General features: G+C 49.4%; 2 protein-coding genes across 2 annotated transcripts; one reads left to right on the forward strand and one right to left on the reverse strand.

The window, feature by feature from the left end:
- Positions 1–17591: 17591 nt before the first annotated feature.
- On the reverse strand, positions 17592–29098 carry LOC115138768 (thioredoxin-related transmembrane protein 1-like). Its single transcript, XM_029675975.2, has 8 exons — positions 28802–29098; positions 28184–28299; positions 27710–27755; positions 27086–27214; positions 25882–25927; positions 24369–24470; positions 23937–24003; positions 17592–22973 (listed from the first exon to the last, which is right to left on the reverse strand). Exons 1-8 carry the CDS (start codon positions 29002–29004, stop codon positions 22768–22770), a joined length of 915 nt encoding a protein of 304 aa, XP_029531835.1. The 5' UTR covers positions 29005–29098; the 3' UTR covers positions 17592–22767.
- A 1008-nt stretch (positions 29099–30106) lies between these two features.
- Positions 30107–51404, forward strand: LOC115138746 (centromere protein F). Its single transcript, XM_029675921.2, is given in 23 exon segments — positions 30107–30194; positions 30963–31173; positions 31292–31488; positions 31629–31744; positions 32158–32249; positions 33567–33849; positions 34107–34309; positions 34429–34554; positions 34712–34840; positions 34930–35052; positions 35288–35423; positions 35670–38089; positions 38092–38210; positions 38212–38542; positions 38713–38872; positions 38997–39431; positions 39742–39858; positions 40035–41500; positions 41731–41955; positions 42166–42322; positions 48784–49467; positions 49578–49708; positions 50665–51404. Coding segments are annotated over 22 exon segments (8028 nt in total). The 5' UTR covers positions 30107–30194; positions 30963–31011; the 3' UTR covers positions 50881–51404.
- The last annotated feature ends 19821 nt before the right edge of the window (positions 51405–71225 follow it).

Below are 71225 nucleotides of genomic sequence, written 5' to 3' on the forward strand. Positions count from 1 at the left end.
CTGCACCATCACCAGCTCCAGTCCCTGAGTCCTGTCTCTGCACCATCACCAGCTCCAGTCCCTGAGTCCTCTCTCTGCACCTTCACCAGCTCCAGTCTGAGTCCTCTCTCTGCACCTTCACCAGCTCCAGTCTGAGTACTCTCTCTGCACCTTCACCAGCTCCAGTCTGTCCTCTCTCTGCACCTTCACCAGCTCCAGTCTGAGTACTCTCTCTGCACCTTCACCAGCTCCAGTCCGAGTCCTCTGCACCTTCACCAGCTCCAGTCCGAGTCCTCTCTCTGCACCTTCACCAGCTCCAGTCCGAGTCCTCTCTCTGCAGCTTCACCAGCTCCAGTCCCTGAGTCCTCTCTCTGCACCATCACCAGCTCCAGTCCCTGAGTCCTCTCTCTGCACCATCACCAGCTCCAGTCCCTGAGTCCTCTCTCTGCACCATCACCAGCCTGAGTCCTGTCTCTGCACCATCACCAGCTCCAGTCCCTGAGTCCTCTCTCTGCACCATCACCAGCTCCAGTCCCTGAGTCCTCTCTCTGCACCATCACCAGCTCCAGTCTGAGTCCTCTCTCTGCACCATCACCAGCTCCAGTCCCTGAGTCCTCTCTCTGCACCATCACCAGCTCCAGTCTGAGTCCTCTCTCTGCACCTTCACCAGCTCCAGTCTGAGTCCTCTCTCTGCACCAGCTCCAGTCCGAGTCCTCTCTCTGCACCTTCACCAGCTCCAGTCCGAGTCCTCTCTCTGCACCTTCACCAGCTCCAGTCTGAGTCCTCTCTCTGCACCTTCACCAGCTCCAGTCTGAGTCCTCTCTCTGCACCTTCACCAGCTCCAGTCCCTGAGTCCTCTCTCTGCACCATCACCAGCTCCAGTCCCCGAGTCCTCTCTCTGCACCATCACCAGCTCCAGTCCCTGAGTCCTCTCTCTGCACCATCACCAGCCTGAGTCCTCTCTCTGCACCATCACCAGCTCCAGTCCCTGAGACCTCTCTCTGCACCATCACCAGCTCCAGTCCCTGAGTCCTCTCTCTGCACCATCACCAGCTCCAGTCTGAGTCCTCTCTCTGCACCATCACCAGCTCCAGTCCCTGAGTCCTCTCTCTGCACCTTCACCAGCTCCAGTCTGAGTCCTCTCTCTGCACCATGACCAGCTCCAGTCCCTGAGTCCTCTCTCTGCACCATCAGCTCCAGCTGCACCATCACCAGCTCCAGTCTGAGTCCTCTCTCTGCACCATCACCAGCTCCAGTCTGAGTCCTCTCTCTGCACCATCACCAGCTCCAGTCTGAGTCCTCTCTCTGCACCATCACCAGCTCCAGTCCCTGAGTCCTCTCTCTGCACCATCACCAGCTCCAGTCTGAGTCCTCTCTCTGCACCAGCTCCAGTCCGAGTCCTCTCTCTGCACCTTCACCAGCTCCAGTCCGAGTCCTCTCTCTGCACCTTCACCAGCTCCAGTCTGAGTCCTCTCTCTGCACCATCACCAGCTCCAGTCCCTGAGTCCTCTCTCTGCACCATCACCAGCTCCAGTCCCTGAGTCCTCTCTCTGCACCATCACCAGCCTGAGTCCTGTCTCTGCACCATCACCAGCTCCAGTCCCTGAGTCCTCTCTCTGCACCATCACCAGCTCCAGTCCCTGAGTCCTCTCTCTGCACCATCACCAGCTCCAGTCTGAGTCCTCTCTCTGCACCATCACCAGCTCCAGTCCCTGAGTCTCTCTCTGCACCATCACCAGCTCCAGTCTGAGTCCTCTCTCTGCACCATCACCAGCTCCAGTCCCTGAGTCCTGTCTCTGCACCATCACCAGCTCCAGTCTGAGTCCTCTCTCTGCACCATCACCAGCTCCAGTCCCTGAGTCCTCTCTCTGCACCATCACCAGCTCCAGTCTGAGTCCTCTCTCTGCACCATCACCAGCTCCAGTCCCTGAGTCCTCTCTGCACCATCACCAGCTCCAGTCTGAGTCCTCTCTCTGCACCATCACCAGCTCCAGTCCCCGAGTCCTGTCTCTGCACCATCACCAGCTCCAGTCCCCGAGTCCTCTCTCTGCACCATCACCAGCTCCAGTCCCTGAGTCCTCTCTGCAGTCACCAGCTCCAGTCTGAGTCCTCTCTCTGCACCATCACCAGCTCCAGTCCCTGAGTCCTGTCTCTGCACCATCACCAGCTCAGTCCCTGAGTCCTCTCTCTGCACCATCACCAGCTCCAGTCTGAGTCCTCTCTCTGCACCATCACCAGCTCCAGTCCCTGAGTCCTCTCTCTGCACCATCACCAGCTCCAGTCCCTGAGTCCTCTCTCTGCACCATCACCAGCTCCAGTCTGAGTCCTCTCTCTGCACCATCACCAGCTCCAGTCTGAGTCCTCTCTCTGCACCTTCACCAGCTCCAGTCTGAGTCCTCTCTCTGCACCATCACCAGCTCCAGTCCCTGAGTCCTCTCTCTGCACCTTCACCAGCTCCAGTCCGAGTCCTCTCTCTGCACCTTCACCAGCTCCAGTCTGTCCTCTCTCTGCACCTTCACCAGCTCCAGTCTGAGTCCTCTCTCTGCACCTTCACCAGCTCCAGTCTGAGTCCTCTCTCTGCACCATCACCAGCTCCAGTCTGAGTCCTCTCTCTGCACCATCACCAGCTCCAGTCTGAGTCCTCTCTCTGCACCTTCACCAGCTCCAGTCTGAGTCCTCTCTCTGCACCTTCACCAGCCTGAGTCCTCTCTCTGCACCATGACCAGCTCCAGTCCCTGAGTCCTCTCTGCACCATCTCTGCTCCACCATCACCAGCTCCAGTCCCTGAGTCCTCTCTCTGCACCATCACCAGCTCCAGTCTGAGTCCTCTCTCTGCACCATCACCAGCTCCAGTCCCTGAGTCCTCTCTGCACCATCACCAGCTCCAGTCAGTCCTCTCTCTGCACCTTCACCAGCTCCCATCACCAGCTCCAGTCTGAGTCCTCTCTCTGCACCTTCACCAGCTCCAGTCCGAGTCCTCTCTCTGCACCTTCACCAGCTCCAGTCTGAGTCCTCTCTCTGCACCATCACCAGCTCCAGTCTGAGTCCTCTCTCTCTGCACCATCACCAGCTCCAGTCCCTGAGTCCTCTCTCTGCACCATCACCAGCTCCAGTCCCTGAGTCCTCTCTCTGCACCTTCACCAGCTCCAGTCTGAGTCTCTCTCACCAGCTCCAGCACCTTCACCAGCTCCAGTCTGAGTCTCTCTCTGCACCTTCACCAGCTCCAGTCTGAGTCCTCTCTCTGCACCTTCACCAGCTCCAGTCTGAGTCCTCTCTCTGCACCTTCACCAGCTCCAGTCCTGAGTCCTCTCACCTTCACCAGCTCCAGCACCATCACCAGCTCCAGTCCCTGAGTCCTCTCTCTGCACCATCACCAGCTCCAGTCTGAGTCCTCTCTCTGCACCATCACCAGCTCCAGTCCCTGAGTCCTCTCTCTGCACCATCACCAGCTCCAGTCCCTGAGTCCCTCTCTGCACCATCTGCTCCAGTCCCTGAGTCCTGTCTCTCACCATCACCAGCTCCCAGTCCCAGCTCCAGTCCCTGAGTCTCTCTGCACCATCACCAGCTCCAGTCTGAGTCCTCTCTCTGCACCATCACCAGCTCCAGTCCCTGAGTCCTGTCTCTGCACCATCACCAGCTCCAGTCCCCGAGTCCTCTCTCTGCACCATCACCAGCTCCAGTCCCTGAGTCCTCTCTCTGCACCATCACCAGCTCCAGTCCCTGAGTCCTCTCTCTGCACCATCACCAGCTCCAGTCTGAGTCCTCTCTCTGCACCATCACCAGCTCCAGTCCCTGAGTCCTGTCTCTGCACCATCACCAGCTCCAGTCCCTGAGTCCTCTCTCTGCACCTTCACCAGCTCCAGTCCTCTCTCTGCACCTTCACCAGCTCCAGTCTGAGTACTCTCTCTGCACCTTCACCAGCTCCAGTCTGTCCTCTCTCTGCACCTTCACCAGCTCCAGTCTGAGTACTCTCTCTGCACCTTCACCAGCTCCAGTCCGAGTCCTCTGCACCTTCACCAGCTCCAGTCCGAGTCCTCTCTCTGCACCTTCACCAGCTCCAGTCCGAGTCCTCTCTCTGCACCTTCACCAGCTCCAGTCCCTGAGTCCTCTCTCTGCACCATCACCAGCTCCAGTCCCTGAGTCCTCTCTCTGCACCATCACCAGCTCCAGTCCCTGAGTCCTCTCTCTGCACCATCACCAGCCTGAGTCCTGTCTCTGCACCATCACCAGCTCCAGTCCCTGAGTCCTCTCTCTGCACCATCACCAGCTCCAGTCCCTGAGTCCTCTCTCTGCACCATCACCAGCTCCAGTCTGAGTCCTCTCTCTGCACCATCACCAGCTCCAGTCCCTGAGTCCTCTCTCTGCACCATCACCAGCTCCAGTCTGAGTCCTCTCTCTGCACCTTCACCAGCTCCAGTCTGAGTCCTCTCTCTGCACCAGCTCCAGTCCGAGTCCTCTCTCTGCACCTTCACCAGCTCCAGTCCGAGTCCTCTCTCTGCACCTTCACCAGCTCCAGTCTGAGTCCTCTCTCTGCACCATCACCAGCTCCAGTCCTCTCTCTGCACCATCACCAGCTCCAGTCTGAGTCCTCTCTCTGCACCATCACCAGCTCCAGTCCCTGAGTCCTGTCTCTGCACCATCACCAGCTCCAGTCCCTGAGTCCTCTCTCTGCACCTTCACCAGCTCCAGTCTGAGTCCTCTCTCTGCACCTTCACCAGCTCCAGTCTGAGCTCTGCACCTTCACCAGCTCCAGTGAGTCCTCTCTCTGCACCTTCACCAGCTCCAGTCTGAGTACTCTCTCTGCACCTTCACCAGCTCCAGTCTGAGTCCTCTGCACCTTCACCAGCTCCAGTCTGAGTCCTCTCTCTGCACCTTCACCAGCTCCAGTCTGAGTCCTCTCTCTGCACCTTCACCAGCTCCAGTCCCTGAGTCCTCTCTCTGCACCATCACCAGCTCCAGTCCCTGAGTCCTCTCTCTGCACCATCACCAGCTCCAGTCCCTGAGTCCTCTCTCTGCACCATCACCAGCCTGAGTCCTGTCTCTGCACCATCACCAGCTCCAGTCCCTGAGTCCTCTCTCTGCACCATCACCAGCTCCAGTCCCTGAGTCCTCTCTCTGCACCATCACCAGCTCCAGTCTGAGTCCTCTCTCTGCACCATCACCAGCTCCAGTCCCTGAGTCCTCTCTCTGCACCATCACCAGCTCCAGTCCCTGAGTCCTGAGTCCTCTCTGCACCATCACCAGCTCCAGTCCCTGAGTCCTCTCTCTGCACCATCACCAGCTCCAGTCCCTGAGTCCTCTCTCTGCACCATCACCAGCTCCAGTCTGAGTCCTCTCTCTGCACCATCACCAGCTCCAGTCCCTGAGTCCTCTCTCTGCACCATCACCAGCTCCAGTCCCTGAGTCCTCTCTCTGCACCATCACCAGCTCCAGTCCCTGAGTCCTCTCTCTGCACCATCACCAGCTCCAGTCCTGAGTCCTCTCTCTGCACCATCACCAGCTCCAGTCTGAGTCCTCTCTCTGCACCATCACCAGCTCCAGTCCCTGAGTCCTCTCTCTGCACCTTCACCAGCTCCAGTCTGAGTCCTCTCTCTGCACCTTCACCAGCTCCAGTCTGAGTCCTCTCTCTGCACCTTCACCAGCTCCAGTCTGAGTCCTCTCTGCACCATCACCAGCTCCAGTCTGAGTCCTCTCTCTGCACCATCACCAGCTCCAGTCTGAGTCCTCTCTGCACCTTCACCAGCTCCAGTCTGAGTCCTCTCTCTGCACCTTCACCAGCTCCAGTCTGAGTCCTCTCTCTGCACCATCACCAGCTCCAGTCCCCTGAGTCCTCTCTCTGCACCATCACCAGCTCCAGTCTGAGTCCTCTCTCTGCACCATCACCAGCTCCAGTCCCTGAGTCCTCTCTCTGCACCATCACCAGCTCCAGTCTGAGTCCTCTCTCTGCACCATCACCAGCTCCAGTCTGAGTCCTCTCTCTGCACCATCACCAGCTCCAGTCCCTGAGTCCTGTCTCTGCACCATCACCAGCTCCAGTCCCTGAGTCCTCTCTCTGCACCATCACCAGCTCCAGTCCCTGAGTCCTCTCTCTGCACCATCACCAGCTCCAGTCTGAGTCCTCTCTCTGCACCTTCACCAGCTCCAGTCTGAGTCCTCTCTCTGCACCATCACCAGCTCCAGTCCCTGAGTCCTCTCTCTGCACCTTCACCAGCTCCAGTCCGAGTCCTCTCTCTGCACCTTCACCAGCTCCAGTCTGTCCTCTCTCTGCACCTTCACCAGCTCCAGTCTGAGTCCTCTCTCTGCACCTTCACCAGCTCCAGTCTGAGTCCTCTCTCTGCACCATCACCAGCTCCAGTCTGAGTCCTCTCTCTGCACCTTCACCAGCTCCAGTCTGAGTCCTCTCTCTGCACCTTCACCAGCTCCAGTCTGAGTCCTCTCTCTGCACCATGACCAGCTCCAGTCCCTGAGTCCTCTCTCTGCACCATCACCAGCTCCAGTCTGAGTCCTCTCTCTGCACCATCACCAGCTCCAGTCCCTGAGTCCTCTCTCTGCACCATCACCAGCTCCAGTCTGAGTCCTCTCTCTGCACCATCACCAGCTCCAGTCCCTGAGTCCTGTCTCTGCACCATCACCAGCTCCAGTCCCTGAGTCCTCTCTCTGCACCATCACCAGCTCCAGTCCCTGAGTCCTCTCTCTGCACCATCACCAGCTCCAGTCTGAGTCCTCTCTCTGCACCATCACCAGCTCCAGTCTGAGTCCTCTCTCTGCACCATCACCAGCTCCAGTCTGAGTCCTCTCTCTGCACCTTCACCAGCTCCAGTCCGAGTCCTCTCTCTGCACCTTCACCAGCTCCAGTCTGAGTCCTCTCTCTGCACCTTCACCAGCTCCAGTCTGAGTCCTCTCTCTGCACCATCACCAGCTCCAGTCTGAGTCCTCTCTCTGCACCTTCACCAGCTCCAGTCTGAGTCCTCTCTCTGCACCATCACCAGCTCCAGTCCCTGAGTCCTCTCTCTGCACCTTCACCAGCTCCAGTCTGAGTCCTCTCTCTGCACCATCACCAGCTCCAGTCCCTGAGTCCTCTCTCTGCACCATCACCAGCTCCAGTCTGAGTCCTCTCTCTGCACCTTCACCAGCTCCAGTCTGAGTCCTCTCTCTGCACCTTCACCAGCTCCAGTCCCTGAGTCCTCTCTCTGCACCATCACCAGCTCCAGTCTTGAGTCCTCTCTCTGCACCATCACCAGCTCCACTCCCTGAGTCCTCTCTCTGCACATTCACCAGCTCCAGTCCCTGAGTCCTCTCTCTGCACCATCACCAGTCCCTGAGTCCTCTCTCTGCACCATCACCAGCTCCAGCCCCTGAGTCCTCTCTCTGCACCATCACCAGCCTGAGTCCTGTCTCTGCACCATCACCAGATCCAGTCCCTGAGTCCTCTCTCTGCACCATCACCAGCTCCAGTCCCTGAGTCCTCTCTCTGCACCATCACCAGCTCCAGTCTGAGTCCTCTCTCTGCACCATCACCAGCTCCAGTCCCCGAGTCCTCTCTCTGCACCATCACCAGCTCCAGTCTGAGTCCTCTCTCTGCACCATCACCAGCTCCAGTCCCCGAGTCCTGTCTCTGCACCATCACCAGCTCCAGTCCCCGAGTCCTCTCTCTGCACCATCACCAGCTCCAGTCCCTGAGTCCTCTCTCTGCACCATCACCAGCTCCAGTCTGAGTCCTCTCTCTGCACCATCACCAGCTCCAGTCCCTGAGTCCTGTCTCTGCACCATCACCAGCTCCAGTCCCTGAGTCCTCTCTCTGCACCATCACCAGCTCCAGTCCCTGAGTCCTCTCTCTGCACCATCACCAGCTCCAGTCTGAGTCCTCTCTCTGCACCTTCACCAGCTCCAGTCTGAGTCCTCTCTCTGCACCTTCACCAGCTCCAGTCTGAGTACTCTCTCTGCACCTTCACCAGCTCCAGTCCGTCCTCTCTCTGCACCTTCACCAGCTCCAGTCTGAGTACTCTCTCTGCACCTTCACCAGCTCCAGTCTGTCCTCTCTCTGCACCTTCACCAGCTCCAGTCTGAGTACTCTCTCTGCACCTTCACCAGCTCCAGTCCGAGTCCTCTCTCTGCACCTTCACCAGCTCCAGTCCGAGTCCTCTCTCTGCACCATCACCAGCTCCAGTCTGAGTCTTCTCTCTGCACCATCACCAGCTCCAGTCTGAGTCCTCTCTCTGCACCATCACCAGCTCCAGTCCCTGAGTCCTCTCTCTATACCTTCACCAGCTCCAGTCTGAGTCCTCTCTCTGCACCATCACCAGCCTGAGTCCTCTCTCTGCACCATCACCAGCTCCAGTCCCTGAGTCCTCTCTCTGCACCATCACCAGCTCCAGTCCCTGAGTCCTCTCTCTGCACCATCACCAGCTCCAGTCCCTGAGTCCTCTCTCTGCACCATCACCAGTCCCTGAGTCCTCTCTCTGCACCTTCACCAGCTCCAGTCTGAGTCCTCTCTCTGCACCTTCACCAGCTCCAGTCCCTGAGTCCTCTCTCTGCACCATCACCAGCAGTCAGTCTCTGCACCATCACCAGCTCCAGTCTTGAGTCCTCTCTCTGCACCATCACCAGCTCCACTCCCTGAGTCCTCTCTCTGCACCTTCACCAGCTCCAGTCCCTGAGTCCTCTCTCTGCACCATCACCAGTCCCTGAGTCCTCTCTCTGCACCATCACCAGCTCCAGCCCCTGAGTCCTCTCTCTGCACCATCACCAGCCTGAGTCCTGTCTCTGCACCATCACCAGATCCAGTCCCTGAGTCCTCTCTCTGCACCATCACCAGCTCCAGTCCCTGAGTCCTCTCTCTGCACCATCACCAGCTCCAGTCCCTGAGTCCTCTCTCTGCACCATCACCAGCTCCAGTCCCCGAGTCCTCTCTCTGCACCATCACCAGCTCCAGTCTGAGTCCTCTCTCTGCACCATCACCAGCTCCAGTCCCCGAGTCCTGTCTCTGCACCATCACCAGCTCCAGTCCCCGAGTCCTCTCTCTGCACCATCACCAGCTCCAGTCCCTGAGTCCTCTCTCTGCACCATCACCAGCTCCAGTCTGAGTCCTCTCTCTGCACCATCACCAGCTCCAGTCCCTGAGTCCTGTCTCTGCACCATCACCAGCTCCAGTCCCTGAGTCCTCTCTCTGCACCATCACCAGTCCCTGAGTCCTCTCTCTGCACCATCACCAGCTCCAGTCTGAGTCCTCTCTCTGCACCATCACCAGCTCCAGTCTGAGTCCTCTCTCTGCACAATCACCAGCTCCAGTCCCTGAGTCCTCTCTCTGCACCATCACCAGCTCCAGTCTGAGTCCTCTCTCTGCACCTTCACCAGCTCCAGTCTGAGTCTCTCTCTGCACCTTGCACCAGCTCCAGTCTGAGTCTCTCTCTGCACCTTCACCAGCTCCAGTCCGAGTCCTCTCTCTGCACCTTCACCATCTCTAGTCTGAGTCCTCTCTCTGCACCTTCACCAGCTCCAGTCTGAGTCCTCTCTCTGCACCTTCACCAGCTCCAGTCTGAGTCCTCTCTCTGCACCATCACCAGCTCCAGTCTGAGTCCTCTCTCTGCACCTTCACCAGCTCCAGTCTGAGTCCTCTCTCTGCACCATCACCAGCTCCAGTCTGAGTCCTCTCTCTGCACCATCACCAGCTCCAGTCTGAGTCCTCTCTCTGCACCATCACCAGCTCCAGTCCCTGAGTCCTCTCTCTGCACCATCACCAGCTCCAGTCCCTGAGTCCTCTCTCTGCACCATCACCAGCTCCAGTCTGAGTCCTCTCTCTGCACCATCACCAGCTCCAGTCCCTGAGTCCTCTCTCTGCACCATCACCAGCTCCAGTCCCTGAGTCCTCTCTCTGCACCATCACCAGCTCCAGTCTGAGTCCTCTCTCTGCACCATCACCAGCTCCAGTCTGAGTCCTCTCTCTGCACCATCACCAGCTCCAGTCTGAGTCCTCTCTCTGCACCTTCACCAGCTCCAGTCTGAGTCCTCTCTCTGCACCATCACCAGCTCCAGTCTGAGTCTCTCTCTGCACCATCACCAGCTCCAGTCTGAGTCCTCTCTCTGCACCATCACCAGCTCCAGTCCCTGAGTCCTCTCTCTGCACCATCACCAGCTCCAGTCCCTGAGTCCTCTCTCTGCACCTTCACCAGCTCCAGTCTGAGTCCTCTCTCTGCACCTTCACCAGCTCCAGTCTGAGTCCTCTCTCTGCACCATCACCAGCTCCAGTCTGAGTCCTCTCTCTGCACCTTCACCAGCTCCAGTCTGAGTCCTCTCTCTGCACCATCACCAGCTCCAGTCTGAGTCCTCTCTCTGCACCATCACCAGCTCCAGTCTGAGTCCTCTCTCTGCACCATCACCAGCTCCAGTCCCTGAGTCCTCTCTCTGCACCATCACCAGCTCCAGTCCCTGAGTCCTCTCTCTGCACCATCACCAGCTCCAGTCTGAGTCCTCTCTCTGCACCATCACCAGCTCCAGTCCCTGAGTCCTCTCTCTGCACCATCACCAGCTCCAGTCCCTGAGTCCTCTCTCTGCACCATCACCAGTCTGAGTCCTCTCTCTGCACCATCACCAGCTCCAGTCCCTGAGTCCTCTCTCTGCACCATCACCAGCTCCAGTCTGAGTCCTCTCTCTGCACCTTCACCAGCTCCAGTCTGAGTCCTCTCTCTGCACCATCACCAGCTCCAGTCTGAGTCCTCTCTCTGCACCATCACCAGCTCCAGTCTGAGTCCTCTCTCTGCACCATCACCAGCTCCAGTCCCTGAGTCCTCTCTCTGCACCATCACCAGCTCCAGTCCTGAGTCCTCTCTCTGCACCATCACCAGCTCCAGTCCCTGAGTCCTCTCTCTGCACCATCACCAGCTCCAGTCTGAGTCCTCTCTCTGCACCATCACCAGCTCCAGTCCCTGAGTCCTCTCTCTGCACCATCACCAGCTCCAGTCTGAGTCCTCTCTCTGCACCATCACCAGCTCCAGTCTGAGTCCTCTCTCTGCACCTTCACCAGCTCCAGTCCCTGAGTCCTCTCTCTGCACCATCACCAGCTCCAGTCCCTGAGTCCTCTCTCTGCACCTTCACCAGCTCCAGTCTGAGTCCTCTCTCTGCACCTTCACCAGCTCCAGTCTGAGTCCTCTCTCTGCACCTTCACCAGCTCCAGTCTGAGTCCTCTCTCTGCACCTTCACCAGCTCCAGTCCTGAGTCCTCTCTCTGCACCTTCACCAGCTCCAGTCCCTGAGTCCTCTCTCTGCACCTTCACCAGCTCCAGTCTGAGTCCTCTCTCTGCACCTTCACCAGCTCCAGTCTGAGTCCTCTCTCTGCACCTTCACCAGCTCCAGTCTGAGTCCTCTCTCTGCACCTTCACCAGCTCCAGTCTGAGTCCTCTCTCTGCACCTTCACCAGCTCCAGTCTGAGTCCTCTCTCTGCACCTTCACCAGCTCCAGTCTGAGTCCTCTCTCTGCACCATCACCAGCTCCAGTCTGAGTCCTCTCTCTGCACCATCACCAGCTCCAGTCCCTGAGTCCTCTCTCTGCACCTTCACCAGCTCCAGTCTGAGTCCTCTCTCTGCACCAGTCCCTGAGTCCTCTCTCTCACCAGCTCCAGTCTGAGTCCTCTCTCTGCACCATCACCAGCTCCAGTCCCTGAGTCCTCTCTCTGCACCTTCACCAGCTCCAGTCCCTGAGTCCTCTCTCTGCACCATCACCAGCTCCAGTCCCTGAGTCCTCTCTCTGCACCTTCACCAGCTCCAGTCTGAGTCCTCTCTCTGCACCTTCACCAGCTCCAGTCCCTGAGTCCTCTCACCTGCACCATCACCAGCTCCAGTCTGAGTCCTCTCTCTGCACCTTCACCAGCTCCAGTCTGAGTCCTCTCTCTGCACCATCAGCTCCAGCTCCAGTCCCTGAGTCTGAGTCCTCTCTCTGCACCATCACCAGCTCCAGTCTGAGTCCTCTCTCTGCACCATCACCAGCTCCAGTCCCTGAGTCCGGTCTCTGCACCATCACCAGCTCCAGTCCCTGAGTCCTCTCTCTGCACCATCACCAGCTCCAGTCCCTGAGTCCTCTCTCTGCACCATCACCAGCTCCAGTCTGAGTCCTCTCTCTGCACCTTCACCAGCTCCAGTCCGTCCTCTCTCTGCACCTTCACCAGCTCCAGTCTGAGTACTCTCTCTGCACCTTCACCAGCTCCAGTCCGAGTCCTCTCTCTGCACCTTCACCAGCTCCAGTCTGAGTCCTCTCTCTGCACCTTCACCAGCTCCAGTCTGAGTCTCTCTCTGCACCATCACCAGCTCCAGTCCCTGAGTCCTCTCTCTGCACCTTCACCAGCTCCAGTCTGAGTCCTCTCTCTGCACCATCACCAGCTCCAGCCTGAGTCCTCTCTCTGCACCTTCACCAGCTCCAGTCTGAGTCTCTCTCTGCACCATCACCAGCTCCAGTCCCTGAGTCCTCTCTCTGCACCATCACCAGCTCCAGTCCCTGAGTCCTCTCTCTGCACCATCACCAGCTCCAGTGAGTCCTCTCTCTGCACCTTCACCAGCTCCAGTCTGAGTCCTCTCTCTGCACCTTCACCAGCTCCAGTCCCTGAGTCCTCTCTCTGCACCATCACCAGCTCCAGTCTGCACCATCACCAGATCCAGTCCCTGAGTCCTCTCTCTGCACCATCACCAGCTCCAGTCCCTGAGTCCTCTCTCTGCACCATTCACCAGCTCCAGTCCCTGAGTCCTCTCTCTGCACCATCAGCTCCAGTCCCTGAGTCCTCTCTCTGCACCATCACCAGCTCCAGCCCCTGAGTCCTCTCTCTGCACCATCACCAGCCTGAGTCCTGTCTCTGCACCATCACCAGCTCCAGTCCCTGAGTCCTCTCTCTGCACCATCACCAGCTCCAGTCCCTGAGTCCTCTCTCTGCACCATCACCAGCTCCAGTCTGAGTCCTCTCTCTGCACCATCACCAGCTCCAGTCCCTGAGTCCTCTCTCTGCACCATCACCAGCTCCAGTCTGAGTCCTCTCTCTGCACCATCACCAGCTCCAGTCCCTGAGTCCTCTCTCTGCACCATCACCAGCTCCAGTCCCTGAGTCTCTCTCTGCACCATCACCAGCTCCAGTCCCTGAGTCTCTCTCTGCACCATCACCAGCTCCAGTCTGAGTCCTCTCTCTGCACCATCACCAGCTCCAGTCCCTGAGTCCTCTCTCTGCACCATCACCAGCTCCAGTCCCTGAGTCCTCTCTCTGCACCATCACCAGCTCCAGTCTGAGTCCTCTCTCTGCACCACAGCTCCAGTCTGAGTCCTCTCTCTGCACCTTCACCAGCTCCAGTCTGAGTCCTCTCTCTGCACCTTCACCAGCTCCAGTCTGAGTCTCTCTCTGCACCTTCACCAGCTCCAGTCCGAGTCCTCTCTCTGCACCTTCACCAGCTCCAGTCTGAGTACTCTCTCTGCACCTTCACCAGCTCCAGTCTGAGTCCTCTCTCTGCACCTTCACCAGCTCCAGTCTGAGTCCTCTCTCTGCACCTTCACCAGCTCCAGTCTGAGTCTCTCTCTGCACCATCACCAGCTCCAGTCTGAGTCCTCTCTCTGCACCATCACCAGCTCCAGTCCCTGAGTCCTCTCTCTGCACCATCTCCAGTCCCTACCTTCTGCACCATCAGCTCCAGTCCCTGAGTCCTCTCTCTGCACCATCACCAGCCTGAGTCCTCTCTCTGCACCATCACCAGCTCCAGTCCCTGAGTCCTCTCTCTGCACCATCACCAGCTCCAGTCCCTGAGTCCTCTCTCTGCACCATCACCAGCTCCAGTCCCTGAGTCCTCTCTCTGCACCATCACCAGTCCCTGAGTCCTCTCTCTGCACCTTCACCAGCTCCAGTCTGAGTCCTCTCTCTGCACCTTCACCAGCTCCAGTCCCTGAGTCCTCTCTCTGCACCATCACCAGCTCCAGTCTTGAGTCCTCTCTCTGCACCATCACCAGCTCCAGTCTTGAGTCCTCTCTCTGCACCATCACCAGCTCCACTCCCTGAGTCCTCTCTCTGCACCTTCACCAGCTCCAGTCCCTGAGTCCTCTCTCTGCACCATCACCAGCTCCAGTCTGAGTCCTCTCTCTGCACCATCACCAGCTCCAGCCCCTGAGTCCTCTCTCTGCACCATCACCAGCCTGAGTCCTGTCTCTGCACCATCACCAGCTCCAGTCCCTGAGTCCTCTCTCTGCACCATCACCAGCTCCAGTCCCTGAGTCCTCTCTCTGCACCATCACCAGCTCCAGTCCCTGAGTCCTCTCTCTGCACCATCACCAGCTCCAGTCCCTGAGTCCTCTCTCTGCACCATCACCAGCTCCAGTCTGAGTCCTCTCTCTGCACCATCACCAGCTCCAGTCCCTGAGTCCTCTCTCTGCACCATCACCAGCTCCAGTCCCTGAGTCCTCTCTCTGCACCATCACCAGCTCCAGTCCCTGAGTCCTCTCTCTGCACCATCACCAGCTCCAGTCTGAGTCCTCTCTCTGCACCATCACCAGCTCCAGTCCCTGAGTCCTGTCTCTGCACCATCACCAGCTCCAGTCCCTGAGTCCTCTCTCTGCACCATCACCAGCTCCAGTCTGAGTCCTCTCTCTGCACCATCACCAGCTCCAGTCTGAGTCTCTCTCTGCACCATCACCAGCTCCAGTCTGAGTCCTCTCTCTGCACCATCACCAGCTCCAGTCTGAGTCCTCTCTCTGCACCTTCACCAGCTCCAGTCCCCGAGTCCTCTCTCTGCACCTTCACCAGCTCAGTCCCTGAGTCCTCTCTCTGCACCTTCACCATCTCCAGTCTGAGTCCTCTCTCTGCACCTTCACCAGCTCCAGTCCCTGAGTCTCTCTCTGCACCATCACCAGCTCCAGTCTGAGTCCTCTCTCTGCACCATCACCAGCTCCAGTCTGAGTCCTCTCTCTGCACCTTCACCAGCTCCAGTCTGAGTCCTCTCTCTGCACCATCACCAGCTCCAGTCTGAGTCCCTCTCTGCACCATCACCAGCTCCAGTCTGAGTCCTCTCTCTGCACCATCACCAGCTCCAGTCCCTGAGTCCTCTCTCTGCACCATCACCAGCTCCAGTCCCTGAGTCCTCTCTCTGCACCATCACCAGCTCCAGTCTGAGTCCTCTCTCTGCACCATCACCAGCTCCAGTCCCTGAGTCCTCTCTCTGCACCATCACCAGCTCCAGTCCCTGAGTCCTCTCTCTGCACCATCACCAGTCTGAGTCCTCTCTCTGCACCATCACCAGCTCCAGTCCCTGAGTCCTCTCTCTGCACCATCACCAGCTCCAGTCTGAGTCCTCTCTCTGCAACTTCACCAGCTCCAGTCTGAGTCCTCTCTCTGCACCATCACCAGCTCCAGTCTGAGTCCTCTCTCTGCACCATCACCAGCTCCAGTCTGAGTCCTCTCTCTGCACCATCACCAGCTCCAGTCCCTGAGTCCTCTCTCTGCACCATCACCAGCTCCAGTCCCTGAGTCCTCTCTCTGCACCTTCACCAGCTCCAGTCTGAGTCCTCTCTCTGCACCTTCACCAGCTCCAGTCTGAGTCCTCTCTCTGCACCATCACCAGCTCCAGTCTGAGTCCTCTCTCTGCACCTTCACCAGCTCCAGTCTGAGTCCTCTCTCTGCACCATCACCAGCTCCAGTCTGAGTCCTCTCTCTGCACCATCACCAGCTCCAGTCTGAGTCCTCTCTCTGCACCATCACCAGCTCCAGTCCCTGAGTCCCTCTCTCTGCACCATCACCAGCTCCAGTCCCTGAGTCCTCTCTCTGCACCATCACCAGCTCCAGTCTGAGTCCTCTCTCTGCACCATCACCAGCTCCAGTCCCTGAGTCCTCTCTCTGCACCATCACCAGCTCCAGTCCCTGAGTCCTCTCTCTGCACCATCACCAGTCTGAGTCCTCTCTCTGCACCATCACCAGCTCCAGTCCCTGAGTCCTCTCTCTGCACCATCACCAGCTCCAGTCTGAGTCCTCTCTCTGCAACTTCACCAGCTCCAGTCTGAGTCCTCTCTCTGCACCATCACCAGCTCCAGTCTGAGTCCTCTCTCTGCACCATCACCAGCTCCAGTCTGAGTCCTCTCTCTGCACCATCACCAGCTCCAGTCCCTGAGTCCTCTCTCTGCACCATCACCAGCTCCAGTCCCTGAGTCCTCTCTCTGCACCATCACCAGCTCCAGTCCCTGAGTCCTCTCTCTGCACCATCACCAGCTCCAGTCTGAGTCCTCTCTCTGCACCATCACCAGCTCCAGTCCCTGAGTCCTCTCTCTGCACCATCACCAGCTCCAGTCCCTGAGTCCTCTCTCTGCACCATCACCAGCTCCAGTCTGAGTCCTCTCTCTGCACCTTCACCAGCTCCAGTCCGAGTCCTCTCTCTGCACCTTAACCAGCTCCAGTCCGAGTCCTCTCTCTGCACCTTCACCAGCTCTAGTCTGAGTCCTCTCTCTGCACCTTCACCAGCTCCAGTCTGAGTCCTCTCTCTGCACCTTCACCAGCTCCAGTCCGAGTCCTCTCTCTGCACCTTCACCAGCTCCAGTCCGAGTCCTCTCTCTGCACCTTCACCAGCTCCAGTCCCTGAGTCCTCTCTCTGCACCTTCACCAGCTCCAGTCTGAGTCCTCTCTCTGCACCTTCACCAGCTCCAGTCCGAGTCCTCTCTCTGCACCTTCACCAGCTCTAGTCTGAGTCCTCTCTCTGCACCTTCACCAGCTCCAGTCTGAGTCCTCTCTCTGCACCTTCACCAGCTCCAGTCTGAGTCCTCTCTCTGCACCTTCACCAGCTCCAGTCTGAGTCCTCTCTCTGCACCATCACCAGCTCCAGTCTGAGTCCTCTCTCTGCACCATCACCAGCTCCAGTCCCTGAGTCCTCTCTCTGCACCTTCACCAGCTCCAGTCTGAGTCCTCTCTCTGCACCATCACCAGCTCCAGTCTGAGTCCTCTCTCTGCACCATCACCAGCTCCAGTCCCTGAGTCCTCTCTCTGCACCTTCACCAGCTCCAGTCCCTGAGTCCTCTCTCTGCACCTTCACCAGCTCCAGTCCCTGAGTCCTCTCTCTGCACCTTCACAAGCTCCAGTCTGAGTACTCTCTCTGCACCTTCACCAGCTCCAGTCCGAGTCCTCTCCCTGCACCATCACCAGCTCCAGTCTGAGTCCTCTCTCTGCACCTTCACCAGCTCCAGTCTGAGTACTCTCTCTGCACCATCACCAGCTCCAGTCCCTGAGTCCTCTCTCTGCACCATCACCAGCTCCAGTCTGAGTCCTCTCTCTGCACCATCACCAGCTCCAGTCTGAGTCCTCTCTCTGCACCATCACCAGCTCCAGTCCCTGAGTCCTCTCTCTGCACCATCACCAGCTCCAGTCTGAGTCCTCTCTCTGCACCATCACCAGCTCCAGTCCGAGTCCTCTCTCTGCACCATCACCAGCTCCAGTCCGAGTCCTCTCTCTGCACCTTCACCAGCTCCAGTCTGAGTACTCTCTCTGCCACCTCCCTCAGCTCTAGTCAGTATCTAGAACAAATTACACCCTATATAGTGTACTACTTTTAAGGGTAGTGCACTATATAGGGAATAGGGTGCCATTTGAGACGTACTAGAAGGTATCCCCCAGAGAGCACAGCAAGCTTAGAGTTTTATTAGTCGTATGTATAGGATAGACATGGTATACATCATCCAGCGAAATGTTAACTTGCAGGTTCCTTCTGAACAATGCAACAATAATAAGAAATAAGAAAAGATAAGAAAACCAACACAAAGTAAATGGCTCAGTAGAATTAACATTGTAATAACCCCACCCCCCAACAAAAACAAATTAAGTAAAAATCAACATGAGTAGGATTGCAATTTCCTGTTTCCAATTCCCATTTTTATTAAAGCTACTAACACATTGACCTAGCAAGTACCAGTATGCACTAAACATTTACAGTAGGGTTTTCAGCATTACTGAAAAGTATGCAGGATAAATAGATACTATGGTAGCACAAATGCAATTGTTTCAAGACAGTGGAAAACAACATTGCCACCTATTGGACATTAGTAGTATTACAAAACTGCTATAAAACACGAAGCTGTACTGTAGGCCTACTCGGGCTCAAACCCGGTCATGAATACAGGAATTAAAAGCTTGGGGTCTGTCATTGTACAACTCTAAAGTACATACATCTAGAAGAGTGGTCTCGCTCTCTCTCCCCTCCCGGAGGACCATGCCTCAGGACTACCTGACCCGATGACTCCTGGCTGTACCCCATTCCACCTGGTTGTACGGCTGCTCTGCCTGCAGCTATGGAACCCTGACCTTGTCCCGGACCTGCTATTTCAACTCCCTCTGTCTCTATTTCGCTCTCTCACCTGCTGTCTCGACCTCTGAATGCTCAGCTATGAAAAGCCAACTGACTTTTACTCCTGACCTGTCGCACCCTCTATAACCACTGGTACTATTATCTGACCATCTATGAATGTTTGAACATCTTGAAGAATGATCTGGCTTTAGTGGCCATGTACTCTTATAACCTCCACCCGGCACAGCTAGAAGAGAACTGGCCGCCCCTCAGAGCCTGGTTCCTCTGGTCTACCCGGCACAGCCAGAAGAGGCCTGGCCGCCCCTCAGAGCCTGGTTCCTCTGGTCTACCCGGCACAGCTAGAAGAAGACTGGCCACCTCTCAGAGCCTGGTTCCTCTGGTCTACCCGGCACAGCTAGAAGAGAACTGGCCGCCCCTCAGAGCCTGGTTCCTCTGGTCTACCCGGCACAGCTAGAAGAGAACTGGCCGCCCCTCAGAGCCTGGTTCCTCTGGTCTACCCGGCACAGCCAGAAGAGGCCTGGCCGCCCCTCAGAGCCTGGTTCCTCTGGTCTACCCGGCACAGCCAGAAGAGGCCTGGCCGCCCCTCAGAGCCTGGTTCCTCTGGTCTACCCGGCACAGCCAGAAGAGGACTGGCCACCTCTCAGAGCCTGGTTCCTCTGGTCTACCCGGCACAGCTAGAAGAGGACTGGCCACCTCTCAGAGCCTGGTTCCTCTGGTCTACCCGGCACAGCTAGAAGAGGACTGGCCACCTCTCAGAGCCTGGTTCCTCTCTAGATTTCTTCCTAGGTTCCTGCATTTTCTAGGGAGTTTTTCCCAGCCACTGTGCTTCTGTCTCTGCATTGCTTGCTCTTTGGGGTTTTCAGCTGTGTATTAGTAAAGCACATGGTGACAAATTTTGATGTAAAAAGTGCATTATAAAATACATTTGATATAGTTCATCTACGCAATTTCTAGAAGTTATTGTAAAACCTCACAGTCCATCACTCACTGTGAGTCACCTAATAAAAATGGACATTGGCGTCACACAGAGTGACAAGTACAGATCGATTCGAACAGGAGTTGATTCTTTATTGAAAGAGCTCTCGTTGGACACCGGTAAGAACAGAGTTGTCTCAGTGTTCTACGTGACATCTCTCCATGCTTCTCAAATGGCACCCTATTCCCGATATAATGCACTACTATTGACCTGCACTATATAGGGAGCCATTTAGGATACGCCCTGCAGCTGAAGCGAGGAAAGCTAGAAGCCACAGTTACATTTTAAACCACACGGATCCATGTTAAATGTTCAGGTGGGCGTATTTTGATGTTGTACCCTTGTCACAACTTGAGGAAATAGCTTGTAGGAAAGAAATAATAGCATTTAAAAAGAGAAAGAGAAGTCATTGCTAAAAATGTGGAACCTCAACACAGGTCATAGGTCTAAACCGGTCTGTTATACAAAGCTGAAATACATCAAAACAGGTTTTTGTGAGCATCTGTCAGTTCTTACAGATAATGAAATGTCAGTAAAATACTAGTCCCCGATTACAATGCCACTTCTACTGCCCACTCAGAAAATGTAAAACACTATTTTATGAACGATGCACAGTTCAGTCACAAAGTCCTTCTTGTGAGACGTCCTGTTCTACTGAAAGAACAAGACCAAACTAAATCCATAAAGCATCTCAGTATAGGAGTGCTGATCTAGGATCAGTTGACACATCTTATTCATATGATTCAAAAAGGTAAAACTGATCTCAGGTCAGCACTCCTACTCAGACGCTTTACGGGCCCTGGCTATGACCATTGGTACTCTGCATCAACTGCCCTGGGGATTTACCTTAGCCTCTTTTCAAACCATGAAAATAGGTTAATGACCTCGAGTTCAAACTCTTAGGGACAGTTTCCTGGAGACCAATTAAGCATAGTCCTGAAGAATGTACATTGAAATAGCTTTTCATTCCAGGATTAGGCTTAAATCGGCATCCAGGAAATTTCAGTTAAACTTCAAAAAGCAGTCTCTCTCTCTCACACACACACACCTCTACCCCCATCCCCCTTCTCTCGCCATCCCCCTCCCCCCACTCTCCCTCTCCACTCTCCCCTTCTCACACAGAGAGAGTAAAGCAGGAGCCAGAAAACTAAGGAGCAGAAGTAGGGTTAAAATAACATCACCTATCACACATCCCAAATGGCTCCCTGTTCCCTATATAATGCACTACTTTTGACCAGAGCTATATGGGTCTTGGTCAACAGTAGTGTACTATATAGGGGATAGAGTGCCATTTGTGACCAGGATATTGAAGAACCCCCATAATAATTGTAGTTATAAAGACAGCATGCATTGTGTCTGACTGACCTGACAGCACATTAATAAACTATTTCCAATTAATATGGAAGAACATCTCACACAGAGATGAACATAAGATACAAATCTCACATACAATCCACTGCCAGCTTTACAAATAGGTGGATATTAGCTTTACAGCAGAGATCAACAAAACAAGGTTATTAACATTTTACACCACAATATCTTTGTATCATGCTGGGGTTGTGAACGCAGCCCTGTTCTGGCCAAACAAGGGGCGTCTTCACAACTCCAAAACAGTTCAATCCTTAATGATCCATACTGATCAACGTCCACCTCCAGGGAGGTTTAGTAAGCACCACAATCTTTTTATAAAGTGGAGTGAGACTTCCTCAAAACCAGGCAGGCAGCAAATAGCAGTTCCCTTCCACCAGAAATGAAAGCAACAACTGTACAACTCAACATCTTGGTGTCGACCAAACAGAAACATACGAAGGGGCCGAAGAGATTTGATCTTAGTTGCCTGTAGAAAAGCAAACTGTACTGCACTCACTAAAGCATTATGAAGTTCAAGGGTGGGCGTATACCAGGTCTGTCAAGGAAGACTTGGATGAAAACAAACAATACGCTTTCTGAGGTAAATAAAATAAAAAGTGGAAGAGGAGAAACAGAAATATACAGATGGAAGATATACACTGAGTGGACAAAACATTAAGGACACCTGCTCTTTCCACGACACAGACTGACCAGGTGAATAAAAGTGAAAGCTATGATCCCTTATTGATGTCACTTGTTAAATCCACTTCAATCATTGTAGACAAAGGGGAGGAGACAGGTTAAAGAAGGATTTTTAAGCCTTGAGACAATTGAGACATGGATTGTGTATGTGTGCCATTCAGAGGGTGAATAGGAAAGACCAAAGATTTAAGTGCCTTTGAATGGGATATGGTAGTCGGTGCCAGGCGCACAGGTTTGTGTCAAGAACTGCAACGCTGCTGGGTTTTTCACACTCAACTGTTTCCTGTGTGTATCAAGAATGGTCCTCCACCCAAAGGACATCCAGCCGACTTGACACAACTGTGGGAAGAATTGGAGTCAACATGGGCCAGCATCCCTGTGGAACGCTTTCAACACCTTATAGAGTTCACACTCTGACCAATTGAGGCTGTTCTGAGTTCAAAAGGGGGTGAAACTCAATATTAGGAAAGTTTTCCTAATGTTTTGGACACACAGTGTACAATGAAATAATGATCAAGAGCTGTATATAATTTGTTGAACAGGGATTAATGAGGAATAGAATAAAAACCTAAGAAATGCATAGCACACAAAGCGGTAAAATGATCCTGTTCTAGTGCCCTCCATACCGTCAGGTAAACTCCACCCAAACACGATCCGCAGGGATTTGTTTCATTAGTCCATTGCTGACAAAGTCACAAAACATTTTACCTGTCAGCACTCAAGTTTTCAAGATATGCAACTTTCAAAATACAGCAATCATCCCCGCATGATGCAGTTTGTATCATATGAGGCAAAATGCATCTCACGGAGATGATTTCTGGATTTTGAAAGTTACACATATTTTGGGACTGTCAACAATGGACTAATAAAACTAAAAAATAATTTGGGGTGGAATTTTCCTTGAAACCTCACCTAACCACCCAATTGATCCGTTTCAAAAGAACCAGGATGAACAGGTTTGTGTTCATTAGGGACAATTTTTGTAAAAATCTTTACCAACGGAGAATGAAAAAGGAGAATTTCATATTGGACATGGATAAACACTTCCTGTTCCAGTCTGTTTACCTTCATTTGATGCCTAAAGAACATGATAATGGTGTTGGGCGTGTGCAGTAGCACCTCCAGTCCAGGGGAGGGTGCTGGTGGTGAGAGCGGTCAGAATACGGGGCACTCCTGGTGAAGCTGAAGGGAGAAGAAGCAAGGCGTCGCCGAGGCCTTGCCAGCGTGTTGCTATGGCTCTGTAAGCTGTAAACTCTACTGCTGCTCAGGACCAGGTCCCGTGTTCATAAAGCACCGCAGAATGAGAGTGCTGATCTGGGATCAGTTCCACCTGTCCATGTCATCTTAGTTATCATGATCTAAAAATCCTAGATCAGTACTCCTATTCTGAGGCACTTTATAAAAATGAGCTTAGGCCCCAAACCAGGCTCGCTGTTTGAAGGGGCATCTTCAGTTCCCCTCCAGGCCTCTAGGAGTCCTCATCCTGGTCCTCACGGTTGCCCACCACCCTTTTTCGCAGCACCTCCTCTGGACGCCCCTCGGGAGACGCTCTCCTCCTCCTCCAGACATCGTCCTGTTCTCCATATTCATCGTCCTCATCATCCTCTTCTCCGTCCGCCTCCTGCTCCTCCTCCAGCTGCTGAATCAGCCTGGCTTGTTCCATTGTCTGTTTCTCTGGAATGGGACAATAAAGACTATATGAATAACAGGACAATAAAGACTATATGAATAACAGGACAATAAAGACTATATGAATAACAGAACAATAAAGACTATATGAATAACAGAACAATAAAGACTATATGAATAACAGAACAATAAAGACTATATGAATAACAGAACAATAAAGACTATATGAATAACAGGACAATAAAGACTATATGAATAACAGGACAATAAAGACTATATGAATAACAGGACAATAAAGAAATGAATAACTACATGAATAACAGAACAATAAAGACTATATGAATAACAGAACAATAAAGACTATATGAATAACAGAACAATAAAGACTATATGAATAACAGAACAATAAAGACTATATGAATAACAGAACAATAAAGACTATATGAATAACAGGACAATAAAGACTATATGAATAACAGGACAATAAAGACTATATGAATAACAGGACAATAAAGACTATATGAATAACAGGACAATAAAGACGACATGAATAACAGAACAATAAAGACTACATGAATAACAGGACAATAAAGACTATATGAATAACAGGACAATAAAGACTACATGAATAACAGGACAATAAAGACTATATGAATAACAGGACAATAAAGACTATATGAATAACAGGACAATAAAGACTACATGAATAACAGGACAATAAAGACTATATGAATAACAGGACAATAAAGACTATATGAATAACAGGACAATAACAAAGTCATTATATTACATGCTGCACCCTCCATGCCACTGCTCCTACACTAAAAACAACTGTCCACAACTTAAGAATACAAAAAAGACATGTCTGTTCTCTGTAAAGACAAATGATAAAAGATGACCATAATCTTCTATATCCGCTCCAAGAGCTCAGCACATAACAGTGCTACACAGCACATTTCACAAAGTTACATTTGCATGGACGTGGATTCTCTGTCATCTCATACTCACTCTGGTAGTAGTTTGGGGAGTTAAATCGTCGTGATGGGAAGACAAAATCTGCAATGAACACCAGTATCTGGAAGAGAAGGCACAAGAGAAGTTGTCTCGGTTGGGGAGGAGAGCAGATGTTACTGTAAAATATTGGGATCTCTCTCTTTCTTTGCTTCCAGTAACTTCCACAACCTGTCATTTTTCCAACAAAATACAAAATGAGATGCATTTGCTCCATTGTTTACATGTGTCTTGGTGGTCCACTATGTGAGGGCACGCACATAATACTAAATAATAACACTTTTATGTGACCGGATGCCTTTCAGGACACCTTACATTAAAAAGTACATCAAAATCAAAAGTGTAAGATAAATCAAATCCTAGCTCAATTAAAATCAAACAAAGACACATCACACAGAGATTGAATATCAAGGAGTATGACTAACGTACCAGTCCCAGGACTAGGCCAGAGAAGAGAGTGGCCAGTCCAAAGATGACATATGAGCCCCACACTGGAATCCCCAAATGCTCTATCAGGTAGTTATGGCAACGCTGGAGGGGAGAGAACAAGTAGTCAACTGTCAGTTTCAATGTCTTTGCAATTTTTTACAAACAAGCGAAGGATTAAAAATATGCTTGAAATGAAAACTGAGATGACTGCAGATAAATAGAGTAACTACAATATAGACTATATACACTGAGTGTACAAAACATTAAGGACAGCTGTTTTTTCTGTGACATAGACTGACCAAGTGAAAGGTGTGATCCCGTATTGATGTCACCTGTTAAATCCACTTCAAATTAGTGTAGATGAAGGGGAGGAGACAGGTTAAATAAGGATTTTGAAGCCTTGAGACAATTGAGACATGGATTGTGTATGTGTGTCATTCAGAGGGTGAATGGGCAAGACAAAATATGTAAGTGCCTTTGAAAAGGGTGGGGCGGCAGGTGTTTTTGAAAGGGGTGGGGGCGGCAGGTGCCTTTGAAGGGGGTGGGGGCGGCAGGTGCCTTTGAAGGGGTGGGGCGGCAGGTGCCTTTGAAGGGGTGGGGCGGCAGGTGCCTTTGAAGGGGGTGGGGCGGCAGGTGCCTTTGAAGGGGGTGGGGCGGCAGGTGCCTTTGAAGGGGGTGGGGCGGCAGGTGCCTTTGAAGGGGGGGGCGGCAGGGGCGGCAGGTGCCTTTGAAGGGGGTGGGGCGGCAGGTGCCTTTGAAGGGGTGGGGCGGCAGGTGCCTTTGAAGGGGGTGGGGCGGCAGGTGCCTTTGAAGGGGGTGGGCGGCAGGTGCCTTTGAAGGGGGTGGGGGCGGCAGGTGCCTTTGAAGGGGGTGGGGCGGCAGGTGCCTTTGAAGGGGGTGGGGCGGCAGGTGCCTTTGAAGGGGGTGGGGCGGCAGGTGCCTTTGAAGGGGTGGGGCGGCAGGTGTCTTTGAAGGGGGTGGGGCGGCAGGTGCCTTTGAAGGGGTGGGGCAGGTGCCTTTGAAGGGGTGCCTTTGAAGGGGGTGGGGCAGCAGGTGCCTTTGAAGGGGGTGGGGCAGCAGGTGCCTTTGAAGGGGTGGGGCAGCAGGTGCCTTTGAAGGGGGTGGGGCAGCAGGTGCCTTTGAAGGGGGTGGGGCAGCAGGTGCCTTTGAAGGGGGTGGGGCAGCAGGTGCCTTTGAAGGGGGTGGGGCAGCACTGCGTTTCTTTCCATTCTATCAGTATCAACACATGCCTCAACGACACACGTATGGAACGTTCGCTCTGCATGGTGTTCTGGGAAATATGGTACATCTTTGGCATTGTAGGAAAGATGCATCGTTAAAAAAACAACACTCTGCAAGCCCAAATTCCATCGCTATCGGGAAACCGGGCCCTGGTCAAAGTTCAAAGGTGGTGCACTACATAGGGAGCCATTTGGGATGCAGACGGTGTTAGTGTGGTGTTGGTGTGTGGTGTCTGACAGCTCACAGAAGTGAAGGCAAAAGCAGCACTCACCCGAATGAACATTGACAGCTTGAAGAGAGCGGACATTGTGTTCATCCTTCAGGGGGAGAAAAGGGAGAAATACCTTTTAGACATTTTAATTTAGATAATTTAAGAATTACCAGCTAACCTGGTTAAAGTGTCAAACTATCATGGTCCAAACACACCAAGAAAGTTGTGAAGACGGTACGACAACACATTTTCCCCCTCAGGAGACTGAAAAATTGTCATCGTCGGCCCCAGATCTGCACCATTGAGAGCATCCTGACCGGTTGCATCACCGCCTGGTATGGCAACTGCTCGGCATCCGACTGTAAGGCGCTATAGAGGGTAGTGCGTATAGCCAGTACATTACTGGGAACAAGCATCCTGCCATCCAGGACCCAAATACTAGGCAGTGTCAGAGGAAGGCCCAAAAAAATTGCCAAAGACTCAGGTCATCCAAGTCAGACTGTTCGCTCTGCTAACACACGGAAAGTGGTACCGGAGCGCCAAGTCTAGGTCTAAAAGACTCCTTAACAGCTTCTACCCCCAAACCATAAGACTGCTGAACAACTGATCAAGTCGCCACCCGGACTATTGCCCCTCCCCTTTGTTTTTACACTGCTGCAACTCACTGTGTATTACCTATGCAGTTACTTTACCCCTACCTACATGTACAGATTACCTCTAACCTGTACCCCCGCACATTGATTCGGTACCGGTACCCCTGTATATAGCCTCATTATTGTTATTTTATTGTGTTACTTTATTTAGTAAATATTTTCTTAACTCCGTTTTCTTAAACTGCATTGTTGGTTAAGGGCTTGCGAGTAAGCACTACACTACACCTGTTGTATTCAGAGCATGTGACAAATAAAATGTGATTTGAAGTGTCGGAGTGGCTGAAAGGCACCCTATTCCTTATATTCCTACCTTTGACTAGGGCTCTGATGAAAACGGCCCCTGCGGCCCCAACCCCATTAAAGTTGCCCATCCCTGTTAAAGTCTTAAGAGGCCTGGCTGAGGGTAAAATGTCACAAATATCCCAACTTCAATTCATAATTTCTCAACAATCCTTTTAGACAGAAGGGTAAATAAACGTCCTTCCTTCAAAAGGACCTTTTCATGCATTACATTTCAGTATTTTTTCCCCTCCACTTTCACACATTAAAGGCCCCGTATTGAGAGGAGACTCACATCAATCACTCAATCAATCAATTATGAATCGACTCACATGAAGGAAGATGGTCCAAACCAGGAAGACACGGGCTCAATGCCCTGCCACTTCTTCTCATCAATAAAGCTTAGCAAGTCATCTTTGGTGCGAGCCCCCTGGTACCTCCTGAACACACCATCCTTACAGCTGACACACACACACACACACACCACACACACACACACGGTGTCATCATAGAGATCTATCACAATTAAAGCAAAATTAAGAAGCCAATATTGTGGCATTACACACAACAAAGCAACAGTTCGATTATTTGCCCATTGTGCCACTAAGCAATAATAGGGTCATATATTTACAGTTTTTCTACCATTGACAGACAACGTTTTATAGCAACATATAAGGCTAGTGTCTAAACTGGGTCTAGAATCATAACAGTAGCAACAACAACAAAAAGAACATGCTAGAAAGACACTTCCTCTTCCTGACAAAGTCTGAAGCTAAAGTATATAACAGCTTCTCACATTCCAGTGAGGGTTACTGGTTAAAATGTGGTTGTAAGATTATCACATTTCCTGATTAGTCTATGATGGGATGATGGGTGGTGGTTGAGTTTTGTTGGCCTGCGTCTGTGAGAGGAACAGGATGTGAGACATTACTTGAGGCACTAGAGAGATAACTTACTGGTAGATGGTCGGAAGTGAAGTGATGATGAATCGCCCGCTCAAACCTAAGGCGTGGGTGGGGGGGTGGCGGCGGGAGGAGAGAGCAGAATGTTAGTGAATATGACTAAATATCTCTCTGAATGAGTCCAACATCATCTTGTTCTTGACTGATATTACAAAGGGTCTCCAAAAACACAATAGACCTAACAAATTATATCAAATGGTAATAGTGGACTATAGCTGGATCAGATTACATGCGTAGTCTCAACTACAAAACATAGTGGGCCTCTCCCCTTCTCATTCCTCTGAAAGCAGTAGGGTGCAGCTGGCCCAAGAGACAGTGATCTTTGGTCTGTTTAGCATTTTACCCACTAAAGGTTAAGGTTTGGATTGGAGAAGCTAGGATGATCTGTACCATGGGAAACTTCGCGAAACGTGAGAAGGGGAATTATTCATAGGCAGTCAGGAAGCCAGGGAGATATACATAACGTACCAGGCTGTTCAGTAACGTCCACCTTCGCTATGTTGACGCCCATGTCCTCACCCCAGTCGGCAAACTCATTCCACACGGGCTGGAGCTGTTGGCACGCCGGACACCACGGGGCAAAACTGCCGGGGACGAGTGAGGTGGGGCCAAACATTGGCATGACAATAACATTAAACGTTAGATACCGTTTTTCAACAACAGAAATATCTGACACGGCTATCAAAGATTCAATGGCAGCAGGTGTCAACGTGTTATGAGTGACAGGTCAACATGTCTTAACTACACCATACAACTAACGTTAGCTACCTAACAAAAACACTCAGTAGTCCAGCAGCCTAGCTCTAGCTTTCCAACTCCACCATGCCATGGTCTGTCACATCATTTGAGATTAATCTGAAAGCGTGGATTTTTAGATTGTTAGCTGCAAGCCTATGAAACAATGTAACGTTAACAAGCTATCTATCTAAAATAAGAAATCTAGCTAGGTGTGGCGTGGTAATCAACAAGTGCCAATTCAAGACTAGAGAACGACCTATTGCAAAGTAATGTTAGCTGTATGTATTGCCAGCCTAACTAAGCAGTTAGTTTACCATGCTTGCTACCTAGCTAGCTAGATGGACTTACAATTCAATCATCCATTCCCCTGCCAAGATGTCTTCCCAGTTTCCGTCCGTGATCTCTTTGAGGCTGCTCGGTTTGGCCAAGGATGGATGCGACGTCAGGTAAATAAGCAAAACGAGTGAACATGTCAAGAGATTAGATTTTGATCGCCAAGGTAAAGAAGATAACATAGCGTCGCCAATTTTGTGATCCAGCAAAGGCGCCATGTTTAGGTCAACTAATCTACCGTTTCTACTTCCGTTTACCTAGTTACCTCTGAAACCGCCCTTCTCAGCAGTTTTTTAAACAACTGTAAAATATACTGCTCACATTGACAGCTCTCTAATGTCACAGAAAAACACACAATGGGTGGTATTTTCTTTTATAGTTTAGCAATTTAGCAATGCAAAATATGTGTTTATTGCATCTTCTGTTGCGGCTTTTGGCACGCAAATTAAATGTACCATTCAAGATGCAACGTTTTGAAATAATCCGTTTCTGCTTTATGTTTACCACCAGAAAGTGGTACTGTGACCCATAAAGTGTTTGTGTGTGTGATGCGGTTTGAATAGAGAAAACAATGCATTAAAAATACCTAAAACTAATTTTTGTGCAATTCATATCAATAGGCTACATTAGGTTTTTCTTTCATTATTTTTTATCTGATGTTAGTGCGTCACCTATGCCTAAACTTTAGGGCCTAACTACATTAGCCAAATACATGCCAATTGCAAATGCTTCTTGGAATTTGGGCAGAACAATTTAGTCGGTCCACTGAGGCAAAAAAGACAATGGGAAAGGGGGATGTTTATTATCTATTTCAGTTGGTTTGGCAATGTAAACATGTTTCCCATGTCAATAAAGCCATTTGAATTTAATTTGATATTAAAGCCACGTTCACCTGCTATTCGGAACTAGGAAACTCTGAAATGTTCTACTTGTTAACTGGTTGTAGTTATTATACACGTGCCGGTTCGAGTTTCTTAGTTCCGAGTGAATGCGGCATTAGCTATAAATGAAACAACTGAATGCAAATTCCCATAAATTAAAACAATGCAAACCATAGTAGTTGTAATGTGCATTAACTGAGTTTAGGAGACGTTACAACAATTTACCAGATGAGGATGAGTAACTACAAACCAATACAATACAATACAATACACGAGTTTGAAGACTGATCCCTCCCTGAGACCAACCCTTCAGTTCCTTGGTTAGTCACGTGACAAATAAACTGCCGCAATATTCTGGGGGCGGGGACTTTGTTCAAATTCCAGCGTCCAATCAATGGTGAGTTTCTGACAAAGTGACTATAATCATCCAATCAAACGCCACATCGGAGATTACTGGAGATTTTGAATTCTCAGCAGCATTTTGTCTTTCGGAGCGAAATCTCAAGAACAAGAATCACCGCTTTTAGGTGAGTTCACATTTCTACCTACAACTTTTTTTTTGCAACAGGTTGGTAAAGCAGATAGTTAAATTGGACCCAATATTTGTTTTGAACAGTTTTGGTAGTTGCAAAAACTACTCTGTTCGTCCGCTGTGACTTTTACTTTGTTTACATTCGATATGAAAAGCGGTCTAGCTAGCGCTAAATTAGGCTAACGGTAGTTTGATTAGCTAGCGTTAGCTATCTAAGTTAAAGTGCATAAACGCAGAGTAATAATATATTTGATAAAAGGCAGTAGAATTATGCCTCATTTATAACCAAGACATATGATTCAAAACGAGTAAGTAGCAGAGAGTGAGATTTCTTTTAGTCTTTGATAGTTCATGATTCTCCACTAACGAAAGTATGCGATACATTTGATAAAAATTATTGAAAAAACTTGCTCTCATTCGTCCCAGGACCGAATGGAATAAACTTGCTAATAGTTAGTTATACATGTGTGTGTGTAAACTGTGACGACCAAACACTATTTACTGAGTCAAACCTGTCAGATAATCTTTGTCACTAGTATCCATATAAATGTGACAAATTCCTGATCATTTTATATGCACTTTTACATTTGGATATTGTATTTTTTTTTTTTACATCAATAAAATCAAATAAATATCTGAATTGTGAAATTCAATATAAAACATGAATCTGGTGTACTATTTAGTGCTATGTCACTAGCACTGCCTCCATTCAAATATGCTTAGCTAGCTAACGTTTGTTTTTGTGGTACTTCTCCCCTCCCAGGATATGCCGGTTGAGGCTTGACGTAGCTAGCTACAGATATTGAAGCAGTATGAGCTGGGTAGTGGAGGAGTGGAAAGATGGTCTTTCAGGTAAAGCCCTGCAGAAGATACAAGAGATTGAGGGACAGCTGGACAAACTGAAGAAGGAGAGGAATCAGAAACAATTCCAGCTCGACTCACTGGAGGCTGCTCTACAAAAACAGAAACAAAAGGTTGGTGACTTAAGTTATGGTGTTGAATTCCAAAACATTAACAATACTTTATCCTAGGGGAATTTCTGTTTTTACATTCGGTTTGTGTGTTAGACATTCAAAGTTGTGTGTTCTCCAGGTTGACAGTGAGAAGAGCGAGGCGTCTGCCATTAAGAGGGAGAACCAGGCCTTAGTAGAGTCATGTGACGCCGTGGAGAAGGCCCGTCAGAAGGCGACCCACGACCTGGGGGTCAAAGTGCAACAGGTCAGCAACCTGGAGGGTCAGCTCAGCACCAGCAAGAAGACCATAGAACGACTGGAGCAGGAACTCAAGAAGTGAGTCGCTTGCTCAGTACTACTGTACACTAGGGCTGTACGAGAAATCCGTTGGCTTTGTGCACATACTGGAGATGCTTAGCTAGCCTAGGAATAGGATGGTTACAACATGGTAATAATAACACTGTATTCCTCTACAGATATAAGAATGAAAAGGACCGTTCTCAGCCCTCCCACTCCTCTGATCTACAGTCCTACAGCACTCCTCAGAAGACCTTTGCCACTCCTGCTGCTACTCCCAGCTACAGACAGCATGGTAGAGTACCACAATATGGCCCACTTATATTCTGTGCAATTGGCTCATTCACCCCCCTCCTCTCCCCTGTAACTAATTCCCAGGTCGTTGCTGTAAATGAGAATGTGTTCTCAGTCAACTTACCTGGTAAAAATGTGTCACGGTGCAGTTGTAGCCATGGTTGGAGTCCATTTCAATTCAGAAAGTAAACCAAATTCTGATTTGGCTGCTGTAAAAAGTGCTTTATAAATACATTTGATTTCAATTCCAAATACTACTAATCAAAAACAATTGGAGGGAATTTCAGTGTACTTCCTGAATGGACTGGAATTGAAAGGAAATTGACCCGGACCCTGGTAGCCGCCTCCATAACTAGTATCATCTGTCTATTTTAAGTGCATGGTTGTGTTGTGAACAGTTTCTCTCCCTCCCAGACTCCAGGCTGGAGGACCTTCAGGAGAGATACAACCAGGAGGTGGAAGAGAGGAAGAGACTGGAAGCCGAACTGAAAATCACACAGGTCAAAGTGAGTTGAAATGCTCAGTAGCACAACCACACAGTCAGATGCAGTGCAGGGACTACAATTGGAGTGGTTTTGTTAGCATGATAATCCACTATGACACTCTGGAACTGAAAGGTCCCTGTTTCAAATACCAGCGTCTTTTGATGTGCCTTTGAGCAAGGTACTGAACCCTAATTTGATCCATGGGTGCCGTACTACTATGGCTGACCCTGTAAAACAACACATTTCACTGCACCTATCATACTACTATAGCTGACCCTGTAAAACAACACATTTCACTGCACCTATCATACTACTATAGCTGACCCTGTAAAACAACACATTTCACTGCACCTATCATACTACTATAGCTGACCCTGTAAAACAACACATTTCACTGCACCTATCATACTACTATAGCTGACTCTGTAAAACAACACATTTCACTGCACCTATCATACTACTATAGCTGACCCTGTAAAACAACACATTTCACTGCACCTATCATACTACTATAGCTGACCCTGTAAAACAACACATTTCACTGCACCTATCTAGTGTATGTGACAATAAAACATCTATACCTGTTGAAACTAGTCATACAAATCAAAGCGTTGTTGTTGCTTTGAAGTAGCATAACATATGGTATATACAGACGCGGTCCAAAGTATCGGCACCCTTGCATAATTCACTATTTCTCCTGAAATGGTTTTAAATGGCAGACACTGTTGGTGTTTACAGGTGTTATTGTTTGATTTGCAACTGCAAAGGACCCAGAAGAACAAATCTAAACTGACACTGTTATTTTTCACTTTAAAGTTATAGTTAGTTTGGTTGGAGGCTGATTCTCGTTTGTGTAATTTAATTCACCTGTAGTGCAGGTGCCTATAGGTAAAAATAGCAATTAAACATGTTTTTTTTTAAATAAAATTGCAAGGGTGCCAATAAATTTGACCACATCTGGATGGTGTAATACCAGCCCCTCCAGGATTGTGCTGCGCTTTTCTGTTATATTTGTGGGCAAAAATGTTTGATTTTGCCATTGCAGTTCTTAGACTTTGCATGGCAATTTACTATGATTTTTATCCAATTGTCCCAAAACTACACTGACGCATTTTATGTGGTTAAAGTGCAGCGATAAGCTAAAATTGCGATCCCTCCTTTTGTAATGCTGTGAGCAAACCGTTTTATGCTGTGATATTGCAGTGATTTGTCCAATTTGCAAACCCTCGTAATATGCAGGGAATTGTTGATTTTGCACACAGAAGAGTTGCAATTGCAAATTCCTGGAGGGACTTTAATACGATGCATACTGATGCATGCTTCTGTCTCGTCATCTAGCTGTTGAACCAGTCGTCCGTCAGTCATAAGGACATTGCCACCCGGCAACAAGCAGGCTCCTCCATATTCCCATGGCAACAGCAAGACAAGGGCCGCCAGTCCCAGGGCACCATTGAAACGCCCCTGGCTAGGCGGGCAGGGGGCGGGACATCTGCTGGCGGCTTCATGTGGAACACGGAGGATACACCAATCAAATCCACCCAGCGAATCAGCACATCTGTATCCCAGTTTGATTCTGATGGCTCCTCCCAGCAGATGGAACAGCTGAGGATGCTGAATCAAGGTTAGGCCACGCCCTGTTATACTAATACTATCCTTTAGGCCACGCCCTGTTACACTAATACTACCCATGAGAACACGCCCTGTTATACTAATACTATCCTTTAGGCCACGCCCTGTTGTACTAATACCTTCTTTACAAACCCTGTCAGTAGGCACATTTGTGAGAAAACGCAGTGTAAAGGAAAAAATTCAGTGTTCTGACTGGGAAAACTCTGGTGGTTTCTCAATGTTTGGTCCTGTTTTTTAATGTCCTGACAGAGCTGAAGAGTAAAGTGTCTGAGCTGGAGCAGCATCTGCAGTCACAGGAGAAGGACGCGAGGATGCAGAGCGGCAGGCTCCAGGAGCTCCAAGGCCAGCTGGACCAGGCTAGGAGAGACCTGACAGACAGAGACAAGACCCTGGGCAAGAGCAGAGATGAACTAAGCAAGGCTACCACTCAGCACGAACAAGCTGTCGCCAAGGTAGGGGATATATGGCGTATTAAAAAAATACAATAATTTGCTAATGCATTCCTGTTGTGTTTCTGAGGGCTGTTTTGAACATAAGAAAATGTATGAATCATTACTGTGCCTCCTCCCAGTGTGTGTCAATGGAGCAGAAATTGAAACAGGTCTCTGAAGAGATGTCCTGCCAGAGGCACAACGCTGAGAGCTGCAGACGAGCTCTGGAACAGAAGGTCAAGGACCAGGAGAAGGAGAGCCAGAAGGTTTGCTCGCTTTGTCCTCTGTTCTTTCACACTCTGTAGTTGAAATTAATACTGAGAATCCACCTGTGGCAACTTCAATCTCTGTTACCCATGGGTTTAGTGTTGCTGTTGCTGAAGGGAGGTGTATAAATGTATGTTTTCTTGTGTTTGTGTGTAGGAGCTGTCCCACCTCCAGAGCAGCCACCACTCCCTAGAGCAGCAGTTTAACCAGACCAAGACCAAGCTGAACCAGGAGATACAGCAAGCCAAGAAAGACCACAACATCCTGCAGGCTGAGATGGACAAGGTAATGTAATACGTTGTGATTATGGGCTGGAGTTATTCATTTCTACAAGTTCACTTCCTGTTACCAAGTATGTCACTGCCCTCTGCCAGGTGTCATGCCAGAGGAGCCAGCTGGAGAGAGACCAGGAGGAGCAGAAACAGAAGCTGCTGAGGTCAGAACAGAGCCAACAGGCCAGCCAAAACAAGGAGCAGGACCTCAGGAAGAAATTTGAGGTGGGCCATGATTCATGGAATTTATGTATTCTTCTGTAATGTGTTCATTTGTGGAAAAATGTGCTGGACTAAATCAAATTTAAAAAACGCAATGAAACCACACACACCAAAAAACGACTGTTTTAATATACGCACACAATGTTTCACCCCTAGTCTGGGTGGTCTTTAAGGACATTGGATGTCCTCCATCTTGGAACCAGAAGTAATCTGATTGTTGTGTGTTTAACTTGTCCAGGAGCTGCAGAGAGAGAAGAACACTGTGAGCGCCCAGCTGGACCAGGGTAGCAAGAGGCTCTCTCAGCTGGAGGAGGAGAGGAAGAGCGCCGAGCAGAACCTCAAACGCACCCAGAGCATGCTGGATGACTTCAGAGGTAGGTTGTTGGTTTTGTTTAACCTTTATTTGTCCAGGTACTCATTGATATAAAATCTCTTGTTTAAGTGAGACTTTGTGCGTGGTTTCCAAACCTATCTATTATGATCTAGCAATGTAAAAATAATGTTTTAAATCCTGTTTGATGTGGAATGAGCTCATTTTCATTCCATGCCTTGTCATGTCATATCTCTGGTTTTGGCTTCCCCACATTACATGTTGTTTCTGTGTGTCTGTTGTTCAACAGCCAAAAATGAAGCCCAGTCCGAAGAGCTGAAAGGACTTGTCACTAAACTGGAAAGCCAGACCAGATCGTCAGCCCAAGATCTAGAGAACCTAAAGAAAACGCTCACAGACGCAGAGACCAAGAATGACAAGACTCAGAGTGAACTGAATACCCAAAAACAGGAAGTGGAACAGATCACAAACAAACACAGCGCTCTGGAGAAGGAGATCCAGGAACTGAAGACAACCCTGACCACCACTCGGGGTGAGTTTGTGCAGCTGAAGAAAGAGAACGAGACACTTCAGGGATGGAAAACGGAGAAGGAGACGCTCGTTAACGAGACTGAGGCTGTGCAGCAAGGCTTAGTCGACAAAATCACTGAGCTGGAGAAGAGTCTGGGCTCGTTGAATGACGATAAAATAGGTCTACAGGAGCAGCTGAAGACTCTGGAGGCTGAGAAGGCTTGTCTATCAGGGCAGATCGACTCCCTGAAAGGAGAACTCCTCAACAAGTGTACCGACCTGGAGGAGAAGGGCCGCATGTACGAAGAGCTCCAGAAACAGCTGGAGGAGTCTGACCAGAAACACTTAAAAAACCTGGAAAATGTTGGGTTGCAGATGACCCAGCTTGAGGGACAAGTGAAGGATCTGGGGTCCAGGCTGCAGGTGGAGACTGGCAGGGCGGAGCGGGCCGAAATGTTTCACACTGAGCTCCAGGAGCAGTACCAGGCGGCCTGCGACCTGGCCCGGTCCAAAGATGCTCTGGTGGAGTTAGGCCAGAGCGATGTAGCCCAGCTCAGGGAGAGTCTGGCTCAGACCATAGCCCTACAGGAGGAACAACTGGCCAGATTTACCCAGGAGAAGACCTCCCTCCTGAAGGAGTGTGAGGAAAGCTTAGCATCGAAGGCAGACGAGGTTGAGCACGCCCAGCTGAGTCTGGTTAAGATTCAGCAGGAGCTGCCGTTCCTCCAGGACCAGGTGTCTTCACTGGAGTCCAACCTGAAGATCCAGAAAAGTTTGTGTGTTAAACTACAGGCCAAGTATGACAACATTGTCAATACTAAAGAGGATCTTGTGGAGAAGCTTTCCGAGGCAGAAAAGAGAGGGGAAAGTCTTCAGGGTGAAGTCAATAGCCTCTCAGAGCAGGCGAAGACTGTTGGCTCTCTACAGGAGCGCTGTGATACTCTGACGGCTGCGGCACAGGAGACCATAAGCGCTCTGCAGAACATGACCGAGACCCTGACCCAGACTGAATCAGAGCTGCACATACTGAGAGACGTGGTTGAAAAACTAGAGGCTCAGGTGAACGAAGCTGAGACCAAGGCCTCAGATCTTGAGAGGGAAAAGGCAGAGATGGTAGAGAAAATCCAGAGGGAAGCTGAAGAGGTTTCTGTGAAGTATCAAAGCCTTCAGGACTCACAGGAAGAGGAGAGGAATGGTTTGCTGAAGCAGATCTCTACATTGAAGGACATACTCACTGAGAATAATGCTGCTTCCGCCCAGCTGTCTTCTGACCTGAATAACTCCCTGGAAGCTCTGCAGAAGACTCACTCGGCTGCCGTGGAGCTCAACTCCAACCTGGAGAGCAGCCTAGTGGAGAAAACAAACCTAATCTCTTCTCAGGAGATGCAAGTCAAAGAGCTCTCAGAGAGACTCCATAAGGAAGCCGAGATCCATGTCACAGAGCTGGAGACTTACCTCCAGAAACAAAGAGGCCTGAAAAAGCAGCTTGAGATTATAAAGAGCCAGCTGGAGAGTAAAAGCCAGGAGGGAGCCGAGGCTAAGGAGAAGTGGGAGAGGGCCTCACTAGAGCTGTCTAAGCTGAGAGAAGATTTGTCTTCTGCCAGAAACAGTGTCGATGAGAAAGACCGTAAGATCAAGAGTCTGAAAGAGAGGTTGAACCAGGCTGAGTCTGAACAAGACAAAGCTACCGACGCCCTGAAAGAGAAGGTCATCAGCATGAACAAGATCAAGGTCCAGCTGGAAATGCTTCAGATGGACCTGGAGGACAACGAGGCCTGCATGAACACCTTTGACACCCAGATAGAGGAGCTTAAAGGAACTGTGGAGGAACTCAGAGGAACCGTGGCCTCTCTGAACGGGAGACTGGAGGAGAGCGTGACGCAAAGGTCCACATTGGAGACCGAGCTGGGCTCTGTCAAAGAGCAGCTGTCAGAGAAGAGCTGTGAAGTCACCCAGGTGACAGCAACTCTTGAAGACACTCGCCAGCAGATGCAGGCTGCCTTGTCCACAGCAGGTTTAGTGGAATCACTCCAGACCACTGTTGATGGGCTGATGGAGACCCTGGAGGAGGAGGTTAGTAAACACAGCCAACTGGAGATGGACATCATTCAGCTCACTGTGGAGAAGGAGCAGTTGACCGTGGAGAAGGAGCAGTTGACCGTGGAGAAGGAGCAGTTGGCCGTGGAGAAGGAGCAGTTGAGTTGGCCGTGGAGAAGGAGCAGTTGGCCGTGGAGAAGGAGCAGTTGACCGTGGAGAAGGAGCAGTTGACTGTGGAGAAGGAGCAGTTGACTGTGGAGAAGGAGCAGTTGACTGTGCAGAAGGACAGTTGACCGTGAGGCTGACAGTTGCGTGGAGAAGAGGCCGTGGAGAAGGACAGTTCTGGAGAAGGAGAATGCTGGGGATGATGCTGGGGATGAGAGAGACGCGGTCAAACGGGAGAACGAGTGTCTCCAGCGTACGCTACAGAGCCTGGCGGAGAACTACGAGGCTGTTCAGTCTGCGTTTGAGAGAGCGACCCGGCAGAGCGAGGACGAAACCAGAGAGAGGATCGGAACGTTTGAGAGGGAACAAACCGAGCTCCAGCAGAGACTGAGGGGACTGCAGGGTGAACTAGCCCTGTTCAAGGAGCACTATGACAGCCTGATGACTCAGGTAAATCCATAAAGTGGGAGAGCTAATTGTGTATGTAATTTTGTGATTTCGTTTTTTTAGTGTTTATTTTACAAGGCAGGTCAAATACTTATTTACAACGATGGCCTGTATTGTATAGGTCCTTGGAAGTAAAAATGTGTTTAGTAAATGTATTATTATTATTATGACAGGCAAGCCAGCAGCAGTCTCTCATAGAGCAGCTTCAGACCAAGAGAGACCAGAAGGTCTCTGCAGGAGAGGCGGACGGACCGACTTCCAGACAGACGTCAGGCTCCTTCTTCAACGTCAGCTTCCCCTTAAAAGAAGATGCCGTGGAGATGAAACCCACAGGTTTGTTGATGATATGATAAGGCATTGAATTTCTAGTTGTTATGTTTTCCATTTACACATCTTAATGTTAATATAATATGCTTCGGGTTCACAAGGATTTACTTTATTTCATTGATCTCATCAGCTGAGCAATCAGATGACCTCCACAACTCTGAGGTACCTCAACAGACAGGAAGTGACGGCAACAATGAGCCAGCTGGAGAGTTCAGTGACTGCATGGATAAAGTCCCTGTAGAGCAGCAGAAAGCGCTCAGTAAAAGCCTAGATGATGATGATGAAGTGACCCGCGGCGGTGAACATCCAGCAGTCTCTGAAGCTCCTCGTGACCAGGACCAGTTGGCCCAGAGCAGGGAGGCGGTCAGAAAGCTAGAGGAGGAGCTACAGACCCTCCACTCCCAGCTTGACCTCGCTACCTCTGAGATGACCCTCAGGAAGGAGCTGTGCTCTGAGCTGGAGGTCAAAGTTGAAGAGTTAGAGGTGAAGGTCCAACAGATGGAGAAAGAGATGTGTGGTGCCGCGGAGAAGATTAGCGCTGCCGTAGTGGAGAGACGGACACTAGGTTGGTTTTTAACTGAACACTATCTCTCCTATGTCCCCCCCCGCTCGCCCCCTCCATAATATAAACAAACGCCATACTGTTGTACTTGTCTGTCTTGCACTAACACTTACTAGCATAATTTGGCTTATCTCTGCTTTTATGTCCAAGGTTTTATATTCTCAATAACGGTGATATGTGATGTCTTACCAACCTTAGTTTCATGCAGTAACTAAGTTCCTCGGGTTGCTGTTTTCAATCTTTTGTCCTGTGTTTTATGTTTACTCTCAAGGGTGTTTTAATGATGACAATAACATGTATTTATTATTATCAGGTGACCAGATCTCAGAGTTGACAGAGGAGGCAGAGTCCCTGAGACTGGCGCTGCAGACCTCTAAATGTCAGCTCTCTGATGTCATGGAGATGCTAGAGACGCTGGAGAGGGCCAAAGGTAAGGACCAGAAACCCAAATTCTGGACCTCTAATTTAATCTTTGTAATATGCCTCATTTTAATAGTGTTTGCATCTAATTGGTTTAATTTTTGTGCTTTAGGCTAATGTATAGAAAGTGAAAAGCTTTTTACTTTATTTATGAATGAATGAAGATATGATTCTTCCATCCTGAAGGTGGTTGGAGCGAGAGGTTCTTCCAGGTGGAAAGTGAACTGAAGAGGGTTCGTTCTGAGAAGGCCAATCTGGAGAAACACATCCTCTCCATGGAGGCTGATTTGGAGTGCTTGACCGAGCAGAAAGTCACGCTGGAGAGGGAGATGGAGGCTAGCCGCAAAGCTAAATGTGACCTGGCCCAGCAGCTGGCCACCCTCACCTCAGAGAACGGACAACTCAGACAAGAGATAGTGTCCTGCAGCGAGGATAGGAATGAGCTGGAACAGTCAGTGGCACAGTGGAGGGATAAGGCAGAGAGTCTGGAGAAGACAAACGTGGATACTAGAGAGGTTATTAAGATCTTAGAGGAAGATATCAGAAATGGGAAGAGGGAATCTGATGTGACGTCTGCTAACCTGGAGAGTCTGCAGATGGAGAGCGGTCAGCTGGTGCTGCAGTGTCAGGCGCTAGAGAAGACCATCACCCTGCAGAGCGGGGAGAAGGACAACCTGATTAACCAACTGAACAGCTTCAAAGATAACCAGAACATTGCGAGCAAAAACACTGAGTCCATGGCCTCTAAGATCCAGTCTTTGGAAGGGGAGATATCTAGACTAGCCCAGTCTCTGGAGTCTTCTCTGCTAGAGAAAGGAGAGATAGCCTCACGCCTCAACTCAACCCAGGAGGAGGTGGCCCAAATGAGGTCGGGCATCGAGAAGCTCCGGGTCCGCATAGAGTCAGACGAGAGAAAGAAAAAACACATGAGCGAACTGCTGAAGGCTGCCCAGAGGAAAGCAGATGCTCTTCAGGACCAGCTAGACAAACAGGAGAGGGAGAGGGAAGACGCTGACCAAAACCTAGAGGAGGCTGTGCTTCAGGCCGAGACGGCCACTGCCCAACTTGAAGAGTTGGAGGAAGAGAAAAAGGAACTGGCCAGTAAGATTGAGGAGATGACCGCCGAACTGGACAGCCTGAGAAATGAGAAGGAGAGGCTTGAGGAATTGCTCTCTCTGAAGAACGCAGAGATTGAGGAGATGAAGGCAGCAAACCGAGCTGCCACTGAGGAACTGGAGAAAGGGATGAGAGAGGCGGAGGACAAACAGAGGGCAATGGTGGAAGAGTTACAGGCCCAGCTTGGCTCTGTGAGCTCGGAGCTGCAGAAATGCAGAGAAGGCCTGGAGGGAGAGAAGGAGAGAATGCGGTCTCTAACGGAGGAATGGAAGACTGAGGGGGAGAGGCTGAAGAAAGAGGTGGATCGACTGCAGGCTTTGGAGATCGAGCGGGAGAAGGAGAGAGAGATGCTGACTCTGAGACTGCAGGAGGACCTGGAGGCACAGCAGAGAGAGATGCAGGACATCCGAGAGAACAACAACACCCTGCAGCAAGAGATGGAGAAGCTGCAGGCACTACTGTCGGAGCGGGAGCAGAAAGAACAGGCTCAGTCTGCAGAGAGACTAGAACTACAGCAGCAGTCAGAAAGCTACAAGGTCAGTCGTTTTCTATAGTCCTATTGATATCATGTAGAATAGCCTATATTCTTAGTATTTGGGGTTTTCATTCATCAATACGAGACTGGAATGATCTTGGTACTTTTCAACCACGGTTAACGTGTTGGAAACAGATGTGTTAAACTGTGCCGGTCTTCTGGTTCAGCAATGCAGTATGTCAGTCACACTATGTATGTCCTTTTTCTAACACACTACGGACTCCTCCCTAGTTATCCCTGGAGGAGGTTACCTCTGAGAAAGAGGTGCTGAAGGCACAGCAGGAGGAGGAGGTTGCAGCCCTTAGTGGGGAGCTGACCTCGGAGCAGGAGGTGCTGAGGGGACAGTTGGCTGCAGCGGAGGAGGAGGTCAGAGGTCATCTGTCAGAGCTGAGCAGTCTGAGAACCAGAATGGAGGAGCTCAGCACTACCATCACACAGCAGGACAGCAGCAAACAGGTATACAGCCCTTGTCAGCACTACCATCACACAGCAGGACAGCAGCAAACAGGTATACAGCCCTTGTCACATTGTTGCTTTACGGCCTGGAAATTCATTGCATTAAATTAGGAGTAAAACCACTTGAAAATGTATTACCTTTTTTTTTTTTATCTGTGAGTGATTATTATGGTAACTAATATTTTTTTTTATCTGTGTCCTGTCTGGAAGGTATCGGAGCTGAGCTCCAGAGTGGCCCGTCTGTCTAAGGAGAGGGACTCAGCCCTCAGTAAGATTAACCTGTGGATGAACTCCTGTAAACAGCTGGAGAAGGAGAGGGAGGCTCTTGTACTGGAGACCCAGAAACTACAGGCCAGCCAGACACCAGGTACCATTATCTACTACATTACCATCAATAATAAATATCATTGATATATGAAAACAGTAGGGGCCCCAGAATTGAACCCTGGGGAACCCCACATAAATACTTACATTATTTGAAACAAGGGGTGGAAAAAGTACCCAATTTGTAAAACTTGTAAAAGTAAAGATATCTTAGAACATTTCTCAAGTAAAAGTCACCCAGTAAAACACTACTTGAGTAAAAGTCTAAAAGTATTTGGTTTTAAATATACTTAAGTATCAAAAGTAAATGTAATTGCTAAAATATAGTTAAGCATTGAAAGTAAATGTATAAATCATTTCAAATTCCTTATATTGCAAACCAGACGGCACCATTTTTAAATGTATTTTTATTTACGGGTAGCCAGGGGCACACACATAATTTACAGTGCATTTGGCAGGGATACAAAAATATGGTTTGTGTCGATCCGATGCTAATGTTTAGGGGGGGGCTTTGGATCAGTACTGGTTGTAAGCGAAAGAGTGATACTGTCTGTGTCCAAGGCTCAGCCAATCGTTCACATAAGAATGCAACACGCGACTGAAGAGAGAAGAGACAACCAATTCGCTAGTTACCGCATCAGCTTTGTAAAGACAAAGAGTACAAAGGCAGTTTGTCAGTAAACAGCAGAGCGTTCCCTGAACCATAACCAAGAGGTAACGATAGGTGAGAAGCCTGACCAGGGGTGAGAAGGTGATGAAGCGTACTTCATGAGCTGTAACTGAAAAACAACTGGCATTTGGAAAGTTTGAGGTGGGCGAGAAAGTGTGGTGGAACAAGTATTGAGTAACGTTATCTTGCTAGCTTGATCAAGTTATCCGTTAGCTAGCCAGAGAAATGTTGAGGAACATTAACCAACTTAAGTGAACAAATGATTGTGTTTATGGTGTGAAAAATGTGCAGGCTAATAACATCAGACAGCTAACGCCAGCTAGCTAACTTTAGTAACCTAACCAATTCGCTATAGTGTTATTAACTGGTCTACGACTCTTTGCGTTACTGGACTCTGGTAATCTGTGTGAAATGCTAACTAACTAATCTGTGAACTAATGTTTTCCCTCTACAATATGTGGTTCATTTTCAGAATGAGAGAGTTAGGTGAAAATAAGGCGTTTGTTGTTTAAACAAGTGGATTCAGGGATCAAGTGTAGCTGGGCAACTACAACTTGGAGTCCACCTGTGGCAAATTCAATTGATTGGACATGATTTGGAAAAGGCACACACCTGTCTATGTAAGGTCCTACAGTTGACAGTGCATGTCAGAGAGAAGAAAAAACAAGTTATGAGGTCAAAAGAATAGTCCGTAGAGCTCCGAGACAGGATTGCGTTGAGGCACATCTAGGGAAGGCTACCAACAAGAACACAGTGGCCTCAATCATTCTTAAATGGAAGTAGTTTAGAACCACAAAGACTATTGGCCGCCCAGACAAACTGAGCAATCGGGGGAGAAGGACCTTGGTCAGGGAGGTGACCAAGAAGCCGATGGTCACTCTGACTGAGCTCCAGAGTTCCTCTGTGGAGATTGTTGTCCTTCTGGAAGGTTCTCCCATCTCTGCAGCACTCGCTGCCACCTAAAGGACTCTGACCGTGAGAAACAAGATTCTCTGGTCTGATGAAACCAAGATTGAACTCTTTGGCCTGAATGCCAAGTGTCACGTCTGGAGGAAACCTGGCACTATGCCTATGGTGAAGCGTGGTGGTGGCAACATCATGCTGTGGGGATGTTTTTCAGCGGCAGGGACTGAGAGACTCGTCAGGATCAAGGAAAAGCTGAACGGAGCAAAGTACAGAGAGATCCTTGATGAAAACCTGCTCCAGAGCACTCAGGTCCTCCGACTGGGGTGAAGGTTCACCTTCCAACAGGACAACAACCCTAAGCACACAGCCAAGACAACAAAGGAGTGGCTTCAGAACAAGTCTCTGAATGTGCTTGAGTGGCTCAGTCAAAGCCTGGACTTGAACCCAATCGAACATCTCTGGAGAGACCTGAAAATAGCTGTGCAGTGACTATCCCCATCCAACCTGACAGAGCTTGAGAGGATCTGCAGAAAATAATTGGAGAAACTCCTCAAGTGCAGGTGTGCCAAGCTTTGTAGCGACATACCCAAGACTCGAGGCTGTAGTCGTTGCCAAAGGTGCTTCAACAAAGTACTGAGGAAAGAGTCTGAATACTTATGTAAATGTAATATTTCAGGTTTTTTTAACACGTTTGCAAAAATGTAAAATCCTGTTTTTGCTTTGTCATCATGGGGTATTGTGTGTGTGGTGTGGATTGATGAGGAAAAATATCAATTTCATCCATTTTAAAATAATGCTGTAGCATAACAATGTGGAAAAAGTCAAGGGGTCTGAATACTTTCCGAATGCACTGTACAAACTAACATTACATTACATTTAAGTCATTTAGCAGACGCTCTTATCCAGAGCGACTTACAAATTGGTGCATTCACCTTATGACATCCAGTGGAACAGCCACTTTACAATAGTGCATCTAAATCTTTTAAGGGGGGGGGTGAGAAGGATTACTTTATCCTATCCTAGGTATTCCTTAAAGAGGTGGGGTTTCAGGTGTCTCCGGAAGGTGGTGATTGACTCCGCTGTCCTGGCGTCGTGAGGGAGTTTGTTCCACCATTGGGGGGCCAGAGCAGCGAACAGTTTTGACTGGGCTGAGCGGGAACTGTACTTCCTCAGTGGTAGGGAGGTGAGCAGGCCAGAGGTGGATGAACGCAGTGCCCTTGTTTGGGTGTAGGGCCTGATCAGAGCCTGGAGGTACTGAGGTGCCGTTCCCCTCACAGCTCCGTAGGCAAGCACCATGGTCTTGTAGCGGATGCGAGCTTCAACTGGAAGCCAGTGGAGAGAGCGGAGGAGCGGGGTGACGTGAGAGAACTTGGGAAGGTTGAACACCAGACGGGCTGCGGCGTTCTGGATGAGTTGTAGGGGTTTAATGGCACAGGCAGGGAGCCCAGCCAACAGCGAGTTGCAGTAATCCAGACGGGAGATGGCAAGTGCCTGGATTAGGACCTGCACCGCTTCCTGTGTGAGGCAGGGTCGTACTCTGCGGATGTTGTAGAGCATGAACCTACAGGAACGGGCCACCGCCTTGATGTTAGTTGAGAACGACAGGGTGTTGTCCAGGATCACGCCAAGGTTCTTAGCGCTCTGGGAGGAGGACACAATGGAGTTGTCAACCGTGATGGCGAGATCATGGAACGGGCAGTCCTTCCCGGGAGGAAGAGCAGCTCCGTCTTGCCGAGGTTCAGCTTGAGGTGGTGATCCGTCATCCACACTGATATGTCTGCCAGACATGCAGAGATGCGATTCGCCACCTGGTCATCAGAAGGGGGAAAGGAGAAGATTAATTGTGTGTCGTCTGCATAGCAATGATAGGAGAGACCATGTGAGGTTATGACAGAGCCAAGTGACTTGGTGTATAGCGAGAATGGGAGAGGGCCTAGAACAGAGCCCTGGGGGACACCAGTGGTGAGAGCACGTGGTGAGGAGACAGATTCTCGCCACGCCACCTGGTAGGAGCGACCTGTCAGGTAGGACGCAATCCAAGCGTGGGCCGCGCCGGAGATGCCCAACTCGGAGAGGGTGGAGAGGAGGATCTGATGGTTCACAGTATCGAAGGCAGCCGATAGGTCTAGAAGGATGAGCGCAGAGGAGAGAGAGTTAGCTTTAGCAGTGCGGAGCGCCTCCGTGATACAGAGAAGAGCAGTCTCAGTTGAATGACTAGTCTTGAAACCTGACTGATTTGGATCAAGAAGGTCATTCTGAGAGAGATAGCGGGAGAGCTGGCCAAGGACGGCACGTTCAAGAGTTTTGGAGAGAAAAGAAAGAAGGGATACTGGTCTGTAGTTGTTGACATCGGAGGGATCGAGTGTAGGTTTTTTCAGAAGGGGTGCAACTCTCGCTCTCTTGAAGACAGGAGGGACGTAGCCAGCGGTCAGGGATGAGTTGATGAGCGAGGTGAGGTAAGGGAGAAGGTCTCCGGAAATGGTCTGGAGAAGAGAGGAGGGGATAGGGTCAAGCGGGCAGGTTGTTGGGCGGCCGGCCGTCACAAGACGCGAGATTTCATCTGGAGAGAGAGGGGAGAAAGAGGTCAGAGCACAGGGTAGGACAGTGTGAGCAGAACCAGCGGTGTCGTTTGACTTAGCAAACGAGGATCGGATGTCGTCGACCTTCTTTTCAAAATGGTTGACGAAGTAATCTGCAGAGAGGGAGGAGGGGAGGGGGAGGAGGATTCAGGAGGGAGGAGAAGGTGGCAAAGAGCTTCCTAGGGTTAGAGGCAGATGCTTGGAATTTAGAGTGGTAGAAAGTGGCTTTAGCAGCAGAGACAGAAGAGGAAAATGTAGAGAGGAGGGAGTGAAAGGATGCCAGGTCCGCCGGGAGGCGAGTTTTCCTCCATTTCCGCTCGGCTGCCCGGAGCCTTGTTCTGTGAGCTCGCAATGAGTCGTCGAGCCACGGAGCGGGAGGGGAGGACCGAGCCGGCCTGGAGGATAGGGGACATAGAGTCAAAGGATGCAGAAAGGGAGGAGAGGAGGGTTGAGGAGGCAGAATCAGGAGATAGGTTGGAGAAGGTTTGAGCAGAGGGAAGAGATGATAGGATGGAAGAGGAGAGAGTAGCGGGGGAGAGAGAGCGAAGGTTGGGACGGCGCGATACCATCCGAGTAGGGGCAGTGTGGGAAGTGTTGGATGAGAGCGAGAGGGAAAAGGATACAAGGTAGTGGTCGGAGACTTGGAGGGGAGTTGCAATGAGGTTAGTGGAAGAACAGCATCTAGTAAAGATGAGGTCGAGCGTATTGCCTGCCTTGTGAGTAGGGGGAAGGTGAGAGGGTGAGGTCAAAAGAGGAGAGGAGTGGAAAGGAGGCAGAGAGGAATGAGTCAAAGGTAGACGTGGGGAGGTTAAAGTCGCCCAGAACTGTGAGAGGTGAGCCGTCCTCAGGAAAGGAGCTTATCAAGGCATCAAGCTCATTGATGAACTCTCCGAGGGAACCTGGAGGGCGATAAATGATAAGGATGTTAAGCTTGAAAGGGCTGGTAACTGTGACAGCATGGAATTCAAAGGAGGCGATAGACAGATGGGTAAGGGGAGAAAGAGAGAATGACCACTTGGGAGAGATGAGGATCCCGGTGCCACCACCCCGCTGACCAGAAGCTCTCGGGGTGTGCGAGAACACGTGGGCGGACGAAGAGAGAGCAGTAGGAGTAGCAGTGTTATCTGTGGTGATCCATGTTTCCGTCAGTGCCAAGAAGTCGAGGGACTGGAGGGAGGCATAGGCTGAGATGAACTCTGCCTTGTTGGCCGCAGATCGGCAGTTCCAGAGGCTACCGGAGACCTGGAACTCCACGTGGGTCGTGCGCGCTGGGACCACCAGATTAGGGTGGCCGCAGCCACGCAGTGTGGAGCGTTTGTATGGTCTGTGCAGAGAGGAGAGAACAGGGATAGACAGACACATAGTTGACAGGCTACACAAGAGGCTACGCTAATGCAAAGGAGATTGGAATGACAAGTGGACTACACGTCTCGAATGTTCAGAAAGTTAAGCTTACGTAGCAAGAATCTTATTGACTAAAATGATTAAAATGATACAGTATTGCTGAAGTAGGCTAGCTGGCAGTGGCTGCGTTGTTGACTTTGTAGGCTAGCTGGCAGTGGGGCGTTGTTGACACTACACTAATCAAGTCGTTCCGTTGAGTGTAATAGTTTCTACAGTGCTGCTATTCGGGGGCTAGCTGGCTAGCCAGCAGTGTTGATTACGTTACGTTGCGTTAAAAGAACGACAATAGCTGGCTAGCTAACCTAGAAAATCGCTCTAGACTACACATTTATCTTTGATACAAAGACGGCTATGTAGCTAGCTATGTAGCTAGCTACGATCAAACAAATCAAACCGTTGTACTGTAATGAAATGAAAATGTGATACTACCTGTGGAGCGAAGCGGAATGCGACCGGGTTGTTGAGTGCGGAAGTTCTAACTAAGCACTTGTGTTTGAGTCCTCCAGTCCAGAGACAATGGGGATGACCCAGGGATGTTCTCTTGATAAGTGCATGAATTTAACCATTTTCCTGTCCCGCTAGCCATTCAAAATGCAAGTTGTACTTTTGGGTGTCAGGGAAAATGAGTTAAAAGTACATTGTTTTCTTTAGGGATGTAGTGAAGTAACAGTAATTGGTCAAAAATATAAATAGTAAAGTACAGATATCCCCAAAAACTACGTAAGTTAAAAAATACTTTAAAGTACTACTTAAGTACTTTACACCACTGTCTGAAAAGACTTCAGATTGTGGAACATCATATTATATTTAATTGACAGGGACAATGCACATTAATCATCATTTCTGTAAATGTTGCTAAAAACAGATATAGATATGTTTTTATATTTTTTTTCTCCATGTAAAACACAAACAAATTTTTATGTAAAAACCTCCCTGTCGTTCCAGCTGGTGAAGAGAGCAGTGATGAGGTACAGAAGAGGAGCTCTGAGGAGGTGCAAGCTGAACTTAAAGAGTTGAAGAAAGCTCTAGAGGAGAGGAGTGAGGAGGTGCAGGAGCTCAGCAAAACTCTAGCAGAGAGAAGCAGGGAGTTGGAAGCGCAGAAGAGGAGCAGTGAGTCTGAACTGGAGGAGCTTACTGAAGCCTTGGAGGAGAGGAGCAGGGAGGTGGACGAGAGCATGGATAAATACTGCAGCCTGATGGTCCGTGTCCACAAGCTGGAGGAGACCAACGACATGCTGGAAACACGCCTGGGGCGCCTTGTCACGCAAACCACTAGCAGCACGGCTAACAACGCTAGCAACACGGCTAACAATGCTAGCAATAAAACACCCAGGCGAAAGTCAGGCAGGAGGTCAGCCTCCAGGGCACAGGAAGCACTCATACCGTTAGTTCCCGCAGAGACCGACTCTGAGAACACTGTGCCTGCTGGTCAGGGTCAGGGGTCGTTGGGGAAGAGGGGTTGTGGTGTTCTAGCAGCTAGTGAAAACAGCAACACTCCATTTAAAGCCCAGGAGGCCCTGCTGAACACTGCCAAGAGGATCAAAGCAACAGCAACCACACCCAAACCAGGAAGTAGACAGGAAGAGGAGGAGTTTAGGCCAGAGGGACTTCCTGAGCTGGTGCAGAGAGGTGAGACCTGGGAACATGGATTCCAACAATAACTTTGTTCTTATTGAAGCATAATAAACCTGAGCTACTACTATCGGCCTCATGTTCGATTTGTCTCATGTCTCTCTCAGGGTTTGCTGATATCCCTCTAGGAGAGGCCAGTCCCTTCATCATGAGGAGAACCGCAGTGCAGCGCTGTAGCCCTCGTCTGGCCGCCGCACGACACACTGCCACCACCCCCTCTGTAACCCCCCAACACAAGGTGAGTTACACACACCCCCACCCACAAGGGGGCAGCAGAGTCCTGAAGGTGAGCCACACACTGCAGTTACAGTGTGTCATTGGTCAGCAGAGCGTGATATAAGCCATGGGAGAGATGGAGGGTAGAGAACAGACTTGTCACTAAAAGAAGGTGTGAGATGGTCGTATTCAGTCAGTCAGCTGGATGTGACCCTAGCCTGGGTCACATCTGCAATGGGGACCCTCTTTCCTCGACATAGAAAATCACTCTTGACTACGGCTCGCTGGAGACCTGATAACATACACATTCACTCACACACGTCAGTAGCTACGTTTCCATCCAATTGGTGACCAGATTTTTGAAAGATGCCACCATGTCAAATGAACAAATTGTCTGCATTTTATAGAATTGTACTGGCATTTCCATCAGCCTGTTGTGACTTTTTTTCCACAAGACATTAGTGAGACGGCTTCCTCTCTCGGGCCCATTCAGGAATAGCACTTAAAATAACACCCTCTCCATAACTTCAGTCTAGTGAAAGATCACATCCATTTTGGGGACATATTAACTTGTGGTGAAGCCTCCCTGTGGTAGTTGCAGAGCACAGGAGGTTGGTGGCACCTTCATTGGGAAGGACGGCCTTGTGGTATCAAATACATCGAACTCATGGTTTCCATGTGTCTGATGTCATTCCATTTGCTCTGTTCCAGCCATTATTATGATCCGTCCTCCCCTTTGCAACCTCCAGTATCGCAGAAGAACTTTGTTATGCTGTAACTAGTTTGTCATACCACCAGGTATCTTTGAAGCAGGGGGGGTGGACCGTTTCACTGTAGGAAGACTGGGGTAGGGGTGGACCATTTCACTGTAGGAAGACGGGGGGAGGGGTGGACCATTTAACTTTAGGAAGACTGGGAGAGTCCACTCATGTCTCTGTCCATAACATGACCATTTAAAACCCTTTCCTCCTCTTGCAGGTGCTGGAGCCCCTGTCCCTTCAGAGCCCTGTCGGCATGGCAACTCTGTCTGACAGCCCTGGTGGGAAAGGCCTGTGTGTTAGTCCCGCCTCCAGTGGCGAGGAGAGGCGTGGCCGTCGGTCCCTGAGCACACGGAAGACTCCGGAACAGAGGGAGAAACGCAAAGAGGCCATGATGACAGCATCACGCCAAGAGGAGAACTGCCAAGTGCAGTAACATAGCAACTAACTAACCTGTACAAAGCCAGTAACACCCCAGCCCAAACCAATGTGATGACAGAATACTGGTGTCAGAATGTCTGTAAACTGCATTACCAATGTAATCTGTCTGCTGTCTGTGGTACAGGTGAAATGCGATTCTTCAATGTAAGCTGTAGATATTAAATGTTTGTGTTTTTGCTCTGAACCTGTTTTATACTTTCTATTCCTCCTGATTTACTGTTAATAGCACAACAATAAACTTTTTGTTTTGTTTTAATCTGTTATTAGGGCTGGTTTTCCAGACCCAAATGAATCCTACTGGACTAGAAAGCATGCTTGATGGAGAATCTCCATGCCATTGGAACTTAATGTGTGTCTGTAGAAACTATCCCATAAAGTCGTATAAGATAAAACTCCCAATACCTAGTTCTGTAGCGTTACGGGTCTTTTCTGTGTCAATAACTAATAATTCCACTTCACTCCAGCTCATTGGTTGTTCATAATGATATAACTGCTGTTTTACTAAACATTGTGATCACATTTGCTTGACTGCGTCTCTTTTAACCCATGGTTTCACATCAGTGTACATATGATTTAATTTTGCTTTGTCTTATGTGGCATTTTCTCACTCTTGGTTGTATTCAGTCAGACGGCGACTAGTCTGTCGACACACACACCTCGACTCTTATCTCTCACACACACACACAGCTCAGGAAATCAATAATCCTGTCTTTTGAAGCCATAGGGAGAGAGCTCTCACTGCACAAAATACCCCTGTATCAAGATCTGACACATTCTGATACAGCATATTTCAATGTGTATCTGATTGTGTCCAACTCAACCCACGTTGATGCGTCATGTCAATCACCAATCATATTCGTTGACGCATCCAAACATCTCAAGTATGCATTTCATCCCTTATTGACTAATTGTATGAAATTAATCTTAAAAGTTACTGTGCTCGTTGCGGTCACCCCTCCCAAAAAACAAAATGTTACAGTGGAACCCAGACCTACAGACCAGGGCTTTTGATAATCAAACGTAATACTGGGTCTAAAAAGTGAATGAAATGTCCCCCTGTGGGGGCAGTATTGTACCATTTTTCTATTTAAACGGGGAAGTTTATACCTTAATTTCAAGTCTTGTCAGTCAAATTTCAAGATGTAATTTATAGGCCTGCGGTACTTGCTGCAGCAGACACTACAAAGAACTATCAAACAAACGGAATATGGTGACGAATATTGTATTTGTTTACAGTAACAAAAACCACGCAAACCTTGTTTCACAAGTCAGTGTAACTCCAGCACTCACAAATAAAGAATGAAAAAAGACGAGTTTCCATTAGTTTGACTTAAAGAATCTGCATGAAGCTGTTTCTTCAGGGATTGAACCGACTACCACAGACAGGAATTAAGTTTAGAATGTTTAATCACAGTCCTGGCAGAGACTCTGCCCTTTTTAAATGACTGTTACCATGCAGCACCACTGTTATAACAGGGCCCAGGAGCGGAGATGGACACGTTGAAATACAAAAGTTGAATATAAAAACAAAAATGATGGTATGTTCAGGTTTTAAGCTTCATCTTCCATTCTAAAGGGTAATGTGAGTACCCATATCGTTTGTGTTTTGTAACCTAGACTAGTGCACCTCCCTCTAACTGTAAAAATGTATAATTTAACGTACCTAATGTAATCCACAGTGGAAATATATTTCAGTTACCAAATTGTAGAAATGGGATATTAGTGTGGAGATGAAGGAGCGTCTTTATTTTGATATCAGCTAGAGCGAATGGAATGATGCCAAACCATGTGTTTGATGCATTTGACACAGTTCTACTCATTCTGTTCCGGCCATTACAACCAGCCCGTCCTCCCCGATTAAAGGTGCCACCAACCTCCTGTGGTGTGGTAGTGTATGTTTGGGTATTATTCATGGAAGATTCTTGCTTCTGCAACGATCACCTGAATGGTCCTTTCAGCTGTAAAAGAGAAATAATTGGTTGAGAGTATTGTGTGTGTGTGTGTGTACGTAGGCTATATCGGCATGTATGTTGAATGTGTGAGAGAACAAAAGAGACCAATGGGGGAAAAAAAGAAGATGAGGACAGTTAAAATGATAATATCTGATGGACAGACCACGTAAATTTAGCATCTGACCAGATTACGCACGGTTTTAGTTCTGGGTTAACTGAGATTACACCCAAAATGCCATACATCTCAGTTTCTACGGTCTGTTCAGAAACAGTTAGAAAAAAGTCCAGTGAAAGGTGCAGTAGTCTGATTTACAGCAGGGGAAAGGCCTACATCTTCACATCCGGATCAATATACACTGAAAAAAAATATATATAAACGCAACATGTGAAGTCTTGGTCTCATGTTTCATGAGCTGAAATTTTCCATACGCACAAAAAAAAACGTATTTTTTTTGTACACAAATTTGTTTACATTTCTGTTAGTGCCAACATAATCCATCCGTCTGACAGGTGTGGCATATCAAGAAGCTGATTAAACAGGATGATCATTACACAGGTGTACCTTGTGCTGGGTACAATAAAAGGCTACTCTAAAATGTGCAGTTTTGTCACACAACACAATGCCACATATGTATTTTTTGAGGGAACGTGCAATTGGCATGCTGACTGCAGGAATGTCCACGAGAGCTGTTGCCAGAGAATTAAATGTTCATTTCTCTACCATAAACCGCCTTCAATGTTGAGAGAGAATTTGGCATTATGTTTATCCGGCCTCACAACCACAGACCACGTGTTACCATGCCAGCCCAGGACCTCCACATCCGGCCTCTTCACCTGTGGGATCGTCTGAGACCAGCAACCCAGAGAGCTGATGAATCTGTGGGTTTGCACACCCAAGAATTTCTGCACAAACTGTCAGAAACCGTCTCGGGGAAGCTCAAATGCGTGCTCGTCGTCCTCACCAGGGTCTTGACCTGACTGCAGTTTGACGTCGTAACCGACTTCAGTGTGCAAACACTCACCTTTAATGTCCACTGGCCCACTGTGTGCTCTTCACGGATGAATCCCGGTTTCAACTGTACCGGGCAGATGGCAGAGTGTCCCATGGTGGCAGTGTGGTTATGGTATGGGCAGGCATAAATTATGGACAACGAACACAATTGCATTTTATCAATGGCTGTCTGTGACAAGATCCTAAGGCCCAATGTTGTGCCATTCATCCGCCGCCATGACCTTAACATGATAATGCATAATGTCGCAAGTGTGACGACCCTCCCACTCTGTCTGCCGTATTCTCTCTTTGTTCTTGTTTCCTTATTAGGATGCCGGTGGGCGGAGTTGGGAGGGTCGTCAGCTTCATGGGAAACACCTGGGCCCGGTGTGTCCCAGGATAAATACACCACTTCCCCATTCATGGAGGAGACTCTCTCCATGCAGACACACCTGGGCCCGGTGTGTCCCAGGATAAATACACCACTTCCCCATTCATGGAGGAGACTCTCTCCATGCAGACACACCCGGGCCCGGTGTCTCCCAGGATAAATACACCACTTCCTCATTCATGGAGGAGACTCTCTCCATGCAGACACACCTGGGCCCGGTGTCTCCCAGGATAAATACACCACTTCCTCATTCATGGAGGAGACTCTCTCCATGCAGACACGTCTGGGCCCGGTGTCTCCCAGGATAAATACACCACTTCCCCATTCATGGAGGAGACTCTCTCCATGCAGACATCTTTCTAGATTTTGTTGTGTTTTTTGGTGGTTTTTTGGTTGTTTGCTTTGGCATCTTTCAACACCATTATCCATTATCACATTCATGCATGCAAAACACTCACTTACACTACTGATTACACACACCGTTGTAAATTATACTTAGTTACTTATTTAATAAATATATATTTTGTTACTCCTTATCTCCACGTTGTCTCCCTTTTGTTGCAGGCTTTGAGCCAGTTCGTGACACAAGGATCTGTACACAATTCCTGGAAGCTGAAAATGTCCCAGTTCTTCCATGGCCTGAATACTCACCAGACATGTCACACCAGATACCGACTGGCTTTATTTCCTCTGTCCCTTAACTTAATACATTATGACACACTTGAGTAGTTGAATCGGGTGTGTTAGTGCTGGGCTGGAACAACAGTGTGGTGTCCTATGGGTTGGATTTGTGGGTACCAGACAGTGGGACATACAGTGCCTTCAGAAAGCATTCCGACCCTTTGACTTTTTCCACATTTTGTTAAATTACAGCCTCATTCTCAAATGGATTAAATAAATACAAATCCTCAGCAATCTATTCACAATCCCTCATAATGATAAAGTGAAAACAGGTTTTTAGAATTTTTTGCAAATGATTATATATATATATATTTTTAAATACCTTATTTACATTCATATTCAGACTCTTTGCTATGAGGCTCGAAATTGAGCTCAGGTGCATCCTGTTTCCATTGATCAACCTTGAGATGTTTCAACAACTTGATTGCAGTCCACCTGTGGTAAATTCAATTGATTGGACATGATTTGGAAAGGCACACACCTGTCTATATAAGGTCCCATAGTTGACCGTGCATGTCAGAGCAAAAACCAAGCCGTGAGGTTGAAAGAATTGTCTGTAGAGTGCCGAGTCACGATTGTGTTGAGGCACAGATCTGGGGAAGGGTACCAAAAAATGTCTGGAGCATTGAAGGTCCCCAAGAACACAGTGGCCTCCATCATTCAAGTTAGTAACCACCAAGACTCTTCCTAGAGCTGGCCACCCGGCCAAACTGAGCAATCGGGCGAGAAGGGTAAGTGTCAGGGAGATGACCAAGAAGCCGATGGTCACTCTGACAGAGCTCTAGAGTTCCTCTGTGGAGATGGGAGAACCTCCCAGAAGGACAGCCATCTCTGCAGCACTCCACCAATCAGGCCTTTACGGTAGAGTGGCCAGAGAGAAGCCACTCCTCAGTAAAAGGCACGTGACAGCCTGCCTGGAGTTTGCCAAAAGGCACCTAAAGACTCTCAGACCATGAGAAACATGATGAAACTCTTTGGCCTGAATGCAAAGCGTCACGTCTGGAGGAAACCTGGCACCATGGATGCACGGTTCACCTTCCAACAGGACAACGACCCTAAGCACACAGCCAAGACAACGTAGCACAAGTGACTAGATCATAACAAAGTGGTCAGATGACGCAGATGCTAAACTACAGGACTGTTTTGCTATCACAGACTGGAACATGTTCCGGGGTTCTTCCCGATGGCATTGAGGAGTACACCACATCTGTCATTGGCTTCATCAATAAGTGCATCGAGGACGTCGTCCCCACAATGACTGTACGTACATACCCCAACCAGAAGCCATGGATTACAGGCAGCATCTGCACTGAGCTAAAGGCTAGAGCTGCCGCTTTGAAGGCTAGAGCTGCCGCTTTGCCCTCCGACAAACCATCAAACAGGCAAAGCGTCAATACAAGACTAAGATCGAGTTGTACTACTCTGGCTCTGACGCTCGTTGGATGTGGAGGGCTTGCAAACCATTACACACTACAAAGGGAAGCACAGCCGAGAGCCGCCCAGTGACACGAGCCTACCAGACAAACTAAACTACTTCTATGCTCGCTTCAAGGCAAATAACACTAAAACATGCATGAGAGCAACAGCTGTACCTTAAGACTGTGTGATCACGCTCTCTGCAGCCGGTGTTTGTAAGACCTTTAGACAGGTCAACATTCACAAGGCCGCAGGGCCAGACTGATTACCAGGACGTGTACTGTGAGCATGCGCTAACCAACTAGCAAGTGTCTTCACTGACATTTTCAACCTCTCTCTATCCGAGTCTGTAATACCAACATATTTTAAGCAGACCACCACAGTCCCTGTGCCAAAAACACTAAGGTAACCTGCCTAAATGACTACCAACTCGTAGCGCTCACGTCTGTAGCCAATTTGCATACTGCCCCAACAGATTCACAGATGATGCAGTCTCTATTGCACTCCACACTGCCCTTTCCCACCTGGACAAAAGGAATACCTAGGTGAGAATGTTATTCATTGACTACAGCTCAGCATTCAACACCATAGTGCCCTCAAAGCTCATCAATAAGCTAAGGACCCTGGGACTAAACAATTCCCTCTGCAACTGGAACCTGGACTTCCTGATGGGCTGCCACCAGGTGGTAAGGGTAGGTAAGAACACATCTGCCATGCTGATCCTCAACATAGGGGCCCCTCAGGGGTGCGTGCTTAGCCCCCTCTTGTACTCCCTGTTCACTCATGACTGCATGGCCAGGCACGACTCTAAACACCATTAAATTTGCCGATGACACAACAGTGGTAGGCCTGATCACATTCAACAACGAGACAGCCTATAGGGAGGAGGTCAGAGACCTGGCTGTGTGGTGCCAGGACAACAATCTCTCCCTCATCGTGATCAAGACAAAGGAGATGATTGTGGACTACAGGAAAAAGAGTACCGAACACACACCCATTCTCATGGGTGTTGCAGTGGAGCATGTTGAGAGCTTCAAGTTGCATCACTGCCTGGTATGGCAACTGCTCGGCCTCTGACCGCAAGGCACTACAGAGGGTAGTGTGAACGGCCCAGTACATCACTGGGGCCAAGCTTCCTGCCACCCAGGACCTCTATACCAGGCGGTCATAGGAAGGCCCAAAAAATTGTCAAAGACTCTAGCCACCCTCGTCATAGACTGTTCTCTCTGCTACAGCATGGCAAGCAGTACCGGAGTGCCAAGTCTAGGTCCAAGAGGCTTCTAAACAGGTTCTACCCCCAAGCCAAAAGACATTAACATCTAGTCAAATGGCTACCCAGACTATTTGCATTGCCCCCCCCCCCCTCTCCACAACACTGCCACTCTATGTTGTCATCTATGCCACTTTAATAACTCTATCTTCATGTTCATACTAACCGGTGCCTATTGACTCTGTACCGGCACCCCCCTGTGTACAGTTGAAGTCAGAAGTTTACATACAGCTGAGCCAAATACATTTACACTCAGTTTTTCACAATTCCTGACATTTAATCCTAGTAAAAAAATCCCTGTAGAAGGTAAGTTAGGATCACCACTTTATTTGAAGAATGTGAAATGTCAGAATAATATTAGAGAGAATTATTTATTTCAGATTTGATTTCTTTCATCACATTCCCAGTTGGTCAGAATATTATATACACTCAGTTAGTATTTGGTAGCATTGCCTTTAAATTGTTTAACTTGGGTCAAACATTTCGGGTGGCCTTCCACAAGCTTCCCACAATAAGTTGGGTGAATTTTGGCCCATTCCTCCTGACAAAGCTGGTCTAACTGAGTCAGGTTTGTAGGCCTCCTTGCTCGCACACACATTTTCATTTCTGCCCACAAATTTTCTATAGGATTGAGGTCAGGGCTTTGTGATGGTCACTCCAATACCTTGACTTTGTTGTCCTTAAGCCATTTTGCCACAATTTTGGAAGTATGCTTGGAGTCATTGTCCATTTTTGGAAGACCTATCTGCAACCAAGCTTTAACTTCCTGACTGATGTCTTGAGATGTTGCTTCAACATACCTACATCATTTTCCATCCTCATGATGCCATTTATTTTGTGAAGTGCACCACTCCCTCCTGCAGCAAAGCACCCCCACAACATGATTCTGCCACCCCCGTGCTTCATGGCTGGGATGGTGTTCTTCAGCTTGCAATTCATTGTAGCTGGGGATTTTAACAAGGCTAATCTGAAAACAAGACTCCCCAAATTCTATCAGCATATTGATTGTGCAACCAGGGCTGGTAAAACCCTGGATCATTGTTATTCTAACTTCCGCGACGCATATAAGGCCCTCCCCCGCCCTCCTTTTGGAAAAGCTAACCACGACTCCATTTTGTTGCTTCCAGCCTATAGACAGAAACTAAAACAGGAAGCTCCCGCGCTCAGGTCTGTTCAACGCTGGTCCAATCTGATTCCATGCTTCAAGATTGCTTCGATTACGTGGACTGGGATATGTTCCGCATTGCGTCAAAAAAACAACATTGACGAAGACGCTGATTCGGTGAGCGAGTTCATTAGCAAGTGCATCGGCGATGTCGTACCCACAGCTACTATTAAAACATTCCCAAACCAGAAACTGTGGATTGATGGCAGCATTCGCGCGAAACTGAATGCGCGAACCACTGCTTTTAATCAGGGCAAGATGACCGGAAACATGACTGAATACAAACAGTGTAGCTATTCCCTCCGCAAGGCAATCAAACAAGCTAAGCGTCAGTATAGAGACAAAGTAGAGTCGCAATTCAACGGCTCAGACACAAGAGGTATGTGGCAGGGTCTACAGTCAACCACGGATTACAAAAAGAAAACCAGCCCCGTCGCGGACCACGATGTCTTGCTCCCAAACAGACTAAACAACTTTTTTGCTTGCTTTGAGGACAATACAGTGCCACTGACACGGCCTGCTACCAAAACCTGCGGGCTCTCCTTCACTGCAGCCGACGTGAGTAAAACATTTAAACGTGTTAACCCTCGCAAGGCTGCAGGCCCAGATGGCATCCCCAGCCACGTCCTCAGAGAATGCGCAGACCAGCTGGCTGGTTTGTTTACGGACATATTAAATCAATCCTTTTCTCAGTCTGCTGTTCCCACATGCTTCAAGAGGGCCACCATTGTTCCTGTTCCCAAAAAAGCCAAGGTAACTGAGCTAAACGACTACCGCCCTGTAACACTCACTTCCATCATCATGAAGTGCTACCCGACACCCTAGACCCACTCCAATTTGCTTACCGCCCCAATAGGTCCACAGACGACGCAATCGCAACCACACTGCATACTGCCCTAACCCATCTGGACAAGAGGAATACCTATGTGAGAATGCTGTTCATCGACTACGGCTCAGCATTTAACACCATAGTACCCTCCAAACTCGTCATCAAGCTCGAGACCCTGGGTCTCGACCCCGCCCTGTGCAACTGGGTACTGGACTTCCTGACCGGCCGCCTCCCCCAGGTGGCAAGGGTAGGTAACAACATCTCAACTCAGCTGATCCTCAACACTGGGGCCCCACAAGGGTGCGTTCTGAGCCCTCTCCTGTACTCCCTGTTCACCCACGACTGCGTGGCCATGCACGCCTCGAACTCAATCATCAAGTTTGCAGACGACACAACAGTGGTAGGCTTGATTACCAACAACGACGAGACGTCCTGCAGGGAGGAGGTGAGGGCCCTCGGAGTGTGGTGTCAGGAAAATAACCTCACACTCAGCGTCAGCAAAACAAAGGAGATGATCGTGGACTTCAGGAAACACCAGAGGAGCACCTCCCTATCCACATCGACGGGACAGTAGTGGAGAGGGTAGTAAGTTTTAAGTTCCTCGGCGTACACATCACGGACAAACTGAATTGGTCCACCCACACAGACAGAGTGGAGGCTGAAGAAATTTGGCTTGTCACCAAAAGCCTGGTAAGGCAACTGCTCCACCCACAACCGCAAGGCTCTCCAGAGGGTAGTGAGGTCTGCACAACGCATCACCAGGGGCAAACTACCTGCCCTCCAGGACACCTACACCACCTACACCACCCGATGTCACAGGAAGGCCATAAAGATCATCAGACAACAACCACCCGAGCCACTGCTTGTTCACCCTGCTATCATCCAGAAGGCGAGGTCAGTACAGGTGCATCAAAGCGGGGCCCGAGAGATTGAAAAACAGTTTCTATCTCAAGGCCATCAGACTGTTAAACAGCCACCACTAACATTGAGTGGCTGCTGCCAACATACTGACTCAACTCCAGCCACTTTAATAATGTAAAAATGGATGAAAAATGTATCACTAGCCACTTTAAACAATGCCACTTCATATAATGTTTACATACCCTACATCACTCATCTCATGTGTATATACTGTACTCTATACCATCTACTGCATCTTGCCATCTTGATGCAATACATGTATCACTAGCCACTTTAAACAATGCCACTTCATATAATGTTTACATACCCTACATCACTCATCTCATGTGTATATACTGTACCTAATACCATCTACTGCATCTTGCCTATGCCGTTCTGTACCATCATGTCACACCCTGACCGTAGAGAGCTTTTTTGGGGTTGGTCAGGGTGTGATTTGGGTGGGCATTCTATGTGTTTGTATTTCATACGACGCACGTTACACATCACTCATTCATATATTTTTATGTACATATTCTTCATCCCTTTATACTTGTGTTTATACAGCACTAGCCTGGTTGTGAACAGCACTGGCCTGGTCTACATTACTGGTCTGAACAGCCTTGGTCTGAACAGTACTAGCATGGTCTGAACAGTACTAGCATTGGTCTGAACAGTACTAGCCTGGTCTGAACAGTACTAGGAACACATGAACAACAGTACTAGCCTGGTCTGAACAGTACTAAATGAACAGTACTAGCCTGGTCTGAACAGTACTAGCCTGGTCTGAACAGTACTAGCCTGGTCTGAACAGTACTAGCCTGGTCTGAACAGTACTAGCCTGGTCTGAACAGTACTAGCCTGGTCATGAACAGTACTAGCCTGGTCTGAACAGTACTAGCCTCACATGAACAGTACTAGCCTGGTCTGAACAGTACTAGCCTGGTCTGAACAGTACTAGCCTGGTCTGAACAGTACTAGCCTACAGTACTGAACAGTACTAGCCTGGTCTGAACAGTACTAGCCTGGTCTGAACAGTACTAGCCTGGTCTGAACAGTACTAGCCTGGTCTGAACAGTACTAGCCTGGTCTGAACAGTACTAGCCTGGTCTGAACAGTACTAGCCTGGTCTGAACAGTACTAGCCTGGTCTGAACAGTACTAGCCTGGTCTGAACAGTACTAGCCTGGTCTGAACAGTACTAGCCTGGTCTGAACAGTACTAGCCTGGTCTGAACAGTACTAGCCTGGTCTGAACAGTACTAGCCTGGTCTGAACAGTACTGAACAGTACAGCCTGGTCTGAACAGTACTAGCCTGGTCTGAACAGTACTAGCCTCACATGAACAGTACTAGCCTGGTCTGAACAGTACTAGCCTGGTCTGAACAGTACTAGCCTGGTCTGAACAGTACTAGCCTGGTCTGAACAGTACTAGCTGGTCTGAACAGTACTAGCCTGGTCTGAACAGTACTAGCCTGGTCTGAACAGTACTAGCCTGGTCTGAACAGTACTAGCCTGGTCTGAACAGTACTAGCCTGGTCTGAACAGTACTAGCCTGGTCTGAACAGTACTAGCCTGGTCTGAACAGTACTAGCCTGGAACAGTACTAGCCTGGTCTGAACAGTACTAGCCTGGTCTGAACAGTACTAGCCTGGTCTGAACAGTACTAGTCTGAACAGTACTAGCCTGGTCTGAACAGTACTAGCCTGGTCTGAACAGTACTAGCCTGGTCTGAACAGTACTAGCCTGAACAGTACTAGCCTGGTCTGAACAGTACTAGCCTGGTCATGAACAGTACTAGCCTGGTCTGAACAGTACTAGCCTGGTCTGAACAGTACTAGCCTGGTCTGAACAGTACTAGCCTGGTCTGAACAGTACTAGCCTGGTCTGAACAGTACTAGCCTGGTCTGAACAGTACTACTAGAACAGTACTAGCCTGGTCTGAACAGTACTAGCCTCACATGAACAGTAACAGTACTAGCCTGGTCTGAACAGTACTACAGTACTGAACAGTACTAGCCTGGTCTGAACAGTACTAGCCTGGTCTGAACAGTACTAGCCTGGTCTGAACAGTACTAGCCTGGTCTGAACAGTACTAGCCTGGTCTGAACAGTACTAGCCTGGTCTGAACAGTACTAGCCTGGTCTGAACAGTACTAGCCTGGTCTGAACAGTACTAGCCTGGTCTGAACAGTACTAGCCTGGTCTCACTAGCCTGGTCTGAACAGTACTAGCCTGGTCTGAACAGTACTAGCCTGGTCTGAACAGTACTAGCCTGGTCTGAACAGTACTAGCCTGGTCTGAACAGTACTAGCCTGGTCTGAACAGTACTAGCCTGGTCTGAACAGTACTAGCCTGGTCTGAACAGTACTAGCCTGGTCTGAACAGTACTAGCCTGGTCTGAACAGTACTAGCCTGGTCTGAACAGTACTAGCCTGGTCTGAACAGTACTAGCCTGGTCTGAACAGTACTAGCCTGGTCTGAACAGTACTAGCCTGGTCTGAACAGTACTAGCCTGGTCTGAACAGTCTGAACAGTACTAGCCTGGTCTGAACAGTACTAGCCTGGTCTGAACAGTACTAGCCTGGTCTGAACAGTACTAGCCTGGTCTGAACAGTACTAGCCTGGTCTGAACAGTACTAGCCTGGTCTGAACAGTACTAGCCTGGTCTGAACAGTACTAGCCTGGTCTGAACAGTACTAGCCTGGTCTGAACAGTACTAGCCTGGTCTGAACAGTACTAGCCTGGTCTGAACAGTACTAGCCTGGTCTGAACAGTACTAGCCTGGTCTGAACAGTACTAGTCTGAACAGTACTAGCCTGGTCTGAACAGTACTAGCCTGGTCTGAACAGTACTAGCCTAGCCTGGTCTGAACAGTACTAGCCTGGTCTGAACAGTACTAGCCTGGTCTGAACAGTACTAGCCTGGTCTGAACAGTACTAGCCTGGTCTGAACAGTACTAGCCTGGTCTGAACAGTATGAACAGTACTAGCCTGGTCTGAACAGTACTAGCCTGGTCTGAACAGTACTAGCCTGGTCTGAACAGTACTAGCCTGGTCTGAACAGTACTAGCCTCACATGAACAGTACTAGCCTGGTCTGAACAGTACTAGCCTGGTCTGAACAGTACTAGCCTGGTCTGAACAGTACTAGCCTGGTCTGAACAGTACTAGCCTGGTCTGAACAGTACTAGCCTGGTCTGAACAGTACTAGCCTGGTCTGAACAGTACTAGCCTGGTCTGAACAGTACTAGCCTGGTCTGAACAGTACTAGCCTGGTACTGAACAGTACTAGCCTGGTCTGAACAGTACTAGCCTGGTCTGAACAGTACTAGCCTGGTCTGAACAGTACTAGCCTGGTCTGAACAGTACTAGCCTGGTCTGAACAGTACTAGCCTGGTCTGAACAGTACTAGCCTGGTCTGAACAGTACTAGCCTGGTCTGAACAGTACTAGCCTCACATGAACAGTACTAGCCTGGTCTGAACAGTACTAGCCTCACATGAACAGTACTAGCCTGGTCTGAACAGTACTAGCCTCACATGAACAGTACTAGCCTGGTCTGAACAGTACTAGCCTGGTCTGAACAGTACTAGCCTGGTCTGAACAGTACTAGCCTGGTCTGAACAGTACTAGCCTGGTCTGAACAGTACTAGCCTGGTCTGAACAGTACTAGCCTCACATGAACAGTACTAGCCTGGTCTGAACAGTACTAGCCTCACATGAACAGTACTAGCCTCACATGAACAGTACTAGCCTGGTCTGAACAGTACTAGCCTGGTCTGAACAGTACTAGCCTGGTCTGAACAGTACTAGCCTGAACAGTACATGAACAGTACTAGCCTGAACAGGTCTGAACAGTACTAGCCTGGTCTGAACAGTACTAGCCTGGTCTGAACAGTACTAGCCTGGTCTGAACAGTACTAGCCTGGTCTGAACAGTACTAGCCTGGTCTGAACAGTACTAGCTCTGAACAGTACTGAACAGTACTAGCCTGGTCATGAACAGTACTAGCCTGGTCTGAACAGTACTAGCCTGGTCTGAACAGTACTAGCCTGGTCTGAACAGTACTAGCCTGGTCTGAACAGTACTAGCCTGGTCTGAACAGTACTAGCCTGGTCTGAACAGTACTAGCCTGGTCTGAACAGTACTAGCCTGGTCTGAACAGTACTAGCCTGGTCTGAACAGTACTAGCCTGGTCTGAACAGTGAACAGTACTAGCCTGGTCTGAACAGTACTAGCCTGGTCTGAACAGTACTAGCCTGGTCTGAACAGTACTAGCCTGGTCTGAACAGTACTAGCCTGGTCTGAACAGTACTAGCCTGGTCTGAACAGAACAGTACTAGCCTGGTCTGAACTACTAGCCTGGTCTGAACAGTACTAGCCTGGTCTGAACAGTACTAGCCTGGTCTGAACAGTACTCTGAACAGCCTGGTCTGAACAGTACTAGCCTGGTCTGAACAGTACTAGCCTGGTCTGAACAGTACTAGCCTGGTCTGAACAGTACTAGCCTCACAGCCTGGTCTGAACAGTACTAGCCTGGTCTGAACAGTACTAGCCTGGTCTGAACAGTACTAGCCTGGTCTGAACAGTACTAGCCTGGTCTGAACAGTACTAGCCTGGTCTGAACAGTACTAGCCTGGTCTGAACAGTGCCTCACATGAACAGTACAGCCTACTGAACAGCCTGGTCATGAACAGTACTAGCCTGGTCTGAACAGTACTAGCCTCACTGAACAGTACTAGCCTGGTCTGAACAGTACTAGCCTGGTCTGAACAGTACTAGCCTGGTCTGAACAGTACTAGCCTACTGAAGCCTGGTCTGAACAGTACTAGCCTGGTCTGAACAGTACTAGCCTGGTCTGAACAGTACTAGCCTGGTCTGAACAGTACTAGCCTGGTCTGAACAGTACTAGCCTGGTCTGAACAGTACTAGCCTGGTCTGAACAGTACTAGCCTGGTCTGAACAGTACTAGCCTGGTCTGAACAGTACTAGCCTGGTCTGAACAGTACTAGCCTGGTCTGAACAGTACTAGCCTGGTCTGAACAGTACTAGCCTGGTCTGAACAGTACATGAACAGTACTAGCCTGGTCTGAACAGTACTAGCCTGGTCTGAACAGTACTAGCCTGGTCTGAACAGTACTAGCCTGGTCTGAACAGTACTAGTCTGAACAGTACTAGCCTGAACAGTACTAGCCTGGTCTGAACAGCACTAGCCTGGTCTGAACAGTACTAGCCTGGTCTGAACAGTACTAGCCTGGTCTGAACAGTACTAGCCCGGTCTGAACAGTACTAGCCCGGTCTGAACAGTACTAGCCTGGTCTGAACAGTACTAGCCTGGTCTGAACAGTACTAGCCTGGTCTGAACAGTACTAGCCTGGTCTGAACAGTACTAGCCTGGTCTGAACAGTACTAGCCTGGTCTGAACAGTACTAGCCTGGTCTGAACAGTACTAGCCTGGTCTGAACAGTACTAGCCTGGTCTGAACAGTACTAGCCTGGTCTGAACAGTACTAGCCTGGTCTGAACAGTACTAGCCTGGTCTGAACAGTACTAGCCTGGTCTGAACAGTACTAGCCTGGTCTGAACAGTACTAGCCTGGTCTGAACAGTACTAGCCTGGTCTGAACAGTACTAGCCTGGTCTGAACAGTACTAGCCTGGTCTGAACAGTACTAGCCTCTGAACAGTACTAGCCTGGTCTGAACAGTACTAGCCTGGTCTGAACAGTACTAGCCTGGTCTGAACAGTACTAGCCTGGTCTGAACAGTACTAGCCTGGTCTGAACAGTACTAGCCTGGTCTGAACAGTACTAGCCTGGTCTGAACAGTACTAGCCTGGTCTGAACAGTACTAGCCTGGTCTGAACAGTACTAGCCTGAACAGTACTAGCCTGGTCTGAACAGTACTAGCCTGGTCTGAACAGTACTAGCCTGGTCTGAACAGTACTAGCCTGGTCTGAACAGTACTAGCCTGGTCTGAACAGTACTAGCCTGGGAACAGTACTAGCCTGGTCTGAACAGTACTAGCCTGGTCTGAACAGTACTAGCCTGGTCTGAACAGTACTAGCCTGGTCTGAACAGTACTAGCCTCACATGAACAGTACTAGCCTGGTCTGAACAGTACTAGCCTACTAGCCTGGTCTGAACAGTACTAGCCTGGTCTGAACAGTACTAGCCTGGTCTGAACAGTACTAGCCTGAACAGTACTAGCCTGGTCTGAACAGTACTAGCCTGGTCTGAACAGTCTGAACAGTACTAGCCTGGTCTGAACAGTACTAGCCTGGTCTGAACAGTACTAGCCTGGTCTGAACAGAACAGTACTAGCCTGGTCTGAACAGTACTAGCCTGGCCTGAACAGTACTAGCCTGGTCTGAACAGTACTAGCCTGGTCTGAACAGTACTAGCCTGGTCTGAACAGTACTAGCCTGGTCTGAACAGTACTAGCCTGGTCTGAACAGTACTAGCCTGGTCTGAACAGTACTAGCCTGGTCTGAACAGTACTAGCCTGGTCTGAACAGTACAGTACTAGCCTGGTCTGAACAGTACTAGCCTGAACAGTCTGAACAGTACTAGCCTGGTCTGAACAGTACTAGCCTGGTCTGAACAGTACTAGCCTGGTCTGAACAGTACTAGCCTGGTCTGAACAGTACTAGCCTGGTCTGAACAGTACTAGCTGAACTGGTCTGAACAGTACTAGCCTGGTCTGAACAGTACTAGCCTGGTCTGAACAGTACTAGCCTGGTCTGAACAGTACTAGCTGGTCTGAACAGTACTAGCCTGGTCTGAACAGTACTAGCCTGGTCTGAACAGTACTAGCCTGGTCTGAACAGTACTAGCCTGGTCTGAACAGTACTAGCCTGGTCTGAACAGTACTAGCCTGGTCTGAACAGTACTAGCCTGGTCTGAACAGTACTAGCCTGGTCTGAACAGTACTAGCCTGGTCTGAACAGTACTAGCCTGGTCTGAACAGTACTAGCCTGGTCTGAACAGTACTAGCCTGGTCTGAACAGTACTAGCCTGGTCATGAACAGTACTAGCCTGGTCTGAACAGTCATGAACAGTACTAGCCTGGTCTGAACAGTACTAGCCTGGTCACATGAACAGTACTAGCCTGGTCTGAACAGTACTAGCCTGGTCTGAACAGTACTAGCCTGGTCTGAACAGTACTAGCCTGGTCTGAACAGTACTAGCCTGGTCTGAACAGTACTAGCCTGGTCTGAACAGTACTAGCCTGGTCTGAACAGTACTAGCCTCACATGAACAGTACTAGCCTGGTCTGAACAGTACTAGCCTGGTCTGAACAGTACTAGCCTGGTCTGAACAGTACTAGCCTGGTCTGAACAGTACTAGCCTGGTCTGAACAGTACTAGCCTGGTCTGAACAGTACTAGCCTGGTCTGAACAGTACTAGCCTGGTCTGAACAGTACTAGCCTGGTCTGAACAGTACTAGCCTGGTCTGAACAGTACTAGCCTGGTCTGAACAGTACTAGCCTCACATGAACAGTACTAGCCTGGTCTGAACAGTACTAGCCTGGTCTGAACAGTACTAGCCTGGTCTGAACAGTACTAGCCTGGTCTGAACAGTACTAGCCTGGTCTGAACAGTACTAGCCTCACATGAACAGTACTAGCCTGGTCTGAACAGTACTAGCCTGGTCTGAACAGTACTAGCCTCACATGAACAGTACTAGCCTGGTCTGAACAGTATGAACAGTACTAGCCTGGTCTGAACAGTACTAGCCTGGTCTGAACAGTACTAGCCTGGTCTGAACAGTACTAGCCTGGTCTGAACAGTACAGCCTGGTCTGAACTAGCCTGGTCTGAACAGTACTAGCCTGGTCTGAACAGGTAGCCTGAACAGTACTAGCCTGGTCTGAACAGTACTAGCCTGGTCTGAACAGTACTAGCCTGGTCTGAACAGTACTAGCCTGGTCTGAACAGTACTAGCCTGGTCTGAACAGTACTAGCCTGGTCTGAACAGTACTAGCCTGGTCTGAACAGTACTAGCCTGGTCTGAACAGTACTAGCCTCACATGAACAGTACTAGCCTGGTCTGAACAGTACTAGCCTGGTCTGAACAGTACTGAACAGTACTAGCCTGGTCTGAACAGTACTAGCCTGGTCTGAACAGTACTAGCCTGGTCTGAACAGTACTAGCCTGGTCTGAACAGTACTAGCCTGGTCTGAACAGTACTAGCCTGGTCTGAACAGTACTAGCCTGGTCTGAACAGTACTAGCCTGGTCTGAACAGTACTAGCCTGGTCTGAACAGTAGCCTGGTCTGAACAGTACTAGGTCTGAACAGTACTAGCCTGGTCTGAACAGTACTAGCCTGGTCTGAACAGTACTAGCCTGGTCTGAACAGTACTAGCCTGGTCTGAACAGTACTAGCCTGGTCTGAACAGTACTAGCCTGGTCTGAACAGTACTAGCCTGGTCTGAACAGTACTAGCCTGGTCTGAACAGTACTAGCCTGGTCTGAACAGTACTAGCCTGGTCTGAACAGTACTAGCCTGGTCTGAACAGTACTAGCCTGGTCTGAACAGTACTAGCCTGGTCTGAACAGTACTAGCCTCACATGAACAGTACTAGCCTGGTCTGAACAGTACTAGCCTGGTCTGAACAGTACTAGCCTGGTCTGAACAGTACTAGCCTGGTCTGAACAGTACTAGCCTAGCCTGGTCTGAACAGTACTAGCCTGGTCTGAACAGTACTAGCCTGGTCTGAACAGTACTAGCCTGGTCTGAACAGTACTAGCCTGGTCTGAACAGTACTAGCCTGGTCTGAACAGTACTAGCCTGGTCTGAACAGTACTAGCCTCACATGAACAGTACTAGCCTGGTCTGAACAGTACTAGCCTCACATGAACAGTACTAGCCTGGTCTGAACAGTACTAGCCTGGTCTGAACAGTACTAGCCTGGTCTGAACAGTACTAGCCTGGTCTGAACAGTACTAGCCTGGTCTGAACAGTACTAGCCTGGTCTGAACAGTACTAGCCTGGTCTGAACAGTACTAGCCTGGTCTGAACAGTACTAGCCTGGTCTGAACAGTACTAGCCTGGTCTGAACAGTACTAGCCTGGTCTGAACAGTACTGAACAGCCTGGTCTGAACAGTACTAGCCTGGTCTGAACAGTACTAGCCTGGTCTGAACAGTACTAGCCTGGTCTGAACAGTACTAGCCTGGTCTGAACAGTACTAGCCTGAACAGTACTAGCCTGAACAGTACTAGCCTGGTCTGAACAGTACTAGCCTGGTCTGAACAGTACTAGCCTGGTCTGAACAGTACTAGCCTGGTCTGAACAGTACTAGCCTGGTCTGAACAGTACTAGCCTCACATGAACAGTACTCTGAACAGTACTAGCCTGGTCTGAACAGTACTGAACAGTACTGGTCTGAACAGTACTAGCCTGGTCTGAACAGTACTAGCCTGAACAGTACTAGCCTGGTCTGAACAGTACTAGCCTGGTCTGAACAGTACTAGCCTGGTCTGAACAGTACTAGCCTGGCCTGGTGAACTGAACAGTACTAGCCTGGTCTGAACAGTACTAGCCCTGAACAGTACTAGCCTGGTCTGAACAGTACTAGCCTGGTCTGAACAGTACTAGCCTGGTCTGAACAGTACTAGCCTGGTCTGAACAGTACTAGCCTGGTCTGAACAGTACTAGCCTGGTCTGAACAGTACTAGCCTGGTCTGAACAGTACTAGCCTGGTCTGAACAGTACTAGCCTGGTCTGAACAGTACTAGCCTGGTCTGAACAGTACTAGCCTCATGAACAGTACTAGCCTGGTCTGAACAGTACTAGCCTCTGAACAGTACTAGCCTGGTCTGAACAGTACTAGCCTGGTCTGAACAGTACTAGCCTGGTCTGAACAGTACTAGCCTGGTCTGAACAGTACTAGCCTGGTCTGAACAGTACTAGCCTGGTCTGAACAGTACTACTGAACAGTACTAGTCTGAACAGTACTAGCCTCACAGCCTGGTCTGAACAGTACTAGCCTGGTCTGAACAGTACTAGCCTGGTCTGAACTAGCCTCTGAACAGTACTAGCCTGGTCTGAACAGTACTAGCCTGGTCTGAACAGTACTAGCCTGGTCTGAACAGTACTAGCCTGGTCTGAACAGTACTAGCCTGGTCTGAACAGTACTAGCCTGGTCTGAACAGTACTAGTACTAGCCTGGTCTGAACAGTACTAGCCTGAACAGTACTAGCCTGGTCTGAACAGTAAGCCTGGTCTGAACAGTACTAGCCTGGTCTGAACAGTACTAGCCTGGTCTGAACAGTACTAGCCTGGTCTGAACAGTACTAGCCTGGTCTGAACAGTACTAGCCTGGTCTGAACAGTACTAGCCTGGTCTGAACAGTACTAGCCTGGTCTGAACAGTACTAGCCTGGTCTGAACAGTACTAGCCTCACATGAACAGTACTACTGGTCTGAACTGTACTAGTCTGAACAGTACTAGCCTGGTCTGAACAGTACTAGCCTGGTCTGAACAGTACTAGCCTGGTCTGAACAGTACTAGCCTGGTCTGAACAGTACTAGCCTGGTCTGAACAGTACTAGCCTGGTCTGAACAGTACTAGCCTGGTCTGAACAGTACTAGCCTGGTCTGAACAGTACTAGCCTGGTCTGAACAGTACTAGCCTGGTCTGAACAGTACTAGCCTGGTCTGAACAGTACTAGCCTGGTCTGAACAGTGAACAGTACTAGCCTGGTCTGAACAGTACTAGTCTGAACAGTACCTGAACAGTACTGTC

The sequence above is a fragment of the Oncorhynchus nerka genome, linkage group LG12 (genome assembly GCF_034236695.1).
Source record: "Oncorhynchus nerka isolate Pitt River linkage group LG12, Oner_Uvic_2.0, whole genome shotgun sequence".
Lineage (NCBI taxonomy): Eukaryota > Metazoa > Chordata > Actinopteri > Salmoniformes > Salmonidae > Oncorhynchus > Oncorhynchus nerka.

Bases quoted from the DNA above. Each gene is read 5' to 3' on its own strand.
- LOC115138768 (XM_029675975.2), bottom strand. From the start codon at position 29,004: ATGGCGCCTTTGCTGGATCACAAAATTGGCGACGCTATGTTATCTTCT. The intron at 24,004-24,368 runs GTACGTTAGTCA...CTTCTCTTCCAG, and splicing joins CTGGCCTAGTCCTGGGACTG to ATACTGGTGTTCATTGCAGA. The intron at 22,974-23,936 runs GTGAGTATGAGA...GTCCCATTCCAG, and splicing joins CTCCCCAAACTACTACCAGA to AGAAACAGACAATGGAACAA.